Source organism: Dromiciops gliroides, chromosome 2, assembly GCF_019393635.1.
Source record: "Dromiciops gliroides isolate mDroGli1 chromosome 2, mDroGli1.pri, whole genome shotgun sequence".
Classification (NCBI taxonomy): domain Eukaryota; kingdom Metazoa; phylum Chordata; class Mammalia; order Microbiotheria; family Microbiotheriidae; genus Dromiciops; species Dromiciops gliroides.
In genome coordinates, this window is record NC_057862.1 from 538,581,738 (window position 1) to 538,653,826 (window position 72,089).

A 72,089-nucleotide genomic window follows, 5' to 3' on the forward strand; every position below is an offset into this window, starting at 1 on the left:
TATGCAACTTGCAGGGTCTTAGTTGATTGACCCAAATATATTGATTATCTAGCTACAGCAGTGGCTTTTAAAGCACAGTGAATAATTAATATAAAAAGTCAGGGCTCAGAGCAATGTGTAGAAATTGATGAAGACTTTTGGCTTAATGTTAGGAAAAGTTTCCCAATAATTAAAGCTATCTTAAAGTGGAATGGGCTACCTTGGGAAGTAATGGGTTTCCTCTTACTAGAAGTTTTCAAGAAGAAGCTGGATGACTGTCAGTATTGTTCAAGTATTTTTGCATTTGATTAGATTGCCTATGACGTTCCTATCTATTCTAAGACACTGTGATTTTAGATCCTTTATTTTAATCTATACACCAGTATTCTTAATAGGTTCACTTTCAAAAGGTATATGGGGGGGGCAGCTAGGTGGCGCAGTGGATGGAACACTGGCCCTGGAGTCGGGAGTACCTGAGTTCAAATCCGGCCTCAAACACTTGACACTTACTAGCTGTGTGACCCTGGGCAGGTCACTTAACCCCAATTGCCTCAATAAAAAAAAAAAAAGGTATATGGGAAGTTCTTTTAACATTGTAGTATGTTGGAGAATATACTAGTCAAGGACTCAGAAACCTCAGATTTCATTTCCAGCCCAGCCACTAATTAACTGTATGATATTCAACATGTCACTTTCCTTCTCAAGGTCTCAGTTATTCAAGGAAAATAAAGATATCTGGATAAGGGTGTATCATGGCCAGTTTGGCAGTCTGATAAAGCCCAGAGACCACATTTCAGAATGTTTTTATATGAATAAAATAAGTTTGTGTTTGAAATCCATAGGATTATAAGGGGAAACAATTATATTAAAATGCAGTTATCAACATATTGGAAAAAACAAACAAAAACAAGTTCACAGACCTCAGGTTAAAAAAATCATGGATGATAATCTTCAAGATGCATTCCAGATATAGCATTTTATTAATCTCTCATGTAGTTCATTTGGAATTCAGGGATTCCCATTACATCAAGCAACTTGATGCTAGGCAGTGAGAGATCTGTAAGCCAGATTTCTCCTTCTATATTAATATTTCTATGCTTAGAATTATATGACCAGCAGGAGTGGGGAGCCCTCTGCTGTCAAAATTCTTTCTATAGTTTTTCAGAGACCCTAGTGATGTAGCATGCAGCATCCTGAAAAACAAAATTGGATTTAACCAGCATTTTCTGTCTTTTGGAGGCCAAAGTAGCAGGTTCAGTGTAAACAGGAAGTGCCAAGGGCAATAAAAAAATTGCTCAATAAAAGCATGTCCCAAGAGCATAAGCTTTATTCTCAAACTGATGATCTGAATAGGAAAAAAATGCTCACAATATTTATGATGTATTTATATATGCAGGCCTTATTTCAGAGGCTGACAACACATGAAAGGTTTTTGTGAAATTTTTCTCACTGTGTTGGTTCTTAACCCTGACCCAGGAGCTGAGACCAGATTATTTAAATCCCCAGTTATTTAGTATGAATATGAAATATGTTGTCCCTCAAGTTGTTTTCACATCTTGTTCTAATTTGGGGCCACCTTTGCATCCACATGGAAGATATACATCAGCATCCAAAGCTCAGATTCTGAACAGTTCTTCATTCATCACTACTGCTAACACTCCAGCAAGGTTTAAAAGTGTCTACAAAATCATTCTGTTCTGTTTAAAAGCAGTTACTGTTTGGGAAAAAATAAAGGTAACAAATTTTCTGTTAAATTAGGAAAAACTTCACCAGGTATTTAAAAGAATGAGAGAAGGGAGAAGGGAAGACTATTCCAGCAATCACTGCACTTATATAGTCATTCTTTGGCCATAACTTTTATTAGTTTGTATATTGGATGTATGTGAGTTTATGAGCTAATTTATTTCTTATCACTACTATGCAAAAGCATAATGTTTTCCCTTGATCAAGATTTTCCAGGTAGTGCATAGGGTCTCATTTAAGTGGAAAATAGAAATCACTGTAACAGCCTTTTTTATTTCTTTCTAGAATTCTTTACATAAATTCTCTTGCTTGCATTCTTATCCAGAAGGATTTCTAAGAACCTCATTATGCCACATTTCTCTCAGCTACAATATTCACCTGAGGTTGAGTCATTGGTCCCAAGTTACTCAATGAGTCAGTTGTATTGCTAGGAATAGAATCAGAAAACACTGATTCTGAATCTCATGCTCAGACCACATTTGTTCCCCTACTCCTTTCCCTACTCATCCCCTTCCTCATCAATATTTTTTCTTTGGTGGGGAGAGGAGAGGTTACTTCCCAGTTATTTATAATATAGATCAATGTTGGGAAGAAATAGTAGGATTTGGGTTCTGATGCATATTTAGTTTTATCAGTATGCCCAATGGAAAAATGTCTTTTTAATGGGCACTTGATAGGAAAAGAACTCCATAAACATGAGTAAAACTAATGATAATAGCTCATATTCATATAGCAATTTTCATTTTACAAAGAGCCTTCCTTTAAACAAATCTGTGTATAAATACCCCCATTTGAATAGAAGTGAACAACTGAGGCTTATAGAGGTAAAGTGATTTAGGATTCTAGATTTAAAACTGAAAGGAACTTTAGATAAATGGATTTGTTTCATTCTCTCAATTTCCATTTGAAAAAAATTTGTCCAAAGTTACAAAGTTAGCAGAAAAGTAAGGCATTAAACTTAAGTCCTTTGACCTCATTCTCAGCACTCCTTCCCTTGTACCATGCTGTTACTCTCAAAACTTTGTAGGCATCTTTGACACAGCCATATATATCTTCTGTCTTTATTTTTCCCCCAGATAATAAACATTTTTATTTAAACTTTTGAGTTCCAAATTTTATCCCTCCTTCCCTCCCTTCCTTCCCTACTTTCTGAGGTGGTAAGCAATCAGATAAAGGTTATACATGCACAATTATGTAAAACATTATCATATTAGTCATTTTGTATAAGAAAACTTGAATAAAAGAAAAAAATAAAGAAAATAAAAATGGCATGTTTCAGTTTGTGTTCAATCAATATCAGTTCTTTCTTTGAAGGTGGATAGTATGCTTCATCATTGGTCCTTTGGGATTGTCTTGGATCATTGTATTGCTGAGAATAGTTGTCATTCACAGTTCTTCATCAAACAATACTGCTGTCACTGTGCACAACATTCTCCTGGTTCTGCTCACTTCACTATATATCAGTTCATGTAAGTCTTTCCAGGACTTTCTGAAATCGTCCTTGTTGCCATTTCTTATAGCACAACAATATTCCATCACCATCATATACCACAGCTTGTTTAGCCATCCCCCAATTGATGGGCATTCCTTTGATTTCCAATTCTTAGCCACTACAAAAAGAGCTTCTATAAAAAATTTTGTACAAATAGGTCTTTTTCTCTTTTGGGGGGATGTCTTTGGGAAATAAACCTAGCAGTGGTATTGCTGGATCAAAGGGTATGCACAGTTCTATAGTTCTTTGGGCAAAGTTCCAAATTGCTCTTCAGAATGGTTGGATAGTTCACAACTCCACCAACAGTGAATTAGCTTCCCAGTTTCCCCACATCCGCTCCAACATCTAATCTTTTCCTTTTTTGTTATATTTACCACAATAAAGGCTAATTTTCCCTTTTCACTTATATTGAGACCAAACTAAGTCATTTCTTTCATTTTCTCAAGTCTGGGACACAATAATTATATCTTAGTTGGCCTTACCAATTCTAGACTCTCTTTATTCCAATTCATTTTGTATTCCTTTAGCAGACAAATGCTTCTTAATCACTCCTTTTATCCCATCACTCCTATATCCTAATACCTATAATGGCAGTTTCATACTACATAAAATTAAGGCCCTCTAACTTTCAATGTCCCAGTAGTATTATGACTCCACTCTACTATCACAAGTTATTTTTACCACTCTTCAACATGTACTCTTTTATCTAGTCATGTTGACTTTTTTCACTGGCTCTAAACATATAGTGGGTAATCTCAGTTTCATTTTTTCACTCACATTTCTCCTTGCTTTAAACATCCTGCTTTATCTTCAGTTACCTAGGACCTATCATCATTCAATGTCAAATATGTCACATTTCTAAACAAAAAGTTTTCAATGACTCTTCTATCCAAAATTGAGCTTTTTCAGCTTCAATTTGTTGAATTGTCATCTGAACACATACCACAAATAGAGGTTGAGCTACATTATTTAGTATTTTATTATTACTGGTTTATATTTTTCCTTCAATTGCTTCTTGTAGGTTAGTTTTATATCCCTAACTTTTGTAGATATTGAATAAAGGGACTATGAAAACATTTTCTCTCAGAAAGTAACTGTGAATTTAGGGGCACTATATTGCCAATATTAAAATATCAGTGCAAGATCTTAAGATTTCAAAGAGATTTTTAGTAGATCAGAATAATAATTTTATCATTCAAATTTGTGTTATGAAATCTTTATTTTCTCAACTGAGGTTTCATTGCTTTTTTATTCAATGCAATTAAATTCAATACATTTATTAAGTACTTACCCTGTGAAAGGAATTATGCTAGCTCTTGAGGATACAAATATAAAAAATCAAAATCACTGCCCTCAAGGAGCTTACATTTTATTTGGGGTGAAATAATACATATGTTATGTATGTATGTATATATGTGTATGTATGCATACATACATACACACAAAACATACAGACACACAAAAAGTAAGCACATTTTTTTAATAAAGAGGATACTAACATTTGAGAGGATTAGGAAAAGGCTCAAGAAGCAAACGGTATTTGAAACAACCTGGGAGAAAGTTAGGAATTGTAGAAAAGTAGGGGTGAGGAGGGAGTTCTTTTCAGGTATGATACAGCCTATGCAAAGGCAAGGAGACAGGATAGTATCAGTGATTTATAAATCCGGATTTATAAAATAATCCAAGCCTGATTCTAATGAAATAATGTGTGCAAAGCATATTGGAATGTTATCTTTTTTAAAAAATTAATAAAGTATTTTATTTTTCCCCGTTACATGTAAAGATAGTTCTCAACAGGAATGTTATCTTTTAAAAAACTAATTATTATATTAATGCCATCTTTGAAAACTGCATTCTCCTTTCATTTAAAATGGCTTCCTTCCTCCCTTTTTCCTCTTCCTTTCCTCCCTTTCTCCCTTCCTTCATCCTTCCTTCCTTCCACCTATCTCCTTTCTTTCCCTCTTTCATTGCCCTCTTTTCCTTCTCTTCCGGTTTTCTCTTGGGTTTTACTCCTCCTGCCTCTTCAACATTCTGACTGTTCCTTGTTTTTTAGTTCATTATTTGGTGTCTTCCGCTTTTTTCTTCCCCTAGCCTTCCCCTTCCAGCCCAACTAGTCCATCTTAGCACTCTGGCCAGCTCCTTTAGACCCCGCCCCTGAGGTGTAGTCATTAGGGGGCGGAGCCAGAGAAAGGGCGTGGGGGATGGAGCTAGATAGAAGTCAAGAGGCAGGAAGCGAGCCAGGAAGGGAGGAAGTCGGGAGCGCGCGCGTAGACGAAACCGGGAGTGCGGACCTCCCGGCTATATCTGCGCCTGCGCTGTGGGACTCGTGGGGCACGACGGGACGGAGGAGACAAGATGGCGGTGCGAGCGGTTCGGGGGATCGTGAACGGGTCCGGGGCCGATATGTCCAGGTCCATGGCAGGGTCCCGGGAGCAGGCGCTGGCCGTCAGCCGAGACTACCTCTCTCAACCTCGCCTCAGTGAGTACCGGAAGGCCGGGAGTGCCGGCCATCTTCCCGTCCCACCCCCTCACCTGCCTAGGCTTTGCAAAAGGACTCCCTAGCTCTCTACTTCCTGCCTGCCCCCAGAGCGAACCCCAACTGTGTCGCAGTAGGAGCCGCGTTCACCCTCCCTCCGCATATTAGTGCTGCTGGTCCAGCAGGCTTCGGGGCTTTCCTCCCCCTCCCCCATCCCCCCCCCCCCCAGCCAGACTCCTCATTTCTTGTTGTTGGGGCCAGCCGCGAAGTCGGGGTGGCTGCCTCCCCTGCCGGGCCTGTCACCCTACTGTCAGCCTGCCCCTTAGCTTTTGAGGCTCGGGCTTCGCTATTCGGGGGGGCCACGAATCTGCCCCGGCTCCCGCCTCCCCTCCCCCGGGGCTCCCCGGTGTGTGCTGAGCTCGAGCTGCCATTCCTGACGCAGTGGTCAGCTTCTCCCCAGAGGTGGGACCAGAGCGCCTGGGGCCTTCAGTGGGGGAGGGAAACTTGCTCTCGGGAGGATGCTTAGGATCATAATCTACAACTGGAAGGAGCCTTCTAGGTCTTTTAGCTCAGTCTTCCTCGGAGCTCAAGGAATTCACCCGAAGTCAGCCTGCAAGACAATGACCGGACTAGAAACTAGATCTGACTTGCATTCCAGTGCATTTTTTTCTACTAGTAGTAGGGTATCTGATCTGATTGGAATTATCTGTAGTCCGGGGAAAGCCTGGTTGTGCTGGTTCTTTCCCCACCCCCCACTCCCTATTCATACAGGCTTGTTTCCCCTTAACCTTTTTGTGCTGCTGTCATTACAAGAAGGCCTTAATGAAGCATAGTAGGTGAACCAGATTAGTAGTAGAGGACATAGCTCTCGGTGGCTGAAAGAGTCCAGTTTCAGAATAATAACTACCATGTTCTCCTTGGACTGAAGATGAACAGACAGGACACATTTAGGGTTGTTTTGTCAATGATTTGTTTTTCATTGGGGTGTTTCTAAATTGGTGAGATTGCATTTTCACAATTTACTGCCATTGCCAAAGTAGTTCTTGCCCCTGGGTGGTTCTTTGCATAGACTGAACATATGATGAAGGATTTTTGCCAGGGCTTTTCTCGCTGTGTGACTAATCCGATCCTGATCAGTTACTGTGTCATGTGACTACACTGCAGAGTAACAGGGAATGAGAGCAAAACTGGCTTCCTCATGCTAGGTGTGCCCCTTTCATTGGAGGACTCACTAAATAGAAAGTAGCTTTTGAAGTCCAGTATTATCCAAAGTGAGGAATTCTTGACCAGTGTTGCATTAGTTGTTGCATTTTTCATAAATTTGGGAAATGAATGTTTAAGAATCTTTGTTGTTGTTCAGTCGCTTCATTCCTGTGGGACTCTGTGTCCCCATTTGATATTTTCTTGGCGAAGATACTGGAGTGGTTTGCCATTTCTTTCTCATTTTACAGATGAGGAAATTGAGTCAAACATTAAGTAAATTGCCCAGAGTCACACAGGTAATCCATATCTGAGGCTTACAAATCTACTCAATTCAACAAACATTTATTGATCAGTTCCTTATTGTGCAAGGCACCAAAAATAGAGACGAAAATGAAAAAAAAAATAGTCCGTTCCTTCAAGGAACTTAACATTCAGCTGGAGAATTGTGTCCAGTGATGGAAAGAACTTTTCCTTTTGAGTCAGGAAAGTTGGCACTATTTGACCTTGGGCAAGTTGCTTATACTTTCTGGCCCTCATTATCCTTCTTTGTACAATGAGGGATTTGGACTAGATGTTTTCCAAGGTCTATTCCAGCTATGTAATTCTTTAAATAAACTCATTTTTCATGGATGATGTTCATATACTTTTCTTCCCTTTTGTCTCAATTTATTTCCTGGAGTGTTTGCAAGGGGAAAATGTGGCATTAGACAGGTTCTAAAGGGGGATTTGCAGTAGTTAGTCGTTGTATACTTTGTTTTAAATAGCCTTCTGTATGGCTTGAGGGAGGTTGAAACTTTTAACTAAAAATTATATACTGTAAACCCAGTCAACTAAGGCACTTTTATCCTTTGAAATGTTGCATAAACACTATATTAGGAACATTGTTTAAACCTCATGGTCATAGGTCATAAAACCACATTTAAACCTCCTAGTCTCTAGGTCACAGAAATTAGAGCTGCAAAGGACCTTCTTTCTTTCCCAGCTTTCTCACTTTGTGGATGTGGAAATTGAGGAATACAGAGGTTGCATTTTGCTGAATTGTATTTTAATAGTTAGCCTCTTAACTTGTACATTAGTGGGTCTAACTAATGGAAGTCAAATGTGTTTTGTGCTTGAGAGATTTTAGTATAAACTTAGTTTCCCCTGTCCTTCAGGAAAGCTTGGATGGTATCTTATGTAGTTTACAAATGATGCTGGAGGGGCCAGCTAGGTGGTACAGTGGATAAAGCACCAGCCCTGGAATCAGGAGGACCTGAGTTCAAATCTGGCCTCAGACACTTGACACTTACTAACTGTGTGACCCTGGGCAAGTCACTTAACCCTCATTGCCCTGCCAAAAAAACCCAGAGATGCTGGAATAACATGGAAAAAAAAAACAAAACAAAACAACACTTGCCATGTTCTGTCCTAGTCACCAGCATCTACTCTTGAAAATCTACTAAATTTCAAATTTTTTCCGTTTTAAGGTTGACTGGTGATATCACCATAGATGATATTTGTAACAAAATATTTACTTTGCATGTATCTTCAGGTCCTTTCCCTGGGACCTTCACTTTCCTCATGCAAAATGGGAAAAATAATATCTGTGAGGAAAGTGATTTGTAAATCTTAAGGTGCTATAGAACTGAATTGATTGTTCTGATTTCATTATTGGTGATTCTGGGTGGCTAAAGGAAAGGGGATTCCTGATGACGGTGACCAAGACATCTGTAACTTTTGAGACCTTTCTCTTGGAAGGTAGTCAGTGAAGAAGAAATGATCAGTCAGAAATTAAATAGAGTTGGCAAACAATAGCTAAGGATATGTATTCACCCATTTGAATAATAATAGCCCGCATCTGTTTAACACTTTCCAGTTCAGGAAGCACTTTACAGATGTTATTTTATCCTCACTACTATAGTGGGAGATAGGTGCTATTATTATCCCCATTTTATAAATTAAAACTAAGGTAGGGAGGGTTAAGTGACTTGCCCTGGGTCACACTGATAAGAAATATCTGAGGTCAAATTTGAACTCAGGTCTTTCCATTTCCAGTGCTTCATAACCCAGTGATTTTTATGCTTTGGGGAGATAACAACAACAATAAAAATAATAGCTAACATTTACATAGCAATTACTATGTGGCTGGAACTGTGCTAAGGCCTTTACAATTATCTCATTTGATCCTTTTAGCAACTTGTATTTAGTAATTATTTTGCCCATTTTACAGATAAGAAAACTGAGGCAAACTGGTTCAGTGACTTGCCCAGGGTTACATAGCTTTGTGAAGCTGTGTTTCAACACAGGTCTTCCTGATTCCAGGCCCTGTGCTTTCTCCACTGTGCCTACTGGGCTGCCTAATAGGCTTCTTATGCTACAGGAAAATAAGAACTTGATTATTTTAAGACCTTTGAGTGGTTCTGAAAGATACATAAAGTTTGAATTTTAAAAATGTTGAAATAGATCAGTTTTTTAGTGATCATAACCCAGAGTCAACGTTGGGAAATCTTGAAATAATCAGAGCTTTACTTGCAGTCTTTTAGAACCCTTATCCCCATTTCTGCTTCCTGCCTCCCAGTCCTTCCAGATTTCCAATACTTTGGTTTTTGATTACTCTTTATTGTGGAAAGGTTATGAGACACATAATTGCTTTAGATTTTTTTTGAATAACAAGTCTGAGGTTAAAAGGGTGTGTCTTATATTATGCAACTATCACAGAATTTCCCCCTTGAAAATTTCACAATCATAAAGTAGCTGGGGTATTGTTGGGAAAAACTCTTGCCCTGCCTAGGGTGGGGAAGTGGGAGAATGTCATCTGACCAAACTTAAGTTTTTCAAGAAGCCTGTACATTGTTCCTTGTTTAGTGATTTAAATATGTAATGGTATACCTTTTTGAATTAGAGTACTGAACACTTAAATATTCAGTTATAGAATTTCTTATCTTGAGTTTCATAGGATCCCAAGCTAAAAGGAACTTTAGAGAGTGTCTGTTCCAACCCAGTCATTTTGCAAATGAGGAAACTGAGGCTCATAGAAGTGAAGGCAAATTAATACATATTTATTATGGGATTACTGTGTGCTATGCATTGAGATAAGCACTGAGGATACAAAGAAAAATTTTAAAAATATGCCTGCCTGCCCTCAAGAAGCTTACATTTAAAAAAAATTTTTCTTTTGGTTGGGCAATGAGGGTTAAGTAACTTGCCGAAGGTCACACAGCTAGTGTCAAGTGTCTGAGGCTGGATTTGAACTCAGGTCCTCCTGACTACAGGCCCAGTGCTCTATCCACTGCACCACCTAGCTGCCCCCAAAGAAGCTTACATTTTAATGGGGGAGACAATATGCAAGCAATAATTACTTGTTGACTGACTGACTTGTATGTTAGGTAAATTGGAGGTGAATTGCCCCATGTCACATAAAACTGAGCCAGGGTCCAGATCCAATATTCTTTCCACTCAGTTGGACTACAGAAAATTTTTAGGGGGAAAAGATCCTCCCCAATACATTCTTGCTGAATATTTCCAAAAAGAGGAAAGGTGGGGCTTTTGCGGGGACGGGGCAAGGGGGTGATGGAGGAATGAATGGAAGTATTTGTAAATAGTGTTTGCCTTCCCCCCTCCTTTTTTGATGATAGTAACTTTGACAACTTTATAATCAACTGAAATATTTTCCTTCAGAAGTTATCATGTAGCAAAGAAGTGCTGGTTAAATATTATTATAGGTTAAAATGTAGTGTTAGATCTCTTTCTCTACTCTTTGTCTTACAACTCCTTGTTTCTGCCTGTGGGATAGTATTATTTAGATCTAGAACAAGGCTTAATGCAGGGTGGGGAGCATTTTACAGATAGGGAAACCAAGACCCAGAGATATTAAATGACTTCCCCATAGGCAGTTAGTACGACTACCTCAATAGTTAACATTATTCTGTGTGAAACAGTATGGACCTATGTTTCAAAATCAAATGCAAGAAATTTAGCATGATGTTGGGAATGGGCTTGTATGTGAACATTTCAGACTTTTCAGTTTAGTTGATAGTGTTTGAATTCTTTTTAATTCATTACTGTTTCTTAAGTACAGAGTGTTTTTAATCTTTTTAGCTTTAATATTGTTCTACATCTTAAAATTAAGCCAGTGAAGAAAAACTTTTTTTTTTTTACATGAGAACATACTCAAAAATTCAATGTTGAAGAAAGAGAATGTGAATAGTAAACAGACTTTTCGGTTCTTGAAGTCAACCCCTGAAATTGGAAGCCAGATAACTTTTTTTTTCCATTTATAAGCAAAGAAAAACTTTTTTTTTCTGGCAGCATATTGGTATAGGGCATTGATTTCTAACCTAGAGTTTAAGAGGAGTCTTTGAAGAGCCTTGGCTATAAGGCCTAAGCAACTATTCTGCTTTGAGTACAGGCCATTCATTCATTTAACAGGTATTAAGAACCTAAGTCTGAGTGCAGCAGTAATACACTGGTTCATCCAATTTGGTGTTGTATACTTATTCTTTTCAAGTTATGTGGTAAAAACCAGTCACAAATAGGAAAAATGTACACATCCTTCAATTTCTGGCAAGTTTGTATTTTGTCAAAAATATTGGATTCCTCTCCTTCCCCCCCCCAACTCAAAACAGTTTCTAGGCTCTGTGAGGCATTTTAGCACCCACTGAACCAACACAGATTTGTCAAGTTCTCAGATTATTCTGTTGCCCATCCAAGTACTGGAACTTGTTGCTGTATTTGGAAAACAAATCCTTTTGATATAATGACAAAATTGGTATTTCAATGAATAGTTCTGCAACTGAATTAAATACAGTGGAAACTACTGATATTGGAATATTTTTGTTGATGATTAAGTTCATTAATTTTTTTCTTTTGACTGGATCTGTGATTTCATCAGTTGATGGAGTTTTCAGTATAGAACTTTTAGTATTGCACATCAGTTCTTGTTCTGCAATCTTAAGAGTTTCCTGAATCATTGAGAGGTTAAGTGAATTGCCCAGGGTCACATAACTCGTATTTTTAGAGGTGGGACTCTTAACCCAGTTTCTTCTAACTTCAAGGTCAACTCTCTACCCACTATATCTTGCTGCCTCTCACCTTTACAGACTTCTCATTCTCTCACTTTTTCTTCTATGTTCTAGGCCATTTCGTCTGATTAAGTGCCTCATGCCTGGAATGAGCTGCCTTTTCTGCCTCCTAGAATTCCTTCAAAGTACAACTTGGACCCCACCTCCAACATTTCCCTGATTCCTCTAGTGCTCAGCACTCTTCCCCTTTTGAAATTATTTGAATGTATTTATCTGTGTGCATATCATATCCTTTCCTCCCTCTTAGAACATATACTCCTTGAGGGCAAATACAATTAAGTTCATAAGAAAATACAATTTTAAAAGCATGAAACATTGAAATAGCACGAATATACTACAAATAAAATCTCTGGTTATCTCTCAACAGTTTCTTACTCAAACCATTAAAAATAAAATTTTACTCTTTATTGTGGACTTGTAGCACCAAAATTTACTTGAGTATATCTGTAGACTAAGCCTTGCCAAGTAAGCAACAAGTTCAGACCACCAAAAAAAAAATTTCAGCCAAATACTGTCCAATGTGAAATGGAAGTAAGAGCTTAGAATTATATTCTTTTATAATTCATTAGACATGAGTAGTTAACTTGTTGGGGAAAGTAGCTGATTGTGCATAATCATTGCAAACTTAATGTTGTAAAAAAGAACAAAGCATAACTATAAAATAATGAGCCCAGATCAGAAGCCACTGGAAGCACATTCTATTTGCCCTGAGATTCCTTTTGATCAACTAGTAATCCTTTCTTTTCTTCTGGAATTCTACTTATGTTCTTCATTTCCAGGAAACCATGAGTCAATTTTTTTTTCCCCCTCCCTTGGTCATACTGTTTTTCTTGTGACTGGCAAAACCTTGTGGTCTTTTTTTCTCAGCTATTTCCTCTATTGACATAGATCAGATGAGATGTTGTTTTGAACATGAGATTCTGAAGTGTTGGGTTTTTTTTTTTTAATAAAGTGTCTATCTAAGAGGTAGGTCATTTCTTCTAAGAAAAGTAGTCACAAATAACAGCTCTTAAGATCCTGAAAGATCTGATGATTGGTGTCAGCTGCATTAAAAATATACTATTCAGAAAGCCTAATTTTGAAACTCAATTCTTCTAACTTGTACTTTGTATGACATTGGGCCTATTTTTAAAGATCACTGAGAAAGAAACTACTACCTCTTTAAGTGGTCCTTTTCACTTTAGATTAACTCCAAGGGTGTGCAGATAAATGGGCTTTTTGAAGAAAAAAATACACCCCATACTCATTAATATTAATTTGCATAATGAACATTTTCTCCATCAATTTCTTAAGTCCAGAGTGACAATCAACAAAACAATAAGCCTTGATTTGTAGTCTTTCCCATTCATGAAGTTATTAATGCTCTAGGGTATAAATGCTCTCACTAAAAATTTAACTGTCATGTTGCTTCTAGCTCATTCTTAGATAGCTCAAATTGTTAGTCTAAATTTGACTACAACTTTCATCCTAGCTGAACCTCAGTTTAAATTCTGTCAAATAGGGAGGGGGAACTTATTTTGGACTATTTGATCTCTACAGTCCCTTTGAGGCCTAACTCTTTTGATTATAACTGTCTCAAATTAATTTGTTACTGAAATGAGGTAAGGTCCTTGAAACTTTTATATGGCATACCAAAGCTAGGCAAAGTCTACTCCACTCAGCTTTTTCTAGTTACCTCAAAAAGTTGAGATTTTTAAAATAAGAAGAATATAGAAATAAAAATTCAAAAAGAAAAACAAGAGCTGAAATTTCTGAAGTAAAAAAACCAAACACCTTTCGCACAATAGCTTGATGAGATGATTACTTCAAATATTATTTATAGTTCAAGAAACTGAGGCTTATACGTGGTTTTTGCCCTTGGTAGTACAGAGCTGAGATTTTAATTCAAGTCATCTGACTTTGTATGAAATTTTTTTTCCAATGAGACTCATTTGGAGTCTTGTTGAGTATGAGGGAATGTGTGTGCTAATTTTAATACTATTTGTGTAAAAATAAAAAATGGTCTTCTGAAGAGAAGGTGAAGCTGATTTGAATTTTCCATAATTTTCTTTATGTTCTAAGGTGCAAAGTTATGCACCTCATTCACCTCAACAAGCATTCATTTAAGAATGTCATTCTTTAATCTTGTTACTCAAGACTTAGTTCACACTTAATAACTGGATAAGTTAAAGAGGGACAAGTAACTTGCATTTCCATTCTCATTTTCTCACAAAGTGAGAGTGATAATGCCCTTAGCTATTTTACTGGTTGTTTTGAGACTCAAATGATATAGAATATGTAAAAACTCAAAACATTGTCAACACAATTTGCTGTTGTTTTGCTGGGGGTTTTTTTGTTTTTTGTTTTGTTTTTTGAGATCTGGCCTTCACCCCTTTTTGACAGGAATGTGTGCATGTATATAATATATGTATGCACATACACCTTTTTTTTTTTCAAAGCAAATACTGTATTAAAATACTGTATATTAATTGTTTATTGGTAGGAGTGACCCAGGGAGATGTTGCAGTGTATCAGCTAATCAACACTGTGCTAAGTAAAGCTGTGCTTGGAATACATTTTACAAATGGAAAATAGACTTTGCCCTTCAAGGAGCTTACATTTCAGTGGAAATGCAGCTTATACATATATCTGTATTTAGTTTTAAGAGCTACAACTATGATTCACTGCTAAACTCAACTCTCAAATAAGGAAACTTCCTCTATTCATAAAGACCTGCCTCTGAAGCTTTCTGAAGCTCTCTCAAAGCATAGAAAGGTTAAGTGTGTGTGTATGTGTGTAGTTTAAGGTAGTCTTAAAAGGGAAGACACTGGACTGACTGGGAAAGACTTCCTACAGAAGGGATTTTTAATGGTGTAAGTGAGGAGGGAAAGGATTCTAGGCAATATCAAGTACAAAGACATGGAATTAGGGAATGATGTGGAGCATGTGAGGAACAGCAAGGTGGCCAGTTGTAGCTAAATCACAATGCATGGAGGGGGAGTAATATGTAAGAAAACTGGAAGTAGGGGCTAGATTAAATGCCATTTTCTGGCTGTAAGTCACATTTTACCTCTGAAGTCCTCAGTTCAAAAGCTAATGGTAAATAATTCTTTGCAATGCCAGGCACTTTTATTTTTGCCCAGAGAATCCTTGCAAAATTGGTTCCTGGACCTCATAGATAGAGTGAGAAATTCCTAAGATGTTAACAGCTTCTTGTAAACTATTCATGCCTTCTAGAACTTTTTAAATGTGTTCGTTTTAACTTTTCTGGTCATGGAGTTTAATGTTGAAATTTGTGTTTGTCATAGATTTATAGTAGAAACCTTATGGAATTTTTTCTTTACATTTTTGATTCCCATTGTGCTTCTATAGCTTGAGTTGCCAAATGAGAGGATTTTTTTCCCTCTCTTAAAATGAAAGCTACCAGTTTGAGCTATACTAAGAATATATGACTAGAAAATGTCAGAATCATGTTATAGGCTGAATGAATTAGTGAAAAGGCATGTTAAGTGCTTGCAATGACCAAAGGCACTGTGTTAAATTATGGAAATATGAAGTCTAAATGATTTTATGAATAAATAACCTTACCTCTAGGAGTTTATTCTAAAAGGAGAAAACTACACATTTAGAGTAGGGGGTAGGAGTGGGTATGGGAGTGGGCTGGGAAGTTAAAAGGGATAAGTGGAGTTATAGGACAATTGTCAGTCCCTTCTGGGAATAGTAGGATGGATTTGATCTTTGTTCTCCCATCAAGAAGTGGAAAGCAGGAGGGGGGAGGGGACACATTACTGACTAGTTTCATGGCATAACAGCATGGTGGGTGTGGGGCAAGCTAGATACGGTGAATTGAGTTGGAAGGGGCCTCAGAGGTCACCTAGTCCAACTACCTGAGCAGGAAATACCTCCTGGGGAAACAGTCATGTGGCCTTCACCAGCAGACCTTTGGTGATAAAATTTGCTACCTCAGGAGTTAGGCTTTTTCACTTTTGGCCAGTTGTAATTTTCTCTTATGAACCAAAATCTGTCTCTGCAACTTCCATTCATTGTTCCTGGTTCTGCCTTCTGGGGCTATGAAGTAGTCTGGTCACACATCTATATTACAGCTGTTCAGATACTTGATTTCCACACTATCATGTTACCTTTAACTTAAGTGATATATACTCTGGCACATGTTTTTAGTAACCTTCACCTTCCCTTGAAATATACTATTTTGTACCTTGCACAAGTTAACTCCTTCCTTAAATGTAACCACCCAACCTTCACACCAGACTCTAAATGTGATCTGATTAGGGGGAAAAAGTATAGTGGTCCTGTCTTCAGATGAGGCCTTTATTAAGGTAGAAACAACCCCAGTAAGAAAGAAATGTTTAAAGAGATCCATCCACATTCAGTCGTTCTTCACTTCTCAGTTGCTGGGGCCACTGTCAGTGGGCTTTCTATTCTTCAATCCATGGTTCATGTAACTGACAACATAATCTTCTTAAATCACAAGTTTTAGAATTCCTCTGAGGCCCCATGGTACAGTTGAAAATCACCACCTCTGGAATCTGAGAACCTGAATTAAGATCCTGCCTCTGATACTTAGTGCCTTGGGCAAATCACAATTCTTTCTTTATACTCTTAATTCTCTGTGGGTTTCTGTAATTTGAATTGCCAAAATTAAAGGATTTTTTTTAATCTCTTAAAATGAAAGCTAGATAAAGCATACTATCTACCTCCAAAGAAAGAACTGATAGATTGAACACAGACTGAAGCATGGTATTTTTAACTTTCTTTCATATTTTTCCCTTTTTTTGAGTTTTCTAGTACAAAATGACTAACATGGCAATGTTTTACATAATTGCACGTGCATAACCTTAAAAAAAGAACTTGCCTTTCCAATGTACTATTAAAAAGTGAAAGCTACTAATTTGACCTATACTAAGGATATATTAATGGGGCACAATTAGAAAATGTCAGAATCTTTTACCTCAGTTTCCTTATTTCTAAAATGAAAGAGTTTAACCAGATAGCTTCTGAGGGTCCTTATAGTTATAGATCCTGTGATTTTAGTCAAAAAACTTTAGTTGTCTCTAGGATAAAACCCATCTTTTTTAGCTTTGGTATTAAAAGTTCATTTATAACCAAATGAAGACATTTATGTACTACCCACTTGCTAGTGGGTCTCCTTAAGCATTTTCTGTGGTGGAGGAGATAAACCAATGGCCAATAATTATCCCCGTTTTGTACATTGAATACCTTTTCTGGAAGGATCCCTGTCACCCACATTTTTGGGAAGATTCTAGGCAAGAATACTCAAACATTATTTAAGACATTTTCCTTGGAAAATGGAAAATGCCTCTGGAATGGAGGCAGTGAGCTAGAGCCATAGAGTAAAATACAGCCTTAGCCTACCACATTCCCCATAGGGTTAGGTCCTCCCTAAATTAACTCATCAAATCACTTAATTTCTGTTTGCCTTAATTGACTGGAGGAGATAGCAAACTAATCCAGCATTTTTGCTAAGAAAACTCCATGGATAGCATGGTCCATGAGGTCACAAAGAGTTGTACATGACTGAATGATTGAACTAAACAACAAAATAAAATCATAGTCCATATTTGGAGACCTTTTTGTGGGAGGAAGGGGCTTGAGTCATAGTCCGATTCCTGCCTACCTCTTCAGGCTTATTGCATATTAATCACCCTCATGAATGCTATGTTTCAGCCAAACTGGCCTACTTTTCTCCTGGAAACCATTCAGGTTCCTTCATAGTTGTTTATATGTGAAGCATATGTACATGATAATTTCCGAGGGCCTTCTACTTCTCAAATTATTTTGTCTGTACTTAGCTTTTTGCATATTTGCAAATATTTTCACCCCACCCACCCAATAGATTATAAACTCCATGAGGGCAGGGATTGTTCTATTTAGTCTTCATATCTAGAACATTGTAGATACTTAATAAATGATTGTGGAATTGGGTGTCACCAACTAGGACATAGTTTTATTGTTGCTCAGTGTTTTCCATCATATACGACTCTTTGTGGCCCCATTTGAGGTTTTCTTGCCAAACAAACCGGAATGGTTTGCCATTTTTTTCTCCAGTTCATTTTACAGATAAGGAAACTGAGGCAAACAGGGTTAAGTGACTTGCCTAGGGTCACACAACTAATATCTGAGGCCAAGATTTGACCTCAGGAAGATGTCTTCCGGATTTTAGGACCTGCATTCCATTCATTGTACCACCTAGCTGCCCAAGACATAGTAAATAAATAATTGTGGGATTGGATTAGAATACAGCATTATCCCAGCAGTACTTTTATTCTGCTGATTCACATTAAAACCTTAAGGTTATTTTCACATCAACTAGTTGTATAGCCATATTTTTGTCTCATAATTGTCAGATTGATTTTTTTTTAAACCTAGGGGTAGGGCTTCCATTTAACTCTCTTCATTTTTATCTTATTAGATTCTGCCCAAAGTCTTCATCTGCTATAGTTAACTGTTGCTATTTTTCCTTTCAGCATACAAAACAGTATCGGGTGTCAACGGTCCTTTGGTAATCTTAGATCAAGTTAAGGTAAATTTTGCTTTCTTTCTGGTGCTTTTTTTAGTTTTTAAAGAAGTTTAAAAGTATATTTAAATCCTGATTTAGATACTATAAAAAATAAATAGTTTTGAATTAAACATTGACTTAACAGTCTTTTCCTAAAGTGACTATGCATTGTGTATTGAAGAATAAGTTAGTCATAAGTTGATAATTTCATTCAGGCATATAATCTGTATGTATTTTTACTGCCATTAATATCATCAGAAATGGATAATAACACTATGTAGAATGCAATCAAAAGACCCGAGTCAAACATCCTGTCTCAAATTGCAAGAATAAAATGTTATCAGGGAAGTAAGTCTGTAAATAGTAATTCATATCTTTCTAGAAAGAGTACTGGAAAGGGGGGAATTGCCTTGTCCACTTTATTACTGAAGGTTATAATGTTAAAGGATCATATTTAGCGTTGGAAGAAACCTCAGGTTCATTTAGCCTAACTTAATTTTACAAATGAGAAAACTGATATGCAGAGAGTTTCTCAAATTGATGTCCAGTTTATATAGCTTGTAAATGATGCAATATGGCTTAATAGAATGTTGAACTCAGAGTCAAAGAATTGTATTTTTTGTCAAGTCAGGTATATAAATTCATTCACAGTTAAATTTTTTAATCCATTCACATACTGTCTATATCCCTATCTTTGCAGACAAATGGAGTGTTTGTAGTTAAGTAGTTTTTGTTATGTCCAGTTCTTCATGTTGCCATTTGTGATTTTCTTGGCAAAGATACTGGAATGGTTTGTCATTTTCTTCTCCAGTTCATTTTCCAGATGAGGAAGCTGAGGCAAACAGTGTTAAGTGACTTGCCTAGGGTCACCCAGCTAGTAAGTGTGAGGCTGGATTTGAATTCCACTCTTCCTTACTGTAGGCCCTGCCCTCTATCCACAGTACCATCTAGCTGCTCCTCATTTCATTGAGAAAAATATTATTTGTAATCCTCAATTTTTTTTTAAATGAAGCTCTACATAGTATAATAGACAAGTTATGTATAATACACAAGTATTTTCTTTTAAGTCTTTACCTCTCTAGATATCTTTTCTCTCAACTTAGGAACCAGAAATAAGGATTTCAAAGAAACGGTTTTTATAAGTGAATTTGTGTAATGGATCTTTTCTGGCTTACTCATTTTGTTTTGTTCCAAGTAGAGATAGATATGTGGGTGTAATGTAAAAGATTTAACCTTTTGTGTGACGGGGCTCCCTTTAGTAGTGTAATGAAGGCTGTGACCCTCTTCTCGGGATATTATTTTTAAATGTACAAAATCAAGTACAGAACATTAAAAAGGAAAATGACATTTTTTAAACTTGAGTCTCTAGATTAAGAACCCAGGGTAAATGGATTTCTTTTATATGCATCTATAAATGTGGATTATTAGACCTTTTTCATTTGGCTTGACTATAAACGTTGCCCGTCACTTTGCCACACATAATGACATAATTTCTAATGGGGAAAAATGTAGGCATATGTTGAAAAAGTATGTAACTTCGTTTAGGATAGGACTTCTATTTTATATAAGGCAGATTTGAGGGGATAACCTTCATTTGAATCAGTATATAGTACATATAGTTTCTTTATATTGCACTTCTTAAGGAGAAGAAACTAACATATAGCATAAAAATAACTCCTTTGGAATGTTTGGGAGCATAGTAATTAAATTGTTTGTAAACTAGTATGATTACATTTTATATTTTAGCTTTTATTCCCTTCTAATACATTCAGTCATAATATTTAGATAGCTTAAGAACTCTAGTCTTAAGTTGCTTCCAAGATTACTGCCTCAGACACATGAGAAACCATAATACTTGTTAAAGAAGAAAGGAAATTGCCACTGGCCAGATGTACAGATGACATTTGACTCTTGTTTATGTGAATATTTCTGTGAATTTGCTTGTGACAGGCTTCTTTAGGATTTAAGCTGCTTGAGAAGATGTAGTATGAAAGACAATATATAGAGAACACCTTGAGGAGCTTTATAACTTGGATTTTATTTTCTTTTTAAAAATTTAAAAATTTATTTTCTCATTTTAGTTTCCCAAGTATGCTGAGATCGTCCTCTTGACATTACCTGATGGCACAAAAAGAAGTGGTCAGGTTTTAGAAGTTAGTGGTAGCAAAGCAGTAGTTCAGGTAAGCAGTATTTACTAAAATTGGTCAGCTGTCTTTTTCCTTTTTATATCTTTGTAGTCATTCAACATTACTTTTTTTGATTGTGACCATTTAAAAATCATCTTGGAATGAGGAGGGGTATTAATGGCTACTAAAGTTCAGAAATTGGCGGTCTTGCTTTTGCCAAGAAACTGTCATTTATAGTCTAATCTAGTATAATCATTGAATGGTAAAATAACATGTTTTCAGGGGAGGGGGTTGTGGTGGTGGTGAATGAACTGGATTATCATAGAGGGAGTAAGATGAAGACTAGAGTTATGGATTTAAATAATGGGATGGAGAACTTTATGGTAAATAGGGAACCTTGACCTGAGGAAAAGGTTGGGTAGACATGATAGCTCTCTTTGACAGAGCCTTGAGAGTCTGTTTTGGGAAAGTGGAATTAAAATAGTAGAACTTAGAGGTAGGCAGATTTCTGCTTGGGGTATGGAAGAATTTTCACATTGTTAGAACTGTCGAAAAATATTGGACTGCTAAATGAGGTTGCAGTTGTAACAGCACTTAATTAGACACATAATTTTATAAAATTTTTTTATTAACTGGAACCTTGTAAAGTAGGTAGTGTGTATGGTATTATTTCCATTTTTGCAAATGACAAAACTAGCTTGCAATAAATTTCTTTGCCTTATGTGATAATTGATACTAGATATTGGTGGGACTCAAATCTGGGTTTTCTGACTCCATACTATATTGCCTCTGTTATATGTCTTATTTTGGTAGGTTTTTGAAGGAACTTCAGGTATAGATGCCAAGAAGACAGCCTGTGAGTTTACAGGAGATATTCTTCGAACACCAGTGTCTGAAGATATGCTTGGTATGTAGTGAATAGTATTGTTTATTTTGAGTAGAAGTATTTGTTTCCTTGTCCCAGCCATGCTATTTGAAACCCAATGTCTTGTCCATGCAGCTGTTTTATTACTATTTTTTTTTTACAGGTCGAGTTTTCAATGGTTCTGGGAAACCTATTGACAGAGGCCCATTTGTCCTAGCTGAAGACTTTCTTGACATTATGGGTAGGTATTTTTAGGAAGTGGAATAAATCGATCTTTTGGAACAGTAACTTTTATAACTTTATCTCCGGCCTGGGCATCTAAAACAGTGGCTACACAAGTGACATTGGGAAAATACCACTTTTCACCCCCTTCAAAATCACCTGAAATGCCCTCCAGGGTAGTGACAGGTGAATAAGTGCCCCTCTTTCCTCTTTAAAATAAGTTTTTGTTAATGTCTTGTGTTTTTTCATCATCATTGTTTCTCCCAGCATCTTTCCCAAGCCCTTTTTTGGTTTTAAGTGGGACAGAATTACTTGCATATAATAAACAAACGGGCATAGATGAATTGCTGTCTGCATCAGTGACCTCTACATTATATTTCCCCTTCAAATCCACAGCTATTCTATACTTCGCTATTACTCTTTAGGACTTTACCATCCTTTTGATCACCTATGTTTGCTACTCCAATGTCATTTTTAACTCCTTATTCCCTCTTGCCTTTATACCTCCAATCAGCTCCCAAATCTTGTCATTTCTCTCTGACAATATTTCTTGACACTTGATTATCTACCTTTTTTCTTTTAATTTAATATTTTTTTACCCAATTGCATGTAAAAACATTTGTTAACATTTGTGTTTTAAAATGTATATTCAATAGGACAGCCAATCAACCCTCAGTGTCGAATCTACCCTGAGGAAATGATTCAGACGGGCATTTCAGCAATAGATGGCATGAACAGCATTGCTAGGGGGCAGAAAATTCCCATCTTCTCTGCTGCTGGCTTACCCCATAATGAGGTAAGTGCAAGCATAGCTTCCTGGCATCATAGCTGTATTAGGAAAGAAATTCTGAAAGCTTCTTGTAATTAATAAAAAGAAAACCATGATTTTTTTTTAAAAAATCTGACTTTTATTTTTGTAATTGCCATTCTGTGATGTTCGTCCAAACTCTGCCTTAGTTTTAATTATATTGTTTTATACATACAATAATTGATAGTTTGGCCTAGTCTTAAGAGGAGACCCATGGTATCTTAGGAGTTTTTAAGCCCTCTTAAAGAAATTCTAATTGCCTACTATAGAATCTTAGGGGATAAATTAGTTACATTTTGTCAGTATAATATGTTGACAATTTTCAACTTGATTTCTGCATAATATTCATTAGATTGCAGCTCAGATCTGTCGTCAGGCTGGTTTGGTGAAGAAATCCAAAGATGTCATGGACTATAGTGAAGAAAATTTTGCGATTGTATTTGCTGCTATGGGTGTAAGTGTAATCTGTATTTTGTAGGGACATTTAAAATTGTTGACTTTAGTTACTAAAATGATGAACTAAATATTTAATTGACTCTGGAAGAAGTTACAAAATTATTCTTTTAGTAAAACTTGCAATTTGCTGATGTTTTGGAGTATAGCCTATGACCATTTTACCAGGTGCTCTGTCTTGACTTTTTAATTGATTTAAAATTTCAATGAACAAAAATTTTTAATTGGCTGAAGTTAATTGTGCCTTGCTCTGCCTGTTGCCCTAGGCAAAATAAAGGCTGGCCTTTAGAGTTCCAGAATTTGACTGTGACGTAAGTGCCATTCTTCCTAAAACTCAACCCTTGAAATAGACTGGCTTGTTCCTTGTTGACTGTAAAAGAACAATATGTTGCAGATGTTTGAATGAAATTGGAAAGAATCAGTCCTGATCCAAAGTTGCACTTTTCTTGAACATATTTAAAATTTTTTTCATCTCCCAGTCCTGATGAAGATATTGTTATTTTAGGTAAACATGGAAACTGCTCGATTCTTCAAATCGGACTTTGAAGAAAATGGCTCAATGGATAATGTCTGTCTCTTTTTGAACTTGGCCAATGACCCAACGTAAGTAAAGCAACTGTTTCGAAATATTTCTATTCTGTGTATTCAGAGACCCAAGCTCAGTGCCAGAATGTCACTCTGTTTTCTAAGACTGAGGAGTCCAGCCTCAGTTGCTTGGTCTCAGATCTGTAGGTCTGAGAAGCTGAGAGATGATGGTGACATTTAGTATATAATTGATTTGATCCATATGCAGAAAGTAATTCACAGTGTTCAAAATTCACTGAGTTAATTAATCAATTAAAAAGCCACCGCTTATTTTGCCCTCAGTAACTCTTACTACATTTCTAAAATCATGTTATCTTTTGAAAATTAGAGGCACATCAAGTCTATATAGTTTTTAACTTTTTAGCTAGAGTTTTATGTTTGAAGAACTTATGTTCATTTTCAGCATTGAGCGTATTATCACTCCTCGTCTGGCTCTAACAACAGCAGAATTCCTGGCCTATCAGTGTGAAAAGCATGTATTGGTCATTCTAACAGATATGAGTTCTTATGCTGAAGCTCTTCGAGAGGTAATTTTTTGTGTTTTTTTTTTTCATTAAGTATGATCATGCTAAGCAACAGGAATAAGCAAATGGAGTCTTTTGCAAATGATTCACGAACTAATCATCAACTTTGTGAATTATACCGGCATTGTGTGCCTCGTGTTTCTTTGTCTACCTTTTTTTTTTTTTTTGCCATTTTTCTTGATATAGAACCTCCATCAGAGTGGGATAAAAGAAAAGGATAAGAAAACCCAGTTAATTTTGCTATTAACAAATCTTGTTTGAGAAGAGAGACTAAACAATATACACACATATTTAATGCATTTCACTTTATATATCTTGTTCCTGAGAGGAGTTCCTAATATGATTTATGTGTATATCAGCTGTTGTTAGATAGTTAAAGAGGAGCAATGTAGAACCATCCAGAAGTCTTAGGTTATTTGCTTTACTGTCACAGTTTAAATAATATAGTTAAAGAACATATTTTAATTCAAGTTTATCATGACATTTCCCTCTGACAAACAAGATTAGTTGTAGTTTTCAAGAAGTAAGTGTGTAAACTTGTTTTTAATGCTTTTATTTTGTGTTTGTAGTGGTAGAAGTGAAAAGGTCCTTGTGTATGCCTAGTTTCTAATATTAGATGACTTCCAGGGATATATCCCTAAATATCCATATATCAACATCTGAAATATGAAGTCATTTTTAAATGACATAGTCTCTAAATGTTTATGTTGATTAGTTTTCAGTGTTTGAAATTAGGCTTTTGGTTCCCATTTTAAACAACTTGTGCTTATATTGGCAGGGTATTTAATCTTTTAGAGAAAAAAAATGTTGAACAGACAGCATTCCCTTTTTTGAACTCTAATTAGACTCTTGATAAGCAGATTTTACCTTTTCAATGAAAGAATTTTTTTAAAAGGTGTAAATTGTCCTGAATTGCTGGTAGGTTTCAGCAGCCCGAGAAGAAGTACCTGGTCGTCGTGGCTTCCCAGGCTACATGTATACAGACTTAGCCACAATATATGAGCGAGCTGGTCGTGTGGAAGGCAGGAATGGTTCAATTACTCAGATCCCTATCCTCACCATGCCCAATGATGGTGAGTTTTTGTTCTTTTGGGTTATAACTAATCTCTTTAGGACCTTGTATTTGAAGAACTCTCCATCATACTGTTGGAGCTGATGGATTATACTTGTCAGTACTTTTAGTTCTCAGGGTAACTAAAAAGTATTCTCACTTAAAATACATTTTGTTTTATTTGTAAGTCATAGCCAACTATGAGTATCTCATTTGTGATAGGATAGTACTATATTTTCGACACTGATTTTTTTATTTTCAGCAACACTACACCACACACACATACCACAAACACAGAGTAGATAGAACTGGTTTCTGAGTCAGGGAGAACTAGGTTCAAATTCCAGTTCTGACACAGTACTGGATGTGTGACCCTAAGCAAGTCATTTCTTAGTGCATCTATGCCTAGGCAACTCCATTACAACTAAAAGTTGCAGAGAAGATACCAGTCTGCATTAAGAAAGGAAGTTCTTCACTGATATAATTTCTTTTTCATAAATATATATTAATCACACACATGTAAATAAATTAAATTGAAAGAGCATTGAAATAGGCATTGGGAAATCTTACTAATTCTGGCTCTCTTACTGACTTAGTCACCTGTCATTTTCTCATGTCCCTCCCATACTGCCCAAAAGGTGTGTAGGATGAGCTAAATAACCCTTAAGGCTCCATCTGCCACCAAAGTTCTGTGCTCTTCTAAACAACTAGTCTTTATCAAATGCCTCTGATAAAGAGGACATTTTTCTAGATGGGAAAGAAGCATAAATGACTGCTCCCTTAATCACGAATGTATGCGTGTGCATATATTACAGCTGAGAGTTATCAAAGCATTTTTATGTTTATTATTTTGAGCTGTACAATCACACTGAGGCAGTACTACAGACACTAACCCCATTTTACAGAGGAAACAAAGGCTGAGCAACTTGCTTCATGGTCACATATCTAGTCATTGTCAGAATTAGGATTCAAATGCATGTCTCCACTGTCTACCATGCTGCTTCTTAGAATTGTTTTACAATTTAGTTGGGGAGACAGTATGGAAACATAAAGAGCTTTTGAAAAAGCAGTATAAGATTATATGTGTTCAGTGGCAAGTAGATGATATTGACAGTAAATATTAGAAAAGGCCTTATCATTAAGGGCTGAGCCTTTTAGGAAAAGCTTGTAATTAGCAACTTCTGTGTTTTCTGTGATTGTAAAAAAAAAGCCTTGGATATGTTCTCATTGGCTGCTTGCTTCACATTCACTAACTGCTGGCCTTTGAGGGATATTAATTTTTTTGTCTAATTACATGTAAAAAATTTTAACATTCATTTAAAAATTTTTTTAGTTCCAATGTATTCTCCCTCAATCCCTCCCCATCCCCCTCATTGAGAAGGTAAGCATAGATTGTATGCAGTCATGCAAAACACATTTCCATATTGGTAATGTTGTGAAAGAAAACAGACATTCCTCCCCCCCCAAAAAAAAAAACAAAACCCAAGAAAGTTTTTAAAAAGCACATTTGTAGGAATTCTTTTAAAGTCTTTATGACCTTGGTCATTCATAAATAAGTCACAAGGTGCTTTTAAGAAAGAAACTTTGTTCTTTGGCAACTATGTTCTTTTTTACACAATAATAATTTATTTCTTTACCTCGTGTGGATTTAAATATCTGTCATAACCTGGTACAAATTTTTTGATGCCTATTAAGTGTTTTGTATTTGCTCACCTTCTGTTTCATATAACGGAATATTATGTCCACTTAATTTTTAATTAGCAGAAGCATAATGTAAATAGAAATGTGGTACTTTGCTTTTTCTTTCTCAACATTATAGTGCTTTTTTTGCTAGGAAGCATTCTTTTCATAAATTTCAAGAACTTTCTACATCAAAACGTTTAACTTTTGAAAAACTAAATTATTGTGTTCTTCCTCTGAGAATCACGCATTTAGGTGGGCAGCTATTTAGTATATGTGATGTCTCCAGTTAGAACCAGTTCATTTTACATTGTCATTGTATGTGGACCCAAAGTCTTATTGTATTTTTAAGCTCATAAAACTTTAGGAGCTCCACCAAGACCAAACAATCCTCATAATTAAATCAGATTGACTTTTTGGGAGTCTGCTGTTCTAATGAAAACGATTCAGTAAAGTAATCCCGTGCTAACCTAACTATTTTCTCTGGCAGATATCACTCATCCCATCCCTGACTTGACTGGATATATTACCGAAGGACAAATCTATGTAGACAGGCAGCTGCATAACAGACAGGTATATAGGAAACCACATAGTATTCTGAAAGGTGTTTTCTACAATGGCACTTCACTTTGTTGAGTGATTTCTTTTTTTTTTTTTTGCCTTTGGGGAAAAAATGCATCAAGGTATCTTAGAGTAAATCATACTTTATAATATGATTATAAATATTTATACTTGTATATATGAGTATTTGTTGTAGACTAGAAACAGCACTGGTTTGGGGGTTGTAATTCCAGTTCTGATCCTGGGATTAGGGAAGACACTTGACACTTCTGCTTTGTAAGCTTCTGTCTCTTCATCTAAAATAATTCCTTTGCTTATATATCTAGTTGTTCTAAAACTACATGAATGTGAACTGTTATTCATTACTTTGGAAGAGAGATGGATTTGTTAAATGCTTAGTGGTTACAATGTCTATTGACCTCTAACTCAAAATCTGTTTCATCTGAGAAATTGATTTCCTTATGCCCAATTATAAAAGTTATTGGGGGGGGCAGCTAGGTGACGCAGTGGATAAAGCACTGGCCCTGGATTCAGGAGTTCCTGAGTTCAAATCCGGCCTCAGACACTTGACACTTACTAGCTGTGTGACCCTGGGCAAGTCACTTAACCCCCATTGCCCTGCCAAAAAAAAAAAAAGTTATTGGGATTCTCTACAATTCTCAAAAGTACTATTATACTTTAAGACATTCCTTGCTACTTTTGGGGGGGTTGCGGGGGAGGCAGCATTGAGGGTTTAAGTGATTTGCCCAAGGTCACACAGCTAGTAAATGTCAAGTGTCTAAAGCTGGATTTGAACTCAGGTCCTCCTGAATCCAGGGCCGGTGCTTTATCCACTGCTCCACCTAGCTGCCCCTACTCCTTTTTTCTTATAAGAAAGTAATGTTAAATAGAAGATGTCATATGGCAAACAAACGTCCATCCATATTTAACTACATTGGTAATGAGCCAGCATGTGTAATAGGATGCTGAGTTCAGTATTAGAAGAACTAAGTTTGAATTCTCCAGCTTTGCAGCTTGCTAGCTTCATGATCTTGGGAAAGTTAATTGACCTCTCTGGGCCTTGACTTCCTTATCTTTAAAATGAGAGAAGGTTGGATTAGATAATTTCTAGAATTTTTAACCATCAAAATGTTGTATCAGTATTGTTTAGTCTTAAATATTTCAATCTCCTTAAAGTATTTTTTTTCTCTTCTTTTTCTCTAATCCCAACCAAGATTTACCCACCTATTAATGTGTTGCCCTCCTTGTCCCGGTTAATGAAATCTGCTATTGGTGAAGGTATGACCAGAAAAGATCATGCAGATGTATCTAACCAACTGGTATGTATATCTTTAAAGTTTTTGTTTTTAAATAATGTACACCTTTTAAGATCTTAACTCACCTTTCCTCATTATTCTTCTATTTTCTTTCTTTTGCCTCCCCCAAATTCCATTAATTACAGACTTTGAAATGAGAGTTTTCAAGCTCCCTGAGATAAGTGGAATTCACTATAGGCTTGTTTGTGGATAAATACAGCAATAACCCTTTGCTAAAAAAGATGGTTACCACCCCCTTTCAGGGTTTAAATAATTCTTTAAAGTCCATGTCTAATATGGCAGTAGTTTCTAAACTTTAAACCAAACAACAAAAGTATTGTAAATTTTATTGGTAGTTTTACTACTTTCTTTAAAAAGCATACAGTTGAACTGACGTATGGTGAAGTGAGCAGAGCCAGGAAAACGTTGTGCACAGAGATAGCAGTATTGTTTGATGAAGAACTATGAATGACTCAACTATTCTCATCATTACAAGGATCCAAGCTAATCCCCAAAGACTAATGATGAAGTATGCTATCCACCTCCAAAGAAAGAATTGATATGGATTGAACACAGACTGACGCATACTAGTTTTCACTTTCTTTCATTTTTTTTTAATTCAAGTTTTCTTATACAAAATGACTAATATGGTAATGCTTTACGTTAAAAAAAACATACAGTAGAATATTTCTTGGTACGTTAAATAATAAACATTAGGAGCACTCAAAAATATAGTTTTATGTCCTATATATGGAACTATTTCCTTTATCCAATAAAGACAGTAAAATAACTGACAAATGCGTCATTCGTAGGGTGTGGGAGAGAGCCCTTGTGGCTCGCTCCATGATAAATCTTTTTTGAACCCAGGCTTGGAGTATGGGTTCTATATATTGGTAAAATCTCTAGAAATAAACCCTGCTGAGATTTAAATGATTTAAACATCTTTCTGCAACTCTAAAGACAACAAAAGTGGTTCCTTGCTCACAGAAATCTACAAATTCCCGAGCCTGGTCTCACCAATAACCTTAGAATATATATGAGGAAGTCACTTTTTAAGTTACTGTAACTTATCCAGGCCAACTACTATGAAAGTAAAAGTCCTCATTCTATTATGTTAATAGAATCCTTTTTTTTTTTTTTTTTTTGGTATGCTCTCTATAGTATGCATGTTATGCTATTGGTAAGGATGTACAAGCCATGAAAGCAGTCGTTGGAGAAGAAGCCCTCACCTCAGATGATCTCCTTTATCTGGAATTTTTGCAGAAGTTTGAAAGGAACTTTATTGCTCAGGGTAAGATACTAATGTTATACTCAAAAACTTGTAGTAAACTTTACAAATGATTGTGAAGATTAGTTTGAATTGAAAGAATGTACATTGGCTTGACTGTAGACTCCCCTTTTCACCAATCTCAGATATATTCTTTTACTAAGGAATTCTTGGTTCCTAAGGAATCTGTCTTACATTAATCCCTTTTGTTCTGTAAGTGGTCTCTCTCATTTTGAAGAGATTTTAGCTACATTCTCCCTCTCTAGCTGATATCATATGTGACTCCTTTAACTGCCAGCTTATTAAGTGACTGACTTATTTCAAAGGCATGCCTTCTCTTTTAAATATCCTTTTTTATATCATGAATTCCACCTCCACTGCTCTACTAAACTATAAACTTGCAGGTCTCTAGTCTCTTGATAAAACTAATAACCTTTTCTTTGTCCTTACTCTTTTTTTTTTTTTTTTTTTTTTTGCGGGGTAGTGGGGGTTAAGTGACTTGCCCAGGGTCACACAGCTAGTACGTGTCAAGTGTCTGAGGCGGAATTTGAACTCAGGAACTCCTGAATCCAGGGCCGGTGTTTTATCCACTGCGCCACCTAGCTGCCCCCTGTCCTTAATCTTCATCTTTGTAGCATTAAATTAATTTTTACCATCAATTTTTTTCTTGGTTTCCAAGGTCCTGAACGGACTGATTTTTTTTTTCCATCTCCCCTCTTCGTTCTTTTTGATTTTATCCCATAGTTTCAGTAATTGCCACTATGTTCAGAGCTGCGTTTGAGTCCTCAGTACTTTGCTTTCCCAGCATCACCTCAGTGTATGTTCAAAACTGAATTTACCATCATTCTTCCATATCCCATCCTTGTTCCAACACTAGCTTCTTCTGCATCGAGAAATAGCTTTGTGGATGTGTCCATTTGTTTCCATTCCCATACCAAGTATTTTAATACAGGCTCTTACCCTCTCTCTGTTTCCTTTTGTCTCTCCCCCTTCTCTTTTCTCCCTCTTCTCATCATATTCTACCCACCCACCCTCCGCCTTTTACAGGAGTACATCCCAATTCCTTTCTTAGACATTCAAGATCCTCAGTAATTGGTAGTCCCTTTTTGTTATGTGCTCACTTTCATTATTCTCTAGAATGAATCCTCTGTTCTAGGCATGTTGGTCTGCCTGCCCCCTGGACATTTCAGACTTTTTCCATTCTGTTTCTTTCTCTTCTGCTGTTCTTCCAAGGCTTGGTGAAAAAACCAAGCTTGTTGTTCTTAGCTGTTCTGTGCCATGATAATCTTTCCTATTCTACCTTTCCCCCTTCTTCAAACTTCTGTCACCCTTCTCTGTACTGCCTTGCATTGTTACTTAGCATTGATTTATATATATATATATGCATCTATCTGTATATCTCAATAGATAGGTAGATAGATAATCTTGTCATTGTGTGTCCTCAGATACTTGGTTCCTTGTGGGAAAGGGGACTGTTTCATTTCATTTAGTAAAATGCATAGAATACATACTCTGTGATTACTTGTTAAATGAACTGGGGCAGGCTTTTCTACAGTAGAATTAACCAGCTGCTCCCTTTATTCTGCCCTTTTTAAGGTGCTTATGAAAATCGCACTGTCTTTGAAACTTTGGACATCGGTTGGCAGCTCCTTCGAATCTTCCCCAGAGAAATGTTGAAGAGAATTCCTCAAAGCACCCTGAGTGAATTTTACCCTCGAGACTCTTTAATAAAGCACTAGCTTCGACTTCATCTCTGTGAAATACTGGTTTTATTCTTCTCTTTCCCCTCCCCCTTCCCCTCTGTGTTGGAGTTTACGTGTTACCCTGTAATTAAAACAAAGAATAGGTAACATATTGTGCCAGTGTTCCTGATGTTTTAAACTGATAATAGACTTTAAAATATCCTCTCTTCAAAAAACCTGTATCTTCAATGCTTTGTTAAAGTGGCTGCAGGGATTGAAGTTGTCTTTTATTGATGTGTGTGTTTGTACTTAATGGTGTAGTTAATAGTCTAATTACACCTTAATTATTTGGGTCTCCTGGACCATATTTCTTTAAACCTCTTAAGGAGTGTGGCTAAATGAAGTTGTGATGTCTTGGCTTCCAAATAAAGGGCAAGCCTAAGTCTGTGCAGGTCCTTTGGGAAGAGCCAAGAGGCATATATTTGATCCTCCCATAATCTCCTTTAGTCCTCCTGCATACCACTGTTCCCATGCCGTTACTCAGAACAGATGGTACTTGCTCTTGTGTGTTCAATGGACAGACTAGCAAGGGAGGCCTTTTCTCTCTAACTTTTACTATGTCTGATAATGAGGAGGATGATCTATAATATTTAATCCCAGAGCACAGGCAACCATTGGCCTTGATTCTGACTCTGGAGGGAGGAGGAACTCTTGCGTTTTGCTGCTACTCCTTTTAAGTTAAGCATTAAAAACTTGCAACTTTTGCACAATCGGTATTTATCTGGTGACACAGTGAGTTTCCTACTTTGTGATGGTGATCCTTATTGAGCCTCCAATGCAGAGGACATGTGAGGTCCAAGTTATTCTTGTCTGAGCTGCAAAAATCAACTAGCTTGTTAGAAAGTGCATAGGAGCAGGCAAACACACTATCCATTCCACCTTGATAAATTAAGGCAGGTTAGTATTCTGACATGCTATCAGTGTTTAAATCTTGAAAATGTTTACTTTACCAAAAACTGAAAGCATAACAGAGGGGAAAGAGAACAACATGCTAACATGTGTAAATGGATATTTTGAACTCTATTCTGGAGTATTCTGTTGAAATTCTCCATTTGGTCCTGCTTTCTGACCTTTTTGGTCTCTCTAGGGGTAACCCCATGGCACAAATATTAACACTGAGGTTCTTCAGGATTCTGATTTGCTCCTTTCTGATGTTATCCCTGCAGCTTTCTTCTATGCAGCTTTTCCGTTGTTTGGTCTCTTTGTGTTCTTTGTAACTTGGGTGCAATTGTAATTTTCTTTCTAGTGCATTCCATCCTAAAGTTGTGTAAAATCCTTTATTTTTCTTGGGGTGGGATGGGGACGTTAGCATGAAAATGTCAACGTAGAAAATGTGACATCTGAATATTACAATATGAAAAATAAATGTTAAATAAAATTGAAGTTGGCTGAAAGTTATTTTATATCCCTTTTCTAACTTGAGAATCAGTAGGCCACAATAACTGCTGTATAAGACGCCATTAAGATTCGAAGTTTTATGAGTCTTGATTTTGAATAGCTAAAATCCATTATACTCACCTACATAACCAGTGCTGTAAATGCAGAAGCCATGTTTCTTTTCACAAAACTCAATGCTGCCTTTTCAGTTTCCTGATTATATTAGAGAAAGTAGTAGTAGGTCCTAGTGTCTCACATTCTATGTTCTACCTTGGAGTTTGGTCCTTGGTTGGTGTTAGTCCTCAGTTCTCCTGCCACAGGCCTAACACAATATTTGCAAATGACTCTGTTTTCAGGGCGGCCAGGAAATAGGGAAGAGGAGGGGAAAGATGGAGGGTAGGGGAGTTGTGTCTAGAATCTATTAGCCTTTTATAGAAAGTGATGAATGAAAATTATTTTAGAGTACTGTCGATTGAACATTGATACCTAAACATCAGACTAAAAGCAAAGGATTATTGCAGACCTTAAAGGGGGGTAGCTATACTTAGTAATATCTTTACATAAACCATGATGGATGATAACAGTTTCATTTGTATTGCCTATATATAATGTGTGATGATTTGAGACTGTCTTAGAACTTGGGCAGTGAAAATGTCAGATGAGGGTGTTCTCAGCTAGTCTTTACCGTTGTATTGAAACTTGCTTTTTAGGCTAATCAATTAACACCCTATCAATTCATTTTACAGCGGATTATTGGAGGAAATAAAGAAATTTAATCATTTTAATTTCAAGATAATATTTTCTATCCTAACTAGACAAGTGATTTTTTTTCTCTTCAATGTTTTTATCAAAGAAGCTATCTAAAGGACTTATTAACTGTTTGTTTTCAAGTGACTGTCAGTCTAGCCTGGGTAACTTCAAGCAAAAGGAAAGACATTTTTTCAGGCAATTTCATTCCTGCCATGTGAGGGCAGTTAAGTGCATGATGCCTTGGGATAAATGAAACATTGCCAATTTATGGAAATTCCTAAGCTCATTACACTAGTGAGTGGAAGCTAAACCATCACTGGATGCAAGGAGAAAATATCCCCTTTGTCTTCAGAAACAAAATTGTCATTTTTAAAAAGTTTTAATAACAAACCATCAAATAAGTCAATTGGGCAATGTAGCATGGATGGGAAAAGTGGAAGAAGAAATTAGGGCAAAATTTTAAATATCACTAATACTTTTGAGCTCTTCTATCGCTCAGGACAAAGGTAGCACAAAACACTCAGTGCTGCCTGCCTAGCACAAAACCCGTTTGGAGGTGTGGGATCATGGTCCTGCCATCTGCAGAATTACTGCCCCAGTACTCAATGCTTCTAAATGATGTACAGAATGGAGCAGATACCCCCACCCAGTCTGACTTGGAATTGGTCTTAGGCTGCCTGATGACAGGTCCTGGGGACTTTCCCACTGTGGAAAAACAGTCTTCCACTAAGGCAAGAGACTAAGGACTCAAAACAGCTTTGAAATAGGACTGCCTCAGATCTTGTATCTCAACAATATGTTTATTAAGATCCTAATATTCTTCAAAGGATACCAACAGGTAGTTTTGAAAGGAAGTCCAAGCTGTCAATACCTATATGAAAAAAAATTACTAATACTTACAGAAAGAAAAAACTAAAGCAATTCTGAGGTTACTTCTTTGCACTCATCAGATTGGCAAAGATGACATAAAAGGAAAATAACATGTTGGAAGGGCTGTGGGAAAGGAGCATATTAATGCACATATGGTAGAACTGTGATATTTTTGTTGTTTGTCCTTCATTCTAGAAGAGGACCATGACATCAAGAGGTGGCAAGATATATATCAGGATGACTGGAGATGGCACTGGCTTAAGTGACTTGCTCTGGGTCACACAGCTAGTAAGTGTCTCAGGATTTGAACTCAGATCCTCCCGACTTCAGGGCCAGTGCTCTATCCACTGCACCACCTAGCTGCCCCTGGAGCTATGATAAAACCATTCCCAAAGTCACTAAACTGCCATGTCTTTGTTTTGTTTTTCAAAATAAAGTTTTCTTGGTATCTTTAAAAACACACACACCATCATTAGTTATCCCTAGCATCCTTCCCCTTCCTCCTCCCAGAGAGCCATTCCATATAGCAAATAGTACTTTTGAAAGACAAAAAAATGGAGAAGGGTTGGGGGGCGGGGGGAGTGGTAGAAATTAGCACAACTGAAAAATATATTTTAAAAGTTTGAAGACATGCAATGTGTGGACTTCCCAGCTCCATATAAAGGTGGGTTGGAGGTACCATCTTTTAATTTGAGTCATGCTTGATCTCTAATTTTGTTATATTCACTTTTAAATTTTTTATTTTATCTATTTTTATTTTTAACATTTAAAATTAAATTTTAAAAATAAAATTTTATTTTATTAAATATTAACCAATTACATATAAAAAATTACACTCATGGGGCAGCTAGGTGGTGCAGTGGATAGAGCACCGGCCCTGGAGTCAGGAGTACTTGAGTTCAAATCTGGCCTCAGACACTTGACACTTATAAGCTGTGTGACCCTGGGCAAGTCACTTAAGTGATTAAGTTGCCTCACTTAAAAATAAATAAATAAATAAATAAATAAAATTACACTCATTTTTTAAACTTCTGGGTTCAAAATTCTCTCCTTCCCTTCTACCATTTCCCCCTCCTTGAGAAGGTAAGTACTTTGATTTCAGTTGTACCTGTGAGGCCATGCACAACATGTCTATATTAGCTATGGTGCCAAAAAAAAAATAGTGAAAATAAAGTAAAAAAAAAAAAAAAGCTTCAGTCTGCATTGAGAGTTTATCAGTTCTCTCTCTGGAGGTGGATAGCATTTTTCAACATGGGTTCTTTGGAATTTTCTTAGATTATTGCCTTGATCAGAGTAGCTAAATCTTTCACAGTTGTTCATACTTACAATATTGCTGATACTTTGTACAATGTTCTGGTTCTGCTCACCTCATTTTCATGAGATCATGGAATTCTTCCCAGGTTTTTCTGAAACCATTCTGCTTGTCATTTCTTATAATATTCCATCACAATCATATATTGCAAAATTGGGGTGGGGGGGAGCCAAGATGGCAGAGGAAAGGCAGTGATTTGACTGAGCTCTCCCCAAGACCCCTCCAAATACCTTCAAATAATGCCATAAGACAATTCCTGGAGCAGCAGAACCACAAAAGGACAGAGTTAAATAGTTTTCCAGCCAAACACAACTTAGTAGGTTGGCAGGAAAGTTCTGTTGTAACGGGGTGAGAGTGGAACACAGTCCAGGCACAGGTCACACTAGTGCAGACCCAACCCCAGCTCCAGCAAACCAGGAGCAGGCTTTGGGAGCCTCTGAATTAGCAGCAGCAACAGCAACTGCTTCTGGAACTCTTAGCCCACAATCAGTAAGGGGGTTGAACAATTGGCCAGAAGGAGATTACAAGGATCTCTTTACTAGCACTAAGGCAGGACTCTGTTGCTTTACCCATATTTCCATCCTTGTCCCAGGCCAGGGAGGAGCACAAGCACACTGGAGCTTGTGGCCACAATGGAGTGGGATTCTGTTCATAGTTTCAGGGAAAAAATGGAGGCCTGTGGTTGCTTGAAGACCCAAGCACAGACCAGGGGAGTAGTAAACATACCTTTCCTTAAATCATACATACCACCATGGAAGAACTAAAAACTTATAAATCCCTAGAAGTATCTCTGAAAAGAGCTGTGCATACCCCCTGAAGCTTAGAACAGTGTGCCTTCCACCCTGGAAGGAGTGCCTCACTTTAACAAAGGGTTAAAAGTCAAGAAATAGGCTGGGGAAAAGAGCAAACAGAAAAAAATTCTGAACATTGAAAGTTTCTATGGTGACAGGGAAGATCAAAATACACCCTCAGAAGAAGATAAAGTCAAAGCTCCTACATCCAAAGCTTCCAAGAAAAATATAAATTGGTCTCAGGCCATAGAAGCACTCAAAAAGGACTTTGAAAATAAAATAAGAAAGGTAAAGGGGAAAATGGAAAGAGAAATGAGTGATGCAAGAAAATCATGAAAAAAAGTCAACAGCTTGGGTAAAGAAGACACTAAAAAATACTGAAGAAAATAACACCTTAAAAAACAGACTAGGGGCAGCTAGGTGGTGCAGTGGATAGAGCACTGGCCCTGGATTCAGGAGGACCTGAGTTCAAATCCAGCCTCAGACACTTAACAATTATTAGCTGTATGACCCTAGGCAAGTTGCTTAACTCCAGTTGTGTCACCAAAAAAAAATTAAAAAATGAAAAACAAACAAAAAAACAACAGAGTAGTAGGTCAAATGGTAAAAGTGGTACAAAAAGCCAATGAAGAAAAGAATGCCTTGAAAACCTGAATTGGACAAATGGAAAAGGAGGTACAAAAGCTCTTTGAAGAAAATAACTCCTTAAAAATTAGGATTGAGCAGATGGAACCTAATGACTATGAAAAATCAAGAAACAATAAAGCAAAACCAAAAGAATGAAGAAATAGAAGGCAATGTGAAATACCTCACTGGAAAAACAACTGACCTGCAAAATAGAAGACATCATTTGAAAATGATTGGACTACCAGAAAGCTATGATCAAAAAAGAGCCTAGACATGATCTTCCAAGAAATTGTTAGGGAAAATCGCCCTGATATTCTAGAACCATAATCATATATTGCAATTCCCCAATTGATGGACATCCCCTCAATATCCAGTTCTTTACCATCACAAAATAGCTGCTATAAGTATTTTTTTGTACAAATAGGCCATTTTCCCTTTTCTTTGATCTCTTTCAGATTCAGGCCTAGGACTAGTATTGCTGGGTCAAAGAGTATATATATATATATATATATATATATATATATATATATATATATATATATATATATGTATATATGCACAGTTTTATAATCCTTTGGGCCAGTTCCAAATTGCTCTCCAGAATGGTTGGACTAGTTCACAAATCCACCAACAGTGCATTAGTGTCCCAATTTTTCCACATCTCTGGCATTTGGCATTTTCCTTTTCTGTCATGTTAGCCAATCCGATTAGTGTGAAGCAGCATCTCAGGGTTGTTTTAATTTGCATTTCTCTCATATGACTTTTTCGTGTGACTTGATAGTTTTGATTTCTTCTTCTGAAAACTGCTTATAACCATTTATCATTTTTTATAAATTTGGCCCAGTTGCTTCTATATTTGAGAAATGAGGCCTTTATTAGAGAAACTTGTTCCAAATATTTCCCTCCCTGTTACGGATAATGCTTGATCTTGGTTTTAGATAGATATTATTTATTATTTTAAGCAAGGTTCCATCAACTAATATGTTTTATGGTGTTTTAAATAAGAATGGGTAAAGGGAAAAGGACCCACATGTACAAAAATATTTATAGCTGCTCTTTTTGTGGTGGCAAGGAATTGGAAATTGAGGGGACGTCCATCAATTGGGGAATGGCTGAACAAGTTGTGGTATATGAATGTAATGGAATTCTATTGTGCTGTAAGAAATGATGAGCAGGAGGAGTTCAGAGAAATCTGGAAGGACTTGCATGAACTGATGGTGAGTGAGATGAGCAGAACCATAAGAACATTATACACAGTATCATCAACATTATGTGTTGATCAACTGTGATAGACTAGATTCTTCTCACCAATCCAATGGTAAAAGAAAGTTCCAAAGGACTCATGATGGAAAAGGCTCTCCAAATCCAGAAGAAAAAAAAGGAACTGTGGAATATGGATGCTGATTGGACCTTACTATTTCTTTTGTTTTTGGTGCTGTTGGTTTTCTGTTTTTCCGTTTTGTTCTGATTCTTCTCTTATAACATGACTAATGCAGAAATATGTTTAATGTTATTATGTATATATAACCTATATCAGATTACCTGCTGTCTAGGGGAGGGGGGGAGGAAGGGGAGGGGGGAAAAATTGGAAATTGGAAATCTTATATAAACAAATGTTGAAAACTATTTCTACATGTAACTGGAAAATAATAAAATACTTTTATGTAAAAAAAAATAAGAATGGGTGTTATACTTTGTCAAATGCTGCATCTGTTGATATAATCATATGATTTTTGTTGTTTTTGTTTCTGACATGGTCAATTATGCTGATAGTTTTCCTAGTATTGAAACAACCCTCCATTCCTGGTATAAGTCCCACCTGGTCATAGTGTATGATAAATACATGTATCATCTTCCTAGTTAGAAAGATAACACAGTTTAACCTTTTTTTGAGTACCTTATGATTTCTCTTTCATGCTTAATGCTTCTCTTGAGACTTATTTTTGAAAGTCAAATTTTTTATTCAGTTCTGGTCTTTTCATCAAGAATGTTTAAAAGTCCTCTATTTAATTAAATATCTATTTTTCCCTTGAAGGATTATACTCAGTTTTTCTGAGTAGTTTATTCTTGGTTGTATTCCCAGCTCTTTGCCTTCTTGAATATCATATTCTAAGTCATCTACTCCTTTAGCATGGCTTTTGCTAAATCTTGTGTGTTACTGACTGTAGTTCGATGGTATATGAATGGTTTCTTTTTGGCTGCTTGAAGTATGTTCTCTTTGACCTAGGAAGCATAGAATTTTGCTATAATATTCCTGGGAGTTTTCATTTTGAGATCTCTTTCAGGAAGTGATTAGGGGATTCTTTCCATTTCTATTTTACCCTTTGGGTGATATCAGGGCAGTTTTCCTTTATAATTTCTTGAAATATAATGTATAGACTTAAAAAAAAAACTATAGCTTTCATGTAATCCAATAAGTTCTTAAATTATCTCTCCTCCATCTATTTTCCAGGTCATTTATTTTTCCAATGAGATATTTCACATTTTCTGCTATTTTTCATTCTTTTGACTTTCTTTTATTTTTCTTGATGTCTCAGGGAATCATTAACTTCCTCTTGCCCAATACTAATTTTTAAGGAATTATTTTCTTCAGAAAGCTTTTGTACCTCTTTTCCCCTTTGGCTAACTCAGTTTTTAAGGTGTTATTTTATTCAATATTTCTTTTGTGTGCCTCTTTTACCAAGTTACTAATTGTCTTTTCATCATTTTCTTCCTCTAATTTTTCCTCTACCACTCTTATTTGATTTTGAAAAAATCCAGGAATTCTTGTTGGACTTGTGTATAATTCACATGTTTTCTTTCAAGCCTTGCTTGTAGCTGCTCTCACTTCATTTTCTTCTTTTGAATTTGTGTCATGATCTTCCCTGTCACCATAGTAGCCTTTTATTGTCTTGTTATTTTTCTTGTTGTTGTTTGCTTATTTTCTCACCCTATTTATTAATTTAGAACTTTTTATTAGTGTTGAGCTCTGTTCCTGGTGTGTGTGTGTGGTGGGGGGGGGGTAAGGGGCTCTGTCTCAAGCTTCAGATTTTTTTGCACTGCTATTTTCAGAGCTAGTTCTGGGGGTTTAGAAGTTTTCTCCAGGAGAGAGGTATGGTCACTGCTCTCTTGATCTTCATTTTTGTTCCTACCTAGGAAAGGCCCTTTGGATTGTAATTGATACTGCTCCTCTGGGTTCCTCCCTTAGGACTGAACATTATACTATTTCTCAGGATCCCTGCTCCCTTGGTACCAGAAGTGATACTGCCCTTCATGGTTTTTACCCCCTCTTGACTAAAAGTGCTCCTTTCTACCTTTGAATTATGTTTCAGAAGTGGGTATAGGCAATAGAGCTGGCAAACAGTATTTAGTCCTGTGTCCAGTGCTAGTGCAGGGGCACCCTGTAATCTCTTTTTGACCAGTTGCAATGTCCCCTTACCACCTCTTATTTTGGAGCTCCCAAAACTGCTGCTGCTGTTTCTGTCTCTGTCTCTGCTGCCTATTCCCACCACTGGTGTTTTATCCTCATGGACTCTGGGTCAGCCATCTACCCATTTGTCACAGATCTCTTCTAACCTCCTATGTTGTCTTGGGCTGGAAGAATGTCTCACTCTGACCTTTCGTTGGCTTGGCCACTCTAGAATTCAATTTGATGTATTATTTTAAAGTTATTTGATAGGGAATGTTAGGAGAACTTAGATGAGTGTTTCTCTACTCTGCCATTGTGGATCCACCCCTTGTAATTGAAGGGGGTAGCTAGGTGGTACAGTGGATAAAGCACCAGCCCTGGATTCAGGAGGACCTGAGTTCAGGTCCAGTGTCAGACACTTGACAGTTACTAGCTATGTGACCCTGGGCAAGTCACTTAACCCTCATTTCCCTGCAAAACAAACAAACAAAAAACCCAAACAAACAAAGGTAATTGGAAATTAAATAATCTGATACTAAAACCAAATGGGTCAAAGAACAAATCATAGAAACAATCAAATTCATTAAAGAAAATTAAAATTATGAGACAACATACAAAATTTGTGGGATGCAGCCAAAGTGGTACTTAGGGGAAATGTTATATTCCTAACTGCTTACATCAATAAAATAGAGAAAAGCAAGTAAATGAATTGGGTATGCAATTAAAAAAAAACTAGAAAATGAACAAATTAAAAATCCCCAATTAAACACCAAATCAGAAATCTTGAAAATCAAAGGAAAGATTAATAAAATTGAAAGTAAGAGAACCATTGAACTAATAAATAAAACTAGAAGCTGGATTTATGAAAACAAAATAAAACAGATAAACCATTGGTTAAGTTGGTTTAAAAAAAAAAGGATAGAAGAAAACCAAAATTACTAGTATCAAAAATGCAAAGGGGTGAACTCACCACTAAAGAAGAGAAAATTAAGACAATTGTTAGGAACTATTTTGCCCAGTTATGTGCCAATAAATTTGACAATCTAAATGAAATGGACAAATATCTACAACAATATCAATTACCCAGATTAACAAAAGAAGAAATGAAATACTTAAATAATGCAATTTTAGAAAAAGAAATTGAACAAGGCCTCAATAAACTTCATAAGAAAAAATCCCAGGACCAGAAGGATTCACAAGTGAATTCTACCAAATATTTAAAGAACAATTAATATCAATACTGTACAAATTATTTGGGAAAATAGGTGAAGGAGTCTTACCAAATTCCTTTTATGAGACAAATATGGTGCTGATATCCAAACCAGAAAGAACCAAAACAGAAAAAGAAAATTACAGACCAATTTCCCTAATAAATATGATGGACAGGGTGAAACAATATAATAAAAATGATAATACTACCCAAGTTAATTTATTTAGTGTCATACCAAACTATCAAAAATATTTTATAGATCTAGAAAAAAATAACAAAATTCATCTGAAAGAACAAAAGCTCAAAGATATCAAGGGAATTAATGGAAAAAATGCAAAAGAAGGTGGTCTAGAAGTACCACCACTATATATAAAGTAGTGATCATCAAAACAATGTGGTACTGGCTAAGAAATAGAGAGGTGGATCAATGGAATAGAATAGGTACAAGTTATGCTAGAGTAAATGACTATAGTAATCTAGCATTAGATAAACCCAAAGATTCAAGCTTTTGGAATAAAAATTCATTATTTGATAAAAACCACTGGCAGAAACTAGGTACAGGTCAACATTTCACACCATATACTAAAATAAGGTCAAAATGGGTATATAATTTATACAGAAAGAGTGATACCACAAGCAAATTAAGAAAGCATGGAATATGGAAGGGGGAAAGGGACCCACATGTACAAAAATATTTATAGCTGCTCTTTACGTGGTAGCAAGGAATTGGAAGTTGAGGGGGTGCCCATCAATTGGGGAATGGCTGGACAAGTTGTGGTATATGAATACAATGGAATACTATTGTGCTGTAAGAAATGATGAGCAGGAGGAGTTCAGAGAAACCTGGAGGGTCTTACGTGAGCTGATGATGAGTGAGATGAGCAGAACCAGAAGAACATTGTACACAGTATCATCAACATTGAGTGTTGACCTATTGTGATGGACTATATTCTTCTCACCAATGCAATAGTACAGAAGAGTTCCAGGGAACTCATGATAGAAGAGGATCTCCAAATCCAAGAAAAAAAAAAAAAAGAACTGTGGAGTATAGATGTTGATTGAACCATACTATTTCTTTTGTTTTGGGTGCTGTTGTTTTTTTTTTCTATTTTGAGGTGTTGCATCACTGCTCTGATTTTTTCTCTTGTAACAGGATTAATGCAGAAATAGGATTAATGTTATTATGTGTGTGTATATATATATATATGTGTGTGTGTGTATATATATATCTCTATATGTATATGTATATAGATATATAGATATATAGATATATAGATATAACCTATATCAGATTACCTGCTGTCTAGGGGAGTGGGGAGGGCATGAGAAAAATCTGAAATTGTAAAGCTTGTATAAATAAAAGTTGAGAACTATCTTTACATGTAATGGAAAAAATAAAATACCTTATACATAAAAAAAGAGAGAGCATGAAATAGTTTATCTGTCAGATTTATGGACAGAGGAAGATTTTAGGACCAAAGTAGATATAGAGAACAATACAAAATGTAAAAAAAATATTGATTATATAAAATTAAAAAGGTTTTGCACAAACAAAATTAATGTAACCAAGAGTAAAGGGAAAGTAGAAAACTGGGAAAGAATTTTTTGAAACAAGTGTCTCTGATAAAGGCCTCATTTCTGAAATATACAGAGAAGTGAGTCAAATTTATAAAAATACAAGTAATTCAGGGCAGCTAGGTGGCACAGTGGATAGAGCACTGGCCCTGGATTCAGGAGGACCTGAGTTCAAATCTGGCCTCAGACACTTGACACTTACTAGCTGTGTGACCCTGGGCAAGTCACTTAACCCCAACTGCCTCACCAAAAAACCCCCCCCCAAAACCAAAACAAACCAAAATACAAGTAATTCCCCATTTAATAAATGGTCAAAGGATACGAGCAGGCAGTTTTCAGACAAAGAAATCAAAGCTGTCTATAGTCATATGAAAAATGTTCTAAATCAGTATTTATCAGAGAAATGCAAATTAAAACAACTCTGAGGTATCACCTCACACCTATCAGAGTGGCAAATATAACAAAAAATGAAAATATTGGATATTGGAGGGGATGTGGGAAAACTGGGATTCTAATCCACTATTGGTGGAATTGTGAATGAATACAACCATTCTTGGAGAGCATTTTGGAAGTATGCCCAAGGGGATATCAAACTGTGCATACCCTTTGATCCAGCAATACCTCTGCTAGGTTTATATTCCAAAGACATCCCAAAAAAGAGAAAAAAAGACATATTTGTACAAAAATATTTATAGCGACTCTTTTTTGTAGTGGCTAAGAATTGATAATCAAAGGAATGCCCATCAGTTGGGGAAAGGCTAACAAGCTGTGGTATATGATTGTGTTGGAATATTATTATGCTACAAGAAATGACAAGGACTATTTCAGAAAAACCTGGAAAGACTTGTATAAACTGATGTATAGTGAAGTGAGCAGAACCAGGAGAACATTTTGCACAATGACAGTAATATTGTCTGATGAAGAACTGTGAATGACAACTATTCCCAGCAATACAATGATCCAAGACAATCCCAGAGGACTAATGATGAAGCATATTATTCACTTCCAAAGAAAGAACTGATATTGATTGAACACAGACCGAAGCATGCTGTTTTTGCTTTCTTTCATTTCTTTCTTTTATTCAAGTTTTCTTATCAAAATGACTAACGTGATAATGTTTTACATAATCGCACAGTATAATCTATAGCTGATTGGTTACAGGCTCAGGGAGGGTTAAGGGGAGGAAGGGAAGGAGGGATAGAACCTGAAACCCCAAACTTTAAATAAAAATGTTTATTATTATTTTTTTAAGTCTGAAAATATATGCAATGTCTAATATCTATTCTCACCTCCATTAAGGGATGGGTTTGAGATGTCCTCATATCTCTTCATTTGAGTTGTGCTTGATCTTTACAATTTTGTTACATTCACTTTTGATTTTTTGTGTGTATGGTTTTTTTAATTTACATTGTTGTAGTTATTGTGTATATATATATACATATATATGCATATATATATGTAGGCTGTGCTTCACTCTGCATAAGTCCATGTAGCTCTTTCCATGTTTTTCTATATTTATTGTACACATCATTTCTTATACCACAGTGATATTCCATTATGTTTATATACCACATTTTGTTTAGCCATTCCCCAATCTACAGAAATCTATTTTTTTTCTAATTATTTGCTATCACAAAAAGTTCTGCTATAAATATTTTGGTGTATATGAGGGATTCCTTGGAATATATAATGGAGTCTTTGGTTTAAATAGTACATACATACATTTTAGTAATTTTATTTGCACAATTCCAAATTGCTTTCCAAAATAATTATATCATATTATATCTCCACCAATGACGTCTTAGTGATCTTATCATTCCATAACCATTCTAATATTGACTATTGCCATTTTTGGTCATCTTTGCCAATTTTCAGGGTGTAAAATGACATCTCAGGCTGTTTTAATCTGCATTTCCCTTGTTATTAATGATTTTTATCATTCTTTTGTGTGGTCATGAATACTTTGTGATACTTCTTTGCTATTTATCTATTTAGGAATGCCATACTTTTTTATACAGCAAAATTAGGCCTATTTCTCAAAGAGATTAAAGAAAGAGAAAAAGGATTTATGTACAAAAATATAGCAGCTCTTTTTGTAGTGGCAAAGAACTGGAAACTAAAGGGTTACATATCAATTGGGGAATTTTTCAACTAATTATGATATGTGAATATAATTTAATGCTATGGTGCTATAAGAAATGACCAAGGGAATAGTTTCAGAGAAATCTGATGCAGGGTCAAGTAAGCAGAATGAAGGGAACAATTTGTATACTAACAGCACCATTGTAAAGGCAAACAACTTTGAAAGACTTAAGAACTCTGCAGTAACCAACCACAACTCCAGAAGACTAATGATGAAGCATACTACCCACTTCCTAACAAAAAAGTGATGAACAGGGGCAGGTAGGTGGGACAATGGATAAAGCACCAGCCCTGGATTCAGGAGGACCTGAGTTCAAATCCGACCTCAGACACTTGACATACTTACTAGCTGTGTGACCTTGGGCAAGTCACTTAACCCTCATTGTCCTGCCAAAAAAAAGTGATGAACACTTTGGGGCATAACTGTTGTAGAGGGTTGTTTTGCTTAGTTGTACATTTTCATTGAAAGATTTTGGATTTTATTTTAATGTGGGGGTGGGGGTGGAAAGGAGAGAAAATGAATGCTTATTTTAATTTTTTTTAAATCCTGCTATCAACCAATCATTTAAGTACCTACAATATGATAAATGTTGAGGATACAAAACAGAATGAAACAATTTAAAGTTTAACAGGAAACAGTCTCTGCTCTTTATAGAGATAAATATATACGCAGACACACATAGTTAATGGCATCGGAGACTGATGTTTTCTAGGCTCAAAATGGAAAATAGTTGTCAAGTTTTCTCTTGAATTGGTAATTAAACAACAAAATGAACTTGACTGTATAATACCTTTTGAAGAAATTGAACTATCAAAATACTAAACTGAAATGTGTTTCAAGTATTCAGATCACAGTTTTAGACTAAAAGATCACACAAGGTTATGGCAGTTTTGACAAAATGTTTTTTGTTTTTGTTTTTGTTTTTGTTTCTGTGGGGTTTTTTGGTGACCTTCAACAAAATTATCAGCTAGTTTCTGGAAGGACAACAAACATTCATTGGCTGAGGTCTTGCCTTCCAATTTTAAAAAAATAACCTGAAAAAAAAATACCCTGGTACTAAATTTTCATATGGTTCATCTTTCTGTCAAGAAGCAGGTATTAAGTACCTACTATATACAAGCTGGTGTGCTAGGTATCTGCAATACAAAGACAAAAAAGGGAAAAACTATTTGTGTCCACAAAGAGTACACATTCTAATTGGAGCATACAACATGTAACTAAAAATAAGTAGTTCATCACCACTAGAGGGCAGCAGGTCTTCAAAAAAAAAATCACATAGTCTCAGCATTTTTTAGGCCAAAAGACAATAGTCCTCCACAGCAGCTGCAGGAGTGCTACTTTATTCATAAGGAGAAGCAAATGACAACAACAACAACAAAACAAACCCAAAAAACTTTTCTTGAGTCAAACCTTTAACTAGGGTCAAAATAAATGTGCAAAAATGATGATGATGATGGTAGGTGTTTGTAACGTGTGTGTGTGTGTGTGTGTGTGTGAGTGAGTGAGAGAGAGAGATACAGAGACAGAGACAGAGACAGAGACAGAGACAGAGACAGACAGACAGACATGGAGATGGACTCTTTTGGCAGTCTGGTAAAACCTATGGACCCCTTCTCAGGATAAGGTTTTTTAAATAGTTAAACAAAAGACATAGTATTATAAAGGAAAATGATTATGTTAAAATAAAGCTGTAATTTTTTCCCCATCCAAGTTTATGAATCTCAAAAAAAAAATCTAGTAGTATGCTGGATAGAGTACTGGACTTGGAGTCAGGTAGACCTGAATTCAAATCCAGCCTCAGGTACTTATTAGCTATGTGATCCTGGAAAGTCAGTTAACTTCCCTCAGCTTCCATTTCCTCATCTGTAAAATGGGGATATGGCTCCAACTTTTAATTGATTAAATCAGATAATATCTATATAGTGCTTTGCAAACCTTAAAGTACATGATGAGATGGTGGTGGGTGGTGGTGCTGGTGATGGTAATGATAATCTATGGACCTCATCCAGGGACCCCTAGATCCAGAACTCTTGCTCTAAGGTCTCTTCTAACTCAAAAAATCCTGTTATCGTTTGAAAGAAAGATAGTCTTTGTTTTTCAGATTCTATTGAATCAATTCAACATTTATTAGGCACATATTATGTATAAGCCATTTCCTGATCTACACTTAGAAATGGCCATACCATTCACTGATCTTGCTATCACCCACAAATGTACCACGTCCATGTTCATGAACTCCAAAATTCGTTTATCTGATCACAGTCTGTTGCCATTCCACCTTTTTCTCTGCTTTGTAACAGCCAAACCTATTCTTCATCCTCACTGTAATCTCCAATTCCTCCACTTCTCTGTTATTTCATAGATTATCACCCCATGAATTTATACTCTTCTCCCTTCCCCCTGTTGAATAAATGAATAAAGGGGAGCCAGGAGGCAGAGTGGATAGCGTGGAAGACTCAAAGTTAGAAAGACCTATTGAATCTTGACTCAAAAACTTAACCTCTCTATGTCTCAGTTTCTTCAACTACAAAATAAGGGGAATGGAATTGATGTATGGCCTCTAAGGTCCAACACTATCTTATTGTAAGCTCAGGAGACAGAAAATGGTCCCTAAGGTCATGTGGTTTGCTCTTATTCAGATGTGGTGATTTTATTTCAGATGAAAGTTCTGAGTTCAGTTAAAATTGCTCTGAGCCCTGAGTTAGAAAAATTCCTAATACATAGATAGAGGTATATCTATCTTTAGTTAACATTTGGCCTTTTTGTGGTTAAGACAAAATTCAGTTTACTAGAAACATTTGGATAAGGAAATAAATTGTATTATAGTGTTTATGGATAGAAAAAAGTGTGGAGAACCAAAAATAAAAGAGACCCAGATGGAGACTTAACAATGAAATTTACGTAAGTGGGTTAAAAAATCTTAGAAACAATTAATAGCTATATAAGGAGAAATTATAATGATGAAACAATATACCAAAATGTCTGGGATACAGCTAAAGCAATGCTCAGGGGGAAAATCATATCCTTACAATCATACATTAACAAAATAGAAAAAGAAAGGATTAATGAACTGAATATGCATTTTTAAAACTTAGAAAATCAAAAATGCAAAAGAAGAGCTATTAAAATTAGAGGGGAAATGAATACATTGGAAACAAACAAACAAAAAACTCCAAAGAAATGATAAAATTAAAAACTGGTCCTTTAAAAAGACTAATAAAATTGATAAACCCCTAACTAATCTGATTAAGAAGACAAGAGCAGAAAACCAAATCAATAAAATAGCAAATTAGTAAGGTGAAATCATAGCAAAATCAGAAGAAATGATCAGAACATATTATATGGAGTTATATGCTAACAAAACTGAAAACACAAAATAGAGGAAAATATTCAAAAATATGAAATACCCAAACTATCAGAAGACCAGATAGAGATTTTAAATAACCTAATCTTAGAAAAGGATATAGATCTAAGTGTATAGGAACTACCAAAAAAAAAAAATCTCTTGGTCCTGATGGATTTCCAAGAGAATTCTAGCAGGCTCTTAAAGAAGAGTTAGTACCCATACTTCACAAATAATTCTCAAAAATTGAGAAAGAAAGCATCTCACCAGAATCCTTTTATGAGACAAATACAGCTCTTATACCTAAACCAGGAAAAAATAAGTCACAGAAAGAAAACTGTAGGCCATATCATTGATAAACATTGACCCAAAAATTTTAGACAAAATTATATCAGACTACAGTGATTTTTCCAAGAAGTTATTCATTATCATCAAATGAAATTTGTACTAGGAATGCAAGGATAGTTCGACATTTGGAAAACAACATAATTAATTGTATTAAAAACTAAAACAGGGGCAGCTAGGTGGCACAGTGGATAGAGCACCGGCCCTGGATTCAGGAGTACCCGAGTTCAAATCTGGCCTCAGACACTTTACACACTTACTAGCTGTGTGACCCCGGGCAAGTCACTTAACCCCAATTGCCTTACCAAAAAAAAAAAAAAAAAACTAAAACATACAAAAACACATAATCATTTCAATCAGTACAGAGAAGAGTCTTTGAGGAAGTAAAACATTCTCTTATGCTAAAAAATACAACTTATAGGCATAGAGGGACTTTTTTTTAACTATTACAAAAAGCATACATCTAAAACTAAAGGCCAATAGCATAAGCAATTGGGATACACTAAAACCTTTCCTAGTAAACACAAGAGTGAAGCAAGGATGCCTGCTCTCCCTTCCATTATTTAATATAGTTCTGGAAATATTATTAATAGCAATAAGAGAAGAGAAAAGGATTCAAGGAAGATAGATAAAGAGGAGCAAAGCTATCCATTTGCTGATGATATAATCACTTACTTGAAAAACCCTAGGAAAGTAGCAAAGTTATTAATTGAGACAATTAATAGATTCTTCAGAGTTGCAGGCCACAAAATAAATCTTCAAAAATGAACAGCATTTCTATATAATAACAACAAAACACAAGAAGCAATGATGAAAAGGGAAATTCCATTCTAAATAACTATAAAATGCATAAAATGGAAATCTATTTCCCAAAGCACACAACAATTTTGGATAGATTCAACTACAAGTTTCTCCTTAAAGAAATAAGAAACAACTTAAATAGCTGGATGAGTATTCAGTGCGTATGGCTAGGACATGGCAACATAATTAAAATGACATAACTACCAAATTAATTTGCAGTTTAATGCTATACCAATCAAATTACCAAGGGGATACTTTACAGTATTTGATAAAATAATAAAATTCATTTGGAAAAACAACAGATCTAGAGCACCAAGGGAAATTATGAAAAGTAAAGATGAAGGCAGAATAGCACTTTAATACTTCAAACTACATTATAAAGCACAAGGCATCAAAACCATTAGCTAGTAGTTAAAGAATAGAGATAGATAAGTGGAACAAACTAGACAAGGGAAATTCAGTAACAATAGAACTAATACCCAGTGTTTGATAAAGTGGAAAACATAAATTACTTAAGGAAAAACCTCCCTATGTGATTAAAAAAAACCTGCTGGGAAAACTGAAAAACAGTCCGGTAGACATTAAGCCAAGACCAAAACCTTACACTATGCTCCAGAATCTATTCTAAATGAATATGAGACCTTAATATTAAAGATGATAGCATTTTTTAAAATGGGAGACAAACAGATAATGTATCTCTCACAGGTATGGGTAGAATATGTATTCATGTGTGTGTTTAAATATTTTTATTTTCAGTTACAAATTCTTTCCTTCCTTCCAGCCCCTTCTCTACCCATTGAGAAGGCAAGAAATTATACACCTTATACACATGAAGTCATGCAAAATACATTTCCACATTAGTTAGCCATGTTCTGAAAAAGAAAAACATGAAAAATAAAGAAAGTTTAAAAAAAATAAGCTTCAATTTGCACTCTGAGTCTATCAGTTCTCTATAAGGAGGTGGATAGTATTTTACATCATGAATCCATTGGTATTTTGGTGGATCATTGTAGTGATCAGAATTACCAAATCTTTCCACAGTTGATTATCTTTACAAAATTGCTTTTCCTGCATAGATTGTTTTCTTGGTTCTGTTCGCTTCACTTTGCATCAATTCATATGTCTTCCTAGGTTTTTCTGAAACCATCCCCTTCATCATTTCTTATACAATAGTGTAAGAAATATTTACATATCATAACTTGCTCAACAATTCCCCAATTGATGGATAGCTTCTCAGTTTCCATTGTTTTTGCCCCGCAAAAAGAACTGCATAAATATTTTTGTATGCATGGGTTCTTTTCCTTTTCCTTTGATCTAAGAGGATATTCTTTTTTTTTTTTGCAGGGCAATGGGGGTTAAGTGACTTGCCCAGGGTCACACAGCTAGTAAGTGTCAAGTGTCTGAGGCTGGATTTGAACTCAGGTACTCCTGAATCCAGGGCTAGTGGTATATCCACTGCACCACCTATCTGCCCCTACTAAGAGGATATTCTTAACCAAACAAGAGATAGAGACAATTACAAAAGATAAAATAGATAACTGATTACTTGAAACTAACTTCTACATAGACCACATTAATACATCTAGGATGAGTAGGGAAGCGGTCAAATGGGGAAAAATATTTCTATCAAATTTCTCTGATAAGGTTCTGGTATCCATGATATACAAACAATATATACACGTGTGTCTATAGAACTATATGTAACTAACTGCAAAGGACTCACAACCACTTGGGAAAATGCCACAAATCACTAATAAGAAAAACGTAAATCAAAACAACCCTGAGGTCTTACCAAACACCCTGCAAATTGGCAAAAATCATGAAAAAAGTGTCAACAGTTGATGGTGGAAGGCACTTTTGTTTTTTGTTTTATTTTGTTTTATTTGGGTTTTAGGGCTGGCCAGGCAATTAGGGTTAAGTGACTTGCCCATGGTCACACAGCTAGTAAGTGTCAAGTGTCTGAGGCTGGATTTGAACTCAGGTCCTCCTGAATGCAGGGCCAATGCTTTATCCAACTGCACTACCTAGCTACTCCTGTTTGTTTGTTTGTTTGTTTGTTTGTTTGTTTTTAAAAATAGCTACACTAATACGTTATTGTTGGAGCTGTAAAATGGCACAAAAATTTTAGAAAGCAATTTGGAATTATGCAAGTAAAATGACAAAAATATCCTTACTCTTTGACCAAAGACTCCATTATTACAACTATCAATATGAAAAAAGAATCCATATACTCCAAAATGTTTATATTAGCAGCACTTTTTGTGATACCTAAGAAATGCAAACAAAGTAGATGGCCATTAATTGGGGAATGGCTAAACAAATTGTGGTTCATGACCATAATGAAATATTATTCTACTATAAGAAATGATGTGTGATGAATATAGAAAAGCATGGAAAGAGCTATATGAACTGGTGCAGAGGGAAATCAGCAGAAAAATAAAACAATATATTCAGTAACTATAACAATATAAATAGAAAGACCAATGACAAACTCCAAAATAAAAGTAAATGCAACAAAATCTTAAGGATCAAACAGGATTTGAATAGAGAGATATGAGGGGACATCCTCATTCTACTCTTTCATGGAGGTGAGAGGTCCACAGGTGTGATGCATTATACATGTTTTTGAACTTTTTCAATATTTCAATCAGTTGTGATAACATTTTTTTCCTCTCTAAAAAAAAATTGTCTTATAGAATGATCTCTCTGATAGGGGAATGAAGAAGCATATATGGCATACCAGGGTGTTTTAAGTATAAAATATCGATAAAAGCTTATTATAAAAAGTAAAACATGGAGAAGGCAAATTGCAGAAAGATCTGACCTTTTGGTGGAAATATTCTGTCTGGGCTCAGAAGAGATGCTTGTAAAACCAAGAACTCCCCTCCTTTTTTAACCACTTCCCAATCTTCTCTGTTCCATCTTTGCTCCAACCTTTAGAATCCAAACTCAAAATCACTCACCCTATTCTGAGATAGCATTTCCCTTTTATGCAAATTACATATATTCTGACACAGTCTCACACATAATGGCTTTGATTGATTCAAGGGGGTAGTATACACGCCCTATTCACACTTAGTTCTAATTGTTTGATTCAGTCAAAAACTTTTCTGCCTAGTCAAGGTTCCAAGACTAAATAGGGTATTTTTTAAAAATCATTTTTATTTATTTCATTAAGTATTTCCCCATTACATGTAAAAGAAAATTTAACAATCATTTTTTAAGATTTTGAGTTCCAATTTTTTTCCTTACCTCCTACTTCTCCCCCCTCCTTGAGAAGGCAAGCAATTTGATTTTGATTATACGTGTGAGGCCATGTAAAACATATGTCCATATTAGCCATGTTACAAAAGAAAACACAAACAAAATAAAACAATAAAGATAAATAATTTTTTTAAAGTGTGATTTAATCTTTATTTAGAGTTCATCAGCTCTCTCTCCCACTAGAGGTGGATAGTATTTTTCAGCATGGATCCTTTGGAATTATCTTGGATCACTGTCTTCATTAGAATAGCGAAGTCTTTCACAGTTGATCATATTATATATCTGTTAACTATGAACAATGTTCTCCTGGTTCTGCTCGTTTCACTTTGCATTAGTTCATATAAATCTTCCCAGATTTTTCTGAAACCATCCTGACCATCATTTCTTATCACACAATAGTATTCCATTACAATGATATGCCATAACTTGTTTAGCCATTCTCCAAATGATGGGCATCCCCTCAATTTCCAATTTTTTGCTACCACAAAAAGAGCTGCTATGAAGATTTTTATACATACAGTTTTTTCTTTTTCTTTGATCTCTTTGGGATGCAGATCTAGTGGTAGTATTCCTAGGCAAAAGGGTAGGCATGGTTTATAGCCCTTTGGGCATAGATCCAAATTCTTCTCTGGAATGGCTGAACTAGTTTATAATTCCACCAATAGTGCATTAGTGTCCCAATTTTTCCACATCCCATCCAGCATTTGTCATTTTTTTCTATCTGTTAACCAATCTAATATGTGTAAGGTGTTATCTCAGGGTTGTTTTAATTTACATTTCTCTAATCAGTAGTGATTTGGATCATTTTTTCATGTGACTATTGATAGCTTTGATTTTTTTGTCTGAAAACTGCCAGTTCATATCTTTTGACCATTTTTTCAACTGGGGAATGGCTCTTACTTTTTATAAATTTGGCTCAGTTTCCTCTATATTTGAGGAATGAGGCCTTTATCAGAGAAACTTGCTGCAAAGTTTTTTCCCACTTTCCCAGTTTCCTTTTAATTTTGATTGCATTAGTTTTCCTTGTACAAAAGCTTTTTAATTTCATGTAATCAAAATTATCCATTTTATCTCCCACAATATCCTCCATATTTCATTTGGTCATAAATGCTTCCTTTATACATAGATCTGACTGGTACATGTTTCCATACTCCCCTAATTTACTTATAACTTCATCCTTTATGTTTAAATCATTTATCCATTTTGACTTTGTCCTAATATACAATGTGGAATTGGTAAGGCATTTTTATCATCAGTCACTCAACAACCACCAGCTGTGTGACAAACACTGGGAATGTAAATACAAAGAATGACATGGACCCTGCCATCAAAGAGGTTTTATCCCATGGGATTAAAGGAATACAATGTGTATACATGAACACACACACACACACACACACACACACACACACAGAGAAATAGAATTTTTAGTGGGGAACTACTAGTGATTCAAGGATCCAGAAAGACTCCCTGTAGAAAATACCACTTGAACTCAGTTTTGGAGGATGCCAGGGATAGGAAGAAGTAGAGGTTAAGATGAAGTACATTTCAGGTATGGGGGACAACCAGTGCATTTATGAAAAACCAGAAGAAATTCAACACAGCTGGACAAAAGATGGTGAAAAGAGTACTAGCAGGAGTGTGTTGGAGGAAATTTTCAGTGTAAGCATTCACATCTCAGAAATGATAATCCAAATCAGCTTGCTTTATTGTTTTATTGGTTGTCTCAAAACCTAAGAATGTGATGGAGAACAATTTAATAGTAAAGGTTAAACTTGTGTCCTGTTGTCAGGGCAAAATTTAGTATGGGGAGTTAATTGGGCAACTCGCTGTAATATTGGGGTTCAGAAAATAATGGTGGACCTCTAGGTCCAGAGTTTCCCCTTCTCCCAACTGCCTCTTTTTTGGTTATGTCTCCCAGACTGTTAAGAAAGGAGATTAACAGCCTCTTTTCCACAAACAAATCAGGTTTTATTAATAGTAACAAAATTTACAACACAAATGGAGTTAATAAAGCCAGGTACAATGAGAAAGGGGATAGAGATAGTTAGAATCTAAATCTCTAAGAGTAAAAAGGCCCCCAGGTACCTCGAATAAGCTCTCCCTCCTTAGCTACTCAGAACAGCTTAGGTCTGGCAAAAACTAAATCAAACATTAAACTTGTTTCCAGTGAGGCTGGCTTAATGAGCCAGCCTCGCTGGAAGGAACACAAACTCACCACCACAGGGAATCTGCGTGTGTCCTGGTTAAGTCTGAAGATCAAAAAACACCAGCTCCTCTCTCTCTCAACCTTCCTCCTCTCTCCCCGAGAGTCCTCTCTCCCCCTTCCTGCCTCTCTCACAGGAAGGGTGGTTCTATCACCAGGCTGAGTCTCCAATTGGTTTAACATACCCCCTGGGCTGTCCCCGTTATAATTTGGCCAGGCCCATGTGGGCATGGGGGAACTACAGATGGGGCTTAGGTACTTAAGTTTGATACTTTGACTCAATAAGTGTTCTTTGTGTTGTTTGTTCTATGATCTCTTAAAGTACACACCCATCTTCTCTTAGGCTTATAAAGCTTGCATCTTTTCAGTCTGACCATGATGAAGCAAAGATGAGGTTATAAAAACTCCAAATCACAATTAATTCCTTACACTGCTTAAAATTTTTCTCCCTGGAGAGCTGGTTGTTAAATATTTACCAGCACACTACAGGATGTGGAGCAAGGATGGAAAAGTAGGTTGGAGCCAGGCTATGCTGAACTTTTAAAGTCAAACAGATGAATTTATATTTGCTACTAAAGACAATTGGGAACTATTGGAATTTTACTGAGTTGGAAAATTAGATGGTCAGACATTGGCTTCAGGGAAATCACCTAGCGATTGATAGGACTCTATGAAGATTCAAAGGATTCACTGAATAATTCCCAGTACCCTTATTTCAGTGATTTTTATCAACCACTTCTGAACTGAAGGTATCCTGACATCCAAAGAAGCTGAGAGCCAGGGAGGGAGCTCATGATACTGGAACCCCTTTGGTATGAGGCATAATAAAAGTAAAGGGGACTAAAGGACCTCCCTTTCAGTTTTAGAATGGAAGATTTTCACATGTCTATTATACTAATAAGAGTGTGTAAGAACCAAATCTTATCTCTGAAATGTATTCCTGTTCATTTCCCCTGTTTACTTCTACTCATTAAAAACTCAGTGTCACTTCCACTAAGAGAAATTAGTGATCATACCTCCCTTATCCCTGAGTTGTTAATGTTCTCCTCCTGAAATGGCTCTGTATTTACTTATCTTTGTCTTCATTGTATTTCTCTGTTGACAGTTCAGTGTCAAGACAAGAATCAAGATGACTGTATTCCTCTCTGGAACCCTTAAAATCTGGGCTCCTTTTTTCATTTTGGTAATCCCAGTGCCTGGCACATGGTAGGGTTTTACTAAATGCTTATTGTGTTGTTATAATCTAGTGTTTTAGGTAACAAACACCAATTGGGTCTCTTCCCCTGATGGCAAGTCAGCCCCCAAATAGATCAGTGAATACCTACTATGTACCTTGCCCTTTGCTAGTCACAGTAGACCACATCCAAGAAGAACAAGGCAGGGTCCCTGCCCTCAAGCTGCTTATGGTCTTATTGAAGGGTCAACCCAAGATTGTTTCCTAAGATTTTTTCCCCTTTATCCTGGATTCTGCTTCAAATTTCCTTCACCTTTATTATGTCATATGCCAAACTGATTCCAGTGTTATGAGATCCCTCCCTAGCTCTCAGTTTCACTCAATATCAATGACTGTGATAATTCCCATACTAAGATTATTACCCCCAGTTCTGATCCTTCCCTCCTATCCCAGCTGTAGCCCCATGTTAATAGAATGTAAGCTCCTTGGGGACAGGGACTTTTATTTTTGTCTGTTTGCTGGAATAACATAGTTCTAGCAACATAGCTGATCTAGCAACACAGTTAATCTAGAACAGTTGATTTAGAACACAGATGATCAATTAGTAAATGCTTGTTTATTGACTGATTGATATTCTCTAGAGAAGTATATTGGATGGCTCAGTGGCACAGTAGATAGAGCACTGACTAGGCCTGGAGTCAGGAAGATCAGAGATCAAATCCAATCTTAGACACATTGTGTGACCATTGGCAACTCACTTGACCCTGTTTTCCTCAGTTTCCCCATCTGTAAAATGAGCTAAAGAAGGAAATGGTAAACCATTCCAGTATCTTTGCCAAGAAAACTGCATAAGGGGTCATAAAGAGCCATAAAGGACTGAAAAACAACTAAACAATGAACAACAGATTAGTATGTGGCCCTGGGGAAGGAATGTGGTAGGAGGCTCAGGGACAATTCCTAGACCTCATTATTGTGGATTTTAGGAGATCTCAACCTTTTCCTAAGATGCCAAGGTTTCCATAGGCAAGGCAAAATGGTAATTATCCATTTGATCCATCCATTCAACAAACAATTATTAAATGTGTATTGTTTTAGGGAACTGCTAAGTAAAGAGTAAGTGGAAGAAGGAAGGATGGGACAGTGTCAGAAATAAAAATATTGGACTTTCCTTTTTTGGTGAATATATGAAGGCTTTATCACATTCTTGCAAGAATGGGCACACACGGCAAGGAACTGGAAATTGAGGGGTTGCACATCAAATGGGGAATGGCTGAACAAGTTGTGGTATATGATTGTAATGGAATTCTATTGTGCTGTAAAAAACGATGAGCAGGCAGATTTCAGAGAAACGTGGGAGGACTTGCATGAACTGATGATGAGTGAGATGAACAGAACCAGGAGAACATTATACACAGTATCATCAACATTACATGTTGATCAACTGTGATAGACTTGATTCTTCTTACCAATCCAATGGTACAAGAAAGTTCCAAAGGACTCATGATGGAAAATGCTCTCCAAATCCAGAAAAAAAAGAACTGTGGAATATGGATGCAGATTGAACCATACTATTTCTTTTGTTTTTGGTGCTGTTGTTTTTCTTTTTGGGGGGTTTTCCTTTTTGCTCTGATTTTTCTCTTATAACATGACTAATGCAGAAATATGTTTAATATCATTATACATATATAACCTATAATCCGATTACTTGCTGTCTTGGGGAGGGGGGAAGGGAGGGAGAAAAATTTGAAACTAGATATTTTATAAAAACAAATGTTGAAAACTATCTCTACATGTAACTGGAAAATAATTAAATTTTTAATTTAAAAAAAAAAAGAATGGGCACACACTATAGAAGAGTGGTGACTTTGCCACAGCAAACTATTCTTTTTAATCCCTAATCCCAAAGCAAAGGTCCCTCCCCTCTTCACCTCATTGGTTGAGGACTAAGAAGTATACAATCTTCCTGAATGCCTCTACATATTTCCCATTCATATGCCCCCCCTCCCATTACATACATCACATGTTTGAAAATGATGGCAACACCTTTGGGGTGTTGGCAGTTAATATGCATGTTAATTAAGCAAGCACAGTACAAACTAATTTTAACCTTTGGCACACTTGGACCAGCTAGACTACTAGCCTTAAAGTTCTTTTCTATATCTACTTTTAGGCAGCTGCAAGATTGGCTTCTAGCTTTGAGGCCCCTTCCTTCAATCCTCCTTTCTTAGGTCTTGTTTTCTGAGATAATAATAGCATTTTTCTGGGGGGTGGGAGACTTTATTTCATATCTCTCAACAGTGAGGAGAGGGCCCCCCTTTTTTTGTCTTAGGATCCAGAAAATGTGAGCGGTAGCTTATTTGTGTTTGTTAATTGCCTTAATTTTCTAGCCTTTGGCCTTCTCTCACCTATTTTCCTTAACTATCCTTTTGTGAAGAGATGAGACTAGTCATCCCTCACCTGCCCTGTGGACTTACCTTCTCATGGTTTTCCTTAAAGGATAGCTGCTCACATGCTGGTATCTGCAGTGGACATTATGACCTTAACACCAATTATACAGGGTGTCCCATAAGTCTTAGGTCAGGTTTAAGCTATTAAAATGATTAAAACTATTAAGATATTCAACTGAAAATAGCAGTAAAACTTGTGGAATATTCTGTATTTCACCCCTTGGTAATCAATTCAGTCATGCCACAGGTGTCCTGGGGAGTTGAATCACTCATGTGAGGAGATTCAGGTGGGGTCAGTTTGCAAACACTGACTTGACAGTATATTTGACTCTTCATTCCCTCCCTCCCCCTCCCCCACCACCCATCTCTCCTAACCCTATTTAAAATTGCTGCTGGTAAAGGCTCTAGGGAGAGGTTTGGGTTTCCCCCCCCCCATTGTGTCTTTTCCCCAACTCCTCCTACACGCCCCTCCCCCTTTACACATACTCCTACCCACCCTGTGTTTTTTCCTTCTACTCTAGGGGAGGAAGGCAAAAAGGTTGGACCCTGAGAGATTTAGTAGAAATAAGAGAAGCTAGTGGACTAGAGGTAGCTCAGAAACAGTCGTCAGTGAATTAATTGGATTTAGAAGAGAAAATGTGCTTCAAGTGCTGTGTACTGATGCTGCTGAGGTGGTGTGGATTAGTTTCACTAGGTGGTGCATCTCTGACCTTTACTTTTGCTCAGTGGACAGGTTGACCATATGGGAATATTCTTCCTGGTTGTCCTCTAGATGGGAGTGGCTCAAGTTGGGATATGGCTTCCTAGAAGAGGGATGTGAAGAGATAGCCTTATCTCATTAGACTAAAACCATGGGCTTCTTCAGGGAGAAAGGGAATTGTATCCCTTCTCCTTTTCCCTTCCCCATTATTTCCTTCTAGTTGGGCTATATTGGGTTCAATGTTCCTGTACTCTCTTTAGCTTTGAGGCAAGGTGGTGTCATGGAAAGATATATGGGTTATGAGAGTCAACCCTGAGGTCAAACTTTGGTGATAGAACTTAATAGCACATCTGTGGGCAAATTATTTTTCTCTGACCTCAGAGTGTGACTTGTAAAATCTGTAAGATGAGAGAGTTGGTCTGGATGATATTTAAAGTTCTTTCCAGCTCTGATGCTTTTTTCTCCATAACTACTTTGACCAAAATTGGTATTTCCACTTCTTACCATCAGTTTTGGGCTAAAAGATCAGAAATCCTCACTACAATATTAAGCCATATATAGTCGTGTAAAATGTAATCATTTTAGATCTTGGCTAAAAGGGAACTTCTTCAAGAAAGAATTTAGCCTATCCCCATTTTGTTGGGCTTCTCTGTGAAAAGGGGACATGTAGAATCTTGATTTTGTTGTTCTGAGACCAGAAAAGCTCATTGATAGGGAAGAAAAGCTGTAACCTGGTGTGGTAGTATTTCCCCTGTATATGTGACAGAGGCATGAGTATATGCAAGTGTTTCCTTCTCCAACTTTCCCTTGTGTTTCCTAGTAGATGACAGTTTGTCTAGTGAGACTGTGGACCCAGCATCTCCCACTGATAAGACGAAATCTTACTGTGAAGCCACCAGTCTTAGTGAGGTACAAAAAACTACCTGCATGGGGAAAAGCCTTTGTGGGAATTGAATTCTGCCCCTAGAAAGTCTAAAATGTAGCAACAGCTAATGAGGCAAACTAAACCAGGCTCCATGAAGGAGGGAGGGAGTATGGGGGGGGGGTGGCTTGAACCTCTGAAGAGGCTGCAGACTCTGCAAATAGATAATCTCTTCTTAAGTGTGCTGGGTGGTGGAAATTCAGTGCTTATTTGATTCAACAGAGCTGCAAGACTCCAGAGTGATCACAAGGTGGAAGCATTGTTTTACAACTAGTCAGCCCAAGACTAGGGGTGGGAGGGAGGAGGAAGATGGCAAATCTTAGGAGAATCACCTGCAAGTTTAGAAGGGTGCTGATTTCCTGGTCTTCTATCCCCTCTCTGCAAAAAACGAATCTGACTTCTTCCCCTCCCTGCCCACCAAAATCAAAATGGCCTGTAGCTTGTCCAAGGATCCATTTGCCTCACTGGAGGCTAGAAAACTGGATAGAAATTGGAATTGCTCCCCTGATATTATGAAACCTAGGTGTTGCCTGATAAGCAACGGTTACTCTGGGAGGCTGTATTCTAGAAGGAAATGGGGAGAGGGCAAAAATACATTCCTGTTCTGCAGGTGAAATAGATGAAGAGAAACACCTGTTCAACTAATGAATCGTGAAATAATAAAGGAAGAGTTCTCCTCTATTTGGTGCTTTGGGGATGGAGATAGGGAGGCAGTATATACGAGCTTATTTTATTTTTGCAGGGTAGGGTACTATGTCTTTTGGGAGGAGAGAGGCAAAGCTATAACAGTATGTCCTTGATGCTTTGGGTTCCTCTTTCCTATGTCTAGCAGTTTTTACAGGAGAAAAAGACTCCGTTGTTTCAATTCATTGGATCCTACTTAGAGTTCTGAGGGGGTCTGACTCTTAGCTAGTGGGGGAGGGGAAGAAATGAGGGTGTTTTGGTTTGGTTTGGGTAGGGGATGAGAGTAGACAGCTAAGTGTGGTCCTAAAAAGGAGTTGTAACTTGTGATAACTTCCCCCCACCCCTTCCCATTTTTCTGGCTATAGGTCTCTAGTTTAGAACATGAAATGGAAACAGAATGGAGCCCCTTGAGCCAATCGGCATCCCAGGAATTTTCTGACAACTCCACTGTCAGTAAGTGATGACACGTGACCCTTGGCTGCACTGATCCTGGCTATGAATGGCATAGATGAGAGAATGCTATGCTTGGATTTGGGAAGATCTGAGTCCAAATTGTATTATTTCCCACCTGTGAAATTGGGCAAGTCATTTAATTTCCCTTAGTCTCATTTTCCCCATCTGTATCATAGGGGAAATAATAGCCTCTTCTCACAGGACTCATGGGAGGAGGCAGTGATGGAGAACATCGTAGGCATGGGGGCAGCCAGCAAAAAATGCCCAATGTTAGGAAATAGTGTCTGGTTTGAAGAACAGCAAACAGGGAAGGGAACAAGTATTAAGCACTTACTATGTGTCAGGCACTGAGCTTAGCACTTCGTAAATATTCATAATGACCCTAGGAGGTAGGTGCCATAATTATCCTCATTTAACAGTTGAGAAAAACTGAGGCAAAAAACTAAATGACTAGCCCAGGTCCTCCTCCAGGCCCACTGCTTTAATGATACCTACCACCTAGCTGATTCCAAGGAGGCCAAAATCTAAAGCCATGGATCTAAGTGTTCTGGGAAGTGGTAGTGGTTATGAAAGACTTTGAAGGATAAATAGGATTTTGTATGTGATCCTGGAGTTAATAAGGAACCACGGAAGTGTGAGTGAGTGCCTGTGTGTTGGGGGTGACATGATTAGACCTGCATGCACTTTAGGGAAATCACTTTGGTAACTGAATGGAGAATGTATTAGAATGGGGAGAGACTTGTGACAGTAGACTATTGTAATAATAGCGACCGAAACAGAGTGGTTAACAGTATTGGGAGAAAGAATATGTATTTGAGAGATGTCACAAAGATGAAATCTATAGGTCTTGGCAACTGATTGGCTATGGTGAAGCAGTGAACAATAGTGAATAACTGAAAATGAAACCTAAGTTGTGAGTTTGGATGACTGGGAGAATGGTGATGTTTCAACAGTAATAGGGAATTTTGGAAGGGGGAGGCTTGGAGAGAAAGATGTTTAAGGTGCCTATCAGACATCTACTTTAAAATGTCTGATAAACATTTGTAAATGTGGGACTGGAGAGCAGTAGAGAGGTTAGTGCTGTATAAAAATACTTGAGAATTGTTAACATAGATATGATAATTGAATCCATGGGAGATATTAAGAACACCAAGTGAAATAGTAGATGAAAAAGAAGAGAAGACCCAGGACAGAGCCCTGTGGCATGCTCACAGTGGATTAAAAAGTCAGCAAAGGAGATGGAGAAGCAGCCAGATAGGTGAAAGGAGAAGTGGGAGAGAGTAGTGCTCATAAAATACATAGAGAAGAGAATATCAAGAAGAAGGTGATCAACAGCAGCAGAGAGGTGAAGAAGGATGAGCACTGAAGGAAATAAAGTCTGGTATGACCTGTTTGTGATAAAGCTTTGTTGGAGCTTCATAATCAACTTCCTTTTTATCCACTCTTAAATCATCAATTCTAGGATCTTCCAAGTAATCAATCATCCCATTGGCTTATAATATAAAGAATTTGGTGGGAGAGGGAGGTATGAGGGGAAATCCATCCATTTGCCTTTCATTAGTCCTGTAGTATCTCTAAAACACACACACACACACACACACACACACATATATATATTTGCTGGGCAATGGGGGTTAAGTGACTTGCCCAGGGTCACTTAACCCCCATTGCCCAGCAAAAAAAAATTGTAATTAAATTTTATTTTAATATAAATAATTTTTGCTCTTCTTTCCAAAAGATAAAACTTTTAAAAAATAAATATTAATAGTAAAATAACAATTTCTACATTTGCTATGTCCAAAAAAAAATGTTCTCATTCTGCATATTTAATTTATCACCTCTCCCACATAAGGTGGGTAACATGCTTCCTCACTGGAATCACCTCTACAGTCTTTCAAAGATAACTGACAATGGATTGGCCATCATCTCTGCCTGCATTAGCATCCCAGGATGTAACTCTTCTAGGTCTGGTAACTTGAAGTAGCCAAGACTAGCTTTTAATATTCTCATAGATTGCTTCTTTGGTATCAACTCCCTTTTCACTATTTGTTTTTTGTCCTTTCTAGTTCCAAAGACATTCTTGGGTAGAGAATATTCAACATAAGAACCAATGGTTCTACTTTCTCTGCCATTAGTGTTCATCCCATCACTGAGTGGCAGTCCTGTCCCTTTCGGAATTCTGATGTGACTTAAAACTTCTGATTGCTTTACTTTACCAGAATCTGTTCACCATGAGCTTTAGCATGGCTGTTATGAGATGGTCCTGTGCTTTTGTAGTCTTCCTCTATTACCTCTTCTTGATTCTATTTTCCGAAGGTGCTTTTGGAAAACTTGAAATTGACAAAGGCTGCTTGGTAGTACAGTGGATAGTGTGTTGAATTTTACATTCAGGAAGACCTCCATTCAAATCATGCATTGGGCGTTTACTTAGGTCTTCAATCTTCTGCAAATCACTTAATCTATCTCAGCCACAGTTTACCTATCTAAAAAAATAAGGACAACAATAGCACCTTTCTCTCAGGAGGGTTTTGAGGATCAAATGGAACATATATAGAGTGCTTTGCAAACCTTAAAGAACAATATAAATGCCAGATATTGGGTTGTTTTTTTTTTAATTGACCAACCTGCTTATTTTCTTTCCCTCTTACCTTCTCTCTCCATGTTGGCAACAGGGAAAAGAAAAACAAAACCCTTGCAACAAATATACATAGGCAAGCACCACAAATCCCCCACATTGACTATTTCCTTCCCATCCATCTCCCTAGACCCCCAAAAGGCTCATGCCACACCTTGAGTCTATCCTTTCTCTGTCTGGAGATGAGTCCTAGCTATTTAGAAGACCGTAGATAGAGAACACACCTTTACCATTTCTTCATCAGTTTATCTTTTTTTTCCCCTCAATCTCATCTATAAGAGTTTGTCTCTGCTCCCAACTCCAACAAACCTTATCTGACTTCATTTCAGAATGTTGGTGTTTTTAAAAAAATATACTCTAACATCTAGACCAGCGAGGTCAGATTCAATTAGAAAGCTGGTTTTATATTGACTTGGAAACCCATCAATTAGCATTTGGCTTTGTGGTATTGTATTTTTATTTATTTCGTTAAACATTTCTTAATTTTATTTTAATCTAGGAATAAGGGACATTTGATTTGGGAATAAGTGAACTTGTAAGTTTAACATATACTTACAATACATGTTGTAATACATACCCAAATTCTCTATCCTGTATTAGAAAATCTAAGAGTGCTCAGTTCTGCTGAGGTTTCCACCATTGTCATTCCAGGAACAAGGTCCTCATTGTTGGAGGATCTAATCCATACCATTTTTTTTTCCTTTCAGTCCAGTGGTTCCAGCACAGTGCCAAGACTATCATCTCTGCTTTTTTTTTTTCAACAAACATTTATTTTATTTTTTTCCAGTTACATGTAAGGGTAGTTTTCAACATTCATTTTCATAAGACTTAGAGTTCTAAATTTTTCTCCCTCCCTCCCTTTCCTCCCCCCTCCACAAGACAGCAACCAGGTTATATATGCACAATGCACAAGTGCTCTTTTCATCAGTTTTTTCTATGGGGGTGGATAGTAAGCTTCATCATTAGTCCCTTGGGGTTGTCTTGCATCATTGCATTGCTAAGAGTAGTTAAGTCATTCACAATTGCTCATTGAACAATACTGCTGTCACTATGTACAATGTCCTCCCAGCTCTGCTCAGTTCACTACATATCAGTTCATGAGTCTTTCCAGGCTTTTCTGGGATCATCCTGTTTGTCATTTCCTATAGCACAATACCATTCCACCACAATCATATACCACAGCTTCTTCTGTCATTCCTCAATTGATGGACATTCCCTTGATTCTCAATTCTTAGCCACCACAAAGAGTTGCTATAAATATTTTTTGTACAATTTTCCCCCTTTTCTCTTTTTCATGATAACTACTGTTAACTGTTTCCCTTCCATCCTATTCCCTTCCCCATTTATTCTATTATCCATCTTCTTTCGTTCTATCCCTCTTCAAAAGGGATTTGCTTCTGTCTGTCCCCCTCCCCCAATCTGCCCTTCCTTCTTTTGCCCCTCTTTCTTTATCCCTTTATTTCCCCATCTTTTTTCCTACAGGGTTAGAGAGATTACTTTACCCAATTGAGTGTGTACATTATTCCCTCCTTGAGCCAATTCTGTTGAGATTGAGGTCTTTGAACCAATTCTGATGAGTGTTAGGCTCATTTACTGCCCAGATTAAATAGATTACTCCACCCAGTTGTGTGTGTGTGTGTGTGTGTGTGTGTGTGTGTGTGTGTGTGTGTTTTAATCCCTCCTTGAGGCAACTCTGAGTTTAAGGTCTTTGAGCCTTTTCTTTTCTTTTCTTTTCTTTTCTTTTTTTTTTTTTTGCAGGGCAATGGGGGTTAAGTGACTTGCTCAGGGTCACACAGCTAGTAAGTGTTAAGTGTCTGAGGCCGGATTTGAACTCTGGTACTCTTGAATCCAGGGCCCGTGCTTTATCTACCGCGCCACCTAGCTGTCCCCCTTTGAGCCTTTTCTGATGAATGTAAAATTCATTTACTGCCCTGCTCCTCCCCCATCTCTTCCCCCACTCCATAAGCCTTTTCCTGTTTCTTCCATGTAGGATTTCACTTCTACGCTTCCCCCCCACCCCAGTGCATTCCCCTCACCCCTCAATTTAACCCGAAAGATGTCATCATGGGGCAGCTAGGTGACAAAGTAGACAAAGCATCATCCCTGGACCCAGGGGAATCCCAGCTAAAACCTGGCTTCAGATACAAGACAGTCACCCACTGCATGATCCCAGGTATGCCCCCAACTCCATTTTTTTATGGTTCTCTAGGGTCTTGTATTTGAAAATCAAATTTGCCATTCAGTTCAGGTCTTTTCATCACAAATACCTGAAAGTCTTCTTTTTCATTAAAGTCCCATTTTTCCTCTGAAAGATTATGCTCAGTTTTGCTGGGTAGGTGATTCTTGGTTATAATCCCAATTCCTTTGCCCTCTAGAATATCATATTCCATGCCCTTCGGGTCCTTTAATGTAGAAGCTGCTAGATCTTGTGCTATCCTGACTGTGGTTCCACAGTACTTGAATTGTTTTTGGCAGCTTGCAATATTTTCTCCTTGACCTGAGAGTTCTGGAATTTGGCTATAATATTCCTAGGAGTTTTCCTTTTGGGATCTCTTTTCTGGAAGTGATTGGTGGATTCTTTCAATTTCTATTTTACCTTCTGCTTCTAGAATATCTGGACAATTTTCCCTGACAATTTCTTTGAAGATGATGTCTAAGCTCTTTCCTTGATGATGGTTTTTAGGTAGACCAATGATTTTCAAATTATCTCTCCTGGACCTATTTTCCAGGTCATCAATTTTTCCCAGAAGATATTTCACATTTCCCTCTATTTTTTATTCATTTGGATTTGTTTTATTGTGTCTTGGTTTCTCATAAAGTCACTAACTTCCATTTGTGCAATCCTAATTCTTTTCTGTTTTTTGTTTTTTGTTCTTTTGGGGGGGGGTTGGTGAGGCAATTGGGGTTAAGTGACTTGTCTAAGGTCACACAGCTAGTAAGTGTTAAGTGTCTGAGACCTGATTTGAACTCAGGTCCTCCTGACTCCAGGGCCAGTGCTCTATCCATTGTGCCACCTAGCTGCCCCTCAATCCTAATTCTTAAGCAATTGTTTTTGTCAGGGAGCTTTTGTACCTCCTTTTCCATTTGGCCAATTTGACTTTTCAAACTGTTGACTTTTTTTCTCATGTCTTTCCTATATCACCCTCATTTCTCTTTCCATTTTTTCCTCTACCTCTCTAATTTTATCTTCAAAGTCCCTTTTGAGAGTCTATGGCCTGAGACCAATTCATATTTTTCTTGAAAGCTTTAGATATAGGGGCCCTGACATTGACATCTTCCTCTGAGGGTGCACCTCAATCTTCCTTGTCACTGAAGAAACTTTCTATGGTCCTCACCTTTCTCTGTCTGCTCCTCTTGCCTTTCTTTTACTTGACTTTTAGCTCCTTAAAGTGGGGCACTGTTTCCAGGATGCAGTATCCCAAGCTTAAGAAGTCCCAGGTGCTATGATTTAAGGAGGATCAAGTTCTTTACTCACCTGGCCTATTCCCTGGTTCGTAGATGACCCCAGACCAACTTGCTAGTCAACCAGCTTTGTGTGTTGTGGTTGTCAGCTTCAATGAGCCTGTGCCCCTCCCCCACCTGGGCCACTGCTAGTCAAGCCTACCTCCTGGTTCTCAGCAAGGGTGAAAAATCCAAGTTCTGCCTCAGCACCAGCATAGACCCCTGTAGTCTTCTCCCCTGCCAAGGTCTCGGCCCCTTCACCAGACTGTGAGCTTAGTTCCAGACAACACTGGTGCTTCAGCTGATACAGAGGCTCTGGGGGTCTCCTTCTCTGGTGAGGCCTTCCTGGGACTGGATCTGTGTCAGGGTGACTGTGGGGTTGGGCTCTACTCCTGTCTCAGCACAGCAGCTCCCTCCTTCTGACCTTCCAAGCCATTCTTGGTTAGAAGATGATTTCAGCACATTCTTCTGTGGGTTTTGCTGCTCTGGGCATTTTCCTATGGCGTTATTTCAATGTTTTTTGGAGCAATCATGTCATGAGTTCAAGAGCTCACTGCCTTTCCTCTATCATCTTTGCTTCTTGCATTTGCTTATATCCTCGTGTTTCATTCTACTATGCTCTCTATCTCTCCTATTGCTTTATTCAAAAGTCTAATCTTACATAGTTATGGGACCATGGGTTCCATCCTACAAACTCAGTAATACCTAAGGCATTTTATTGGACTCTTTACATTAGGATCTCTGGCTCATCTCGCTTACTAGCCAAGTTTGTGCTAAACCCCAAAAGTTACTGAAGGTAGGATACAGAGTATTTTGGGGAAATATGTGGCTCTGAGATCATAAGAACTAGATGCTTTTATTGACCTTTGGAATATGGGAAGCCCTGCTGGCTTTGGTATACTTGGTGGTTGTAGGGATGGTAGAGTAAGGTAAGAAGTCTTTGGAAATAAGATCACAGAATCTGAAGTCAGTAGGGACTGCCATAGCTATCAGATGTGTAATTTAAGATTCTAAATGTGGGTTCTAATCTGTTCCCCCAGTTTTGGGGGAAACTGACTAAAATCACTTATAAAATGAGTTTAGGTTTTTAAGGTTTTATTGAAAGGTAGAAAGAGATTGAGAACAGAATTCCAACAGCATGGCAATCCTATCTTTCCTCAATTTTCCTGTGAAGTCCTCTGCTGCCGCCACCGCCACCACCACCGCTGCCACCAAGTCAGGAAAAAAAGAGACAGAGCTCTCCGTGCAGGCCCTCTTTCCTCCTTCCTGTCCCCTCCCAGAAAATAGGAGGCTCCTCAAGTTGATTGGCTGGTAGCCTTGAGAGACAGCACCCATGAGCAAACCTCACTTCCTGATGCCAAGGAAAAGCCACATGGCCTTGCCCTCTGAGGCATTCTCCTCATGGTGGAGCTTTCTTATAGTAAGTCTCCAGTAGGTGGCATCATTCCAGTCATTACACAGGGATGTGTGAAAAGCGTTTGCCACTATGTCCACTGGTAACCCTTTGATGAAAGGCAAACCACAAGCTCCCAAGGCATCCCATTTTACTCTTGAATGGCTCTAATTATTGGGAAGTTTTTCTTGACATCAAGTTTAACTCTATATCTTTGTGACTTCTTGAAGGTAATTAGGAAAAGGGATAGTTCAGAGAACATCTGGTCTACTAGTTCTATGTAATAGCAACTCTGGCTTGAGGTAGTGGGAATGTGGGTGGGTGGGAAAGAAATTTAAGTTTGAACAGATACTTGAAATTGAGTGAGTTTAGGCAAATCACTTCACTTTAATAGGCCCCCATTTACCTCTCTGTAAAATGGGGGTAATACTTAAGTCATTTTAATAGTGTTAAATGAGACTATCAGAAGTTTTATCCAAAAAAATTCACAAATATTAGTGACAGAACCTCATTTTTTAGCACCATAAATGATTGTAAAGATCTAGTCCACCCCCCAGTGGGCTGAAATTAACAAGGAAGGCTAACAAGAACATTTCATTTTAGGGAAGGTTTTCACTTCCGCCCTCATTTAAATCACTAGTGCATCCCTAGCCTGTGTTTGAGCATGACTAGCTATTTCTGGAACCATAGGATTTTAAGCAGGAAGCTACTTTGGATTATTAAATCTAACCATTCCTTCCTTCTTTCCCCTACTTGTATGCACCCCTTTTTATAAATACAGAGCCTGAGACCCAAAGAAGTGACCTACTTGTTTTCGGTCTAGTGAGTACAAAAATATGAAACTTCTTATTCCAATTCCAGAGCTGGTTCCATCTCTCAGGAGAGGAATAAGGAGAAAGTATAATAGAAAGAATGCTAGACTTGGAATCAGAAGCCCTGGGTTCAAATCCTACCTTGGCCATTTTATCAGTTGTCCATGCCAAAGTCACGAACTCCTAAGGAGATAAATTTATATCACATTCTTAAGGTAGTTGTAAGACAAGGGTTTTGCAAGCCTTAAATCACTATAGAAATATGAATTATCAGGGTTTTGGAGAGGTCTAGCTCAGCTATCAGTTCTGCCTGGGCTAGGGCTCTCCAAGAAGATAACAGTGGCTTTCTTCAAGGAAGCATCTGACCCAGGAGCATTTGTTCAATGAGAATTCTCAATTGTAGAGCCATCTGAATGATCTATGCATTATTCAATATAACAATGAGTGAACAAATGAGTTTGGGCAGGAGAGTGAGGAAGAACATCCCCCCCAACCTGTGGCAAGAGAAGGCAGTCAGGAAAGGGAGATTCAAACCATAAGGATGTATGTACCCATAGGAGGTTTTGAGGTTCTCACCTAACCTTTGGCTGAGAGCTGGCTTTAAGAACTACCCTTTCCTATATATACTTCCTGTATATCTCACATATTGTACCCTACTTTTGCCTCCCCCCAACTCCTTCTTTTTCCTTATGGCTTTATGGCTCCTTTCTAGTCAAAATCTTGATTGAAGAAACACATGGGGGCAGTTAGGTGGTGCATTCGATAAAGCACTGGCCTTCAATTCAAGAGGACCTGAGTTTAAATCCAGCCTCAGACACTTGACACTTCCTAGCTGTGTGACCCTGGGCAAGTCACTTAACCCTCATTGCCCTGTCCCCCCAAAAAAAAGAAAGAAAAGAAAAGAGAGAAGCACATGACCCAGTTGTCCCAGTGTGGGACTGCTTGGATTGCCCAACAATGCTCTGGAGAAGGCTGTGTTGGCCCCCCCCTTACGTTAGAAGAGAGGGGATCAAAGGAAAGTGGTACACCTCACTGTATAGAATGAAAAGCCCCACTCTGGATGTTGTGGCAGCTGACCCTTTCTCAGAATGAGTTGAGATACTTTTTCCTTGGGACACCATGAAACTTGTAGACCTTAACGTGCCTTTTACCTCCTTTAACTGCTACACTGCCTTAGAGCTCAAATTTTTGTGGCTAGGTGTTACGATATCATATAGTTCAGGCTAGGATTATATTCCATTTAGCTCCAAGACCTAAAAAGAGCTGATTCTTCCAAATTATGTTAAAGCAAACCCAGACAAGATAGTTGTGGTGGTTTACAGAATGTCTAAGAATAATTTCTTTTTTTAAAAAAAGTATATTGGTGATTTAAGTAAGATGGACTGAACATCAAGTGAGCACTCTTGTCCTTTTCTCCTCCTTTGCCCCACTGCTCCCCTTTTCTCTAATACTTACATTTATTGCTTCCTTCTAAGGATTTCTTAGTGCACACATAGGGCCAAGCATAATTGATCTGAGACCTCTAAGGACATTCTTGCAGAGTATTACCAAGAACAGCCTCTAAAGCAGAAGGGAAAATGGTACAGAAATCTCTTGTTACCAGTTCTTCAGGATGAAGGCATATTTCGTCTTCTTCCCCCTACACTATTTTCCACATCTACATCCTGTTTTTTCCCCTCTCTCTTAACTCTGTGGCTACGATAAAGTTCTTATCAATGCTCTTGCCTGTATTCAGTATCTCAAGAGAAGGATTTTGTAAACTTATTTTCCACTAGTT

General features: G+C 37.1%; 1 protein-coding gene across 1 annotated transcript; it reads left to right on the forward strand.

Annotated features, from left to right (window-relative positions):
• Window positions 1–5,468: 5,468 nt before the first annotated feature.
• On the forward strand, window positions 5,469–33,032 carry ATP6V1B2 (ATPase H+ transporting V1 subunit B2). Its single transcript, XM_043983610.1, has 14 exons — window positions 5,469–5,693; window positions 18,439–18,494; window positions 20,552–20,650; window positions 21,410–21,503; window positions 21,625–21,702; window positions 22,340–22,479; window positions 22,844–22,945; window positions 23,450–23,547; window positions 23,933–24,056; window positions 24,976–25,126; window positions 27,275–27,357; window positions 28,560–28,664; window positions 29,802–29,931; window positions 31,504–33,032. The coding sequence occupies exons 1-14, from the start codon at window positions 5,570–5,572 to the stop codon at window positions 31,644–31,646; spliced, it is 1,527 nt and encodes a 508-aa protein (XP_043839545.1). The 5' UTR covers window positions 5,469–5,569; the 3' UTR covers window positions 31,647–33,032.
• The last annotated feature ends 39,057 nt before the right edge of the window (window positions 33,033–72,089 follow it).

Coding starts and splice junctions, on each gene's coding strand:
- ATP6V1B2 (XM_043983610.1), top strand. CDS start 5,570: ATGGCGGTGCGAGCGGTTCGGGGGATCGTGAACGGGTCCGGGGCCGAT. Junction 21,504..21,624: donor AGTGTCTGAAGATATGCTTG/GTATGTAGTGAA, acceptor TTTTTTTTACAG/GTCGAGTTTTCAATGGTTCT. Junction 28,665..29,801: donor CAGATGTATCTAACCAACTG/GTATGTATATCT, acceptor TGCTCTCTATAG/TATGCATGTTATGCTATTGG.